Source organism: Bufo bufo, chromosome 10, assembly GCF_905171765.1.
Source record: "Bufo bufo chromosome 10, aBufBuf1.1, whole genome shotgun sequence".
NCBI classification, from domain to species: domain Eukaryota; kingdom Metazoa; phylum Chordata; class Amphibia; order Anura; family Bufonidae; genus Bufo; species Bufo bufo.
The window spans coordinates 145873706-145944553 of record NC_053398.1 but is presented as its reverse complement, the minus strand read 5'-3'; the positions used below and the strand labels follow the sequence as shown (position 1 = coordinate 145944553).

Sequence of the window (70848 nt, the reverse complement as noted above, 5' to 3'; positions counted from 1 at the left end):
ACAGGGCCCCTATTAAATTTATCAAGGGATGGATCCAAGTATTTGTTAAAATCACCCCCTATGAGCACTGGGACTGGGGGACCTTTGGCGATAATGGACATGACCTGTTTAATTACTGTACATGAGTACGGAGGCGGCACATATACCGCGACTAGGAGGAGAGGTTTCCTATATATAGAACAGTGCAAACAGACAAATCTACCTTCCGAGTCGATAGTAGAAGTATAGCATTCAAATGGAACATTCCCATGTATGAGGATACTAACACCCCTAGCGTGAGAGGAGTAAGTGGAATGATACGAGTGTGAAAGCCAAGGTTTGTGCAATAATCTCTGAGAATCTTTAGTCAAATGAGTTTCCATTAAACATAGTATAGCTGGCTGAAATTTTTGTACAGCCGTAAATATGGCTTGCCTCTTTGAGGCCTCTTTCACACCCCTAACATTCCACGTTAAAATCTGTACTTTATTCGCCATAGTGCCTTCTGCGGAATATGGTTATACGGGACAAGCGCTACTAAATATCGTATCGCACCAGTGATAATAGCATACATAGGCAATCGAGTCGTCTCACAATAACATTTCCCATTTCCCCAATAAAACATAACAATAAAAACTCCCCACAATATATACTCTCTGGGAAACATAAGAAAAAAATAAAATAATAAAATCCCCAAAAAACGAGGAATGAAGGCAAATAGAGTTCCTGAAGTCAGCAACCTTGACATAAGCACCGCCATTAACTAGACAGTGGTAAAATAGGAAAAAAGGGATTGCGAGTCCCGGTCCCGGCACATCATAAGTTTCTAACAGACTGGACGATGTAGAAGAAATGTCCAATAGAACAAAACAGGGTATTCAACATACACTCACCTAAAGAATTATTAGTGCCCCCATACTAATACGGTGTTGGACCCCCTTTTGCCTTCAGAACTGCCTTAATTCTACGTGGCATTGATCCCACAAGGTGCTGATCGCATTCTTTAGAAATGTTGGCCCATATTGATAGGATAGCATCTTGCAGTTGATGGAGATTTGAGGGATGCACATCCAGGGCATGAAGCTCCCGTTCCACCACATCCCAAAGATGCTCTATTGGGTTGAGATCTGGTGACTGTGGGGCCATTTTAGTGCAGTGAACTCATTGTCATGTTCAAGAAACCAATGTGAGATGATTGGAGCTTTGTGACATGGTGCATTATCCTGCTGGAAGTAGCCAGCAGAGGATGGAGACATGTTCTCATTCTGTTTACGCCAAATTCAGACTCTACCATTTGAATGTCTCAACAGAAATCGAGACTCATCAGACCAGGCAACATTTTTTCAGTCTTCAACAGTCCAATTTTGGTGAGCTCGTGCACATTGTAGCCTCTTTTCCCTATTTGTAGTGGAGATGAGTGGTACCCTGTGGGGTCTTCTGCTGTTGTAGCCCATCCGCCTCAAGGTTGTGCGTGTTGTGGCTTCACAAATGCTTTGCTGCAGACCTCGGTTGTAACGAGTGGTTATTTCAGCCAACGTTGCTCTTCTATCAGCTTGAATCAGTCGGCCCATTCTCCTCTGACCTCCAGCATCCACAAGGCATTTTTGCCCACAGGACAGCCGCATACTGGATGTTTTTCCCTTTTCACACCATTCTTTGTAAACCCTAGAAATGGTTGTGCGTGAAAATCCCAGTAACTGAGCAGATTGTGAAATACTCAGACCGGCCCGTCTGGCACCAACAACCATGCCACGCTCAAAATTGCTTAAATCCCCTTTCTTTCCCATTCTGACATTCAGTTTGGAGTTCAGGAGATTGTCTTGACCAGGAGCACCCCCCTAAATGCATCGAAGCAACTGCCATGTGATTGGTTGACTAGAGAATTGCATTAATGAGAAATAGAACAGGTGTTCCTAATAATTCTTTAGGTGAGTGTATGTTAGTGGACCCAACCTGTTACGAATGAGCTGCCACCTAGAAGATAGAGAACCGTTGGCGCACCAACCGTAAGCAGTCGTAAATCGGCATCACCAACAAAGTACAGCACGAAAGTCATACTCATCGTTCAGTTGTCCCGAACCGTGATCTCCCCATGCAGTAGAGTATAAGCAGAATAAAGGACATCTTTGGTCACTCACGGTCCCCATCCACGGAGCTGCGGAAGTCCTGCTGATCCAACCAGCTGGCGCGTCCTCCGATGTGTCAAAGAAGTGCGTTTTTCTCCCAAGACAACGCGTAGCTTCGCTGGGTATAACATGGAGTATTGTATGTTCTTTGACCGCAGTCGTCTCTTGATATCCAGAAATCTCGCTCTCCTACGCTGGACCGCCGCAGAGAAATCTGGGAAAATGGATACTTTGCTGCCATCAATGGAAAGATCTTGAAGATCCCTGGCCCTGCGCAGAATCATGTCTCGGTCCCGGAAATGCAGGATACAAAGCAGCACAGGTCTTGGAGGAGCCCCTGGTGGCGGAGAGCGAAAAGGCACCCTGTGCGCCCTTTCTATGGTGAAGATGGAGGACAAGGAGTTTGCTCCAAATTTATCTCTGAGCCAGGTTTCAAAAATCACCGGAGCATCAGGGCCCTCGGCTTTCTCTGGCACACCCACTAGCCTCAGGTTATTGCGCCGTGACCGATTTTCTAGGTCCTCCGTCTTATCAATAAGCAGCGTAATGTTGTGTATAACTTTAGCCATGTCCCTTTTCACAGGGGAAAGTTGATCTTCCAGGGTACTGACACGGTTCTCCACCTCAGTGACCCTGTCATTGACTTTTTTAAGATCTTGCCGGAAAAATGTCACACTTTCTTGGAGGGATCCCATAGAGGCATGCAGGGAAGCCAGGGTGGAACTACAGTGTTGCACCGCCATAAAAATGTCTTTAGGCGTGGGTTCACACTGATCATCTGTGGCAGGCTTTTCTGCGTGTAGAAGGCCAGCAGACCTGCCAGGCTGCAACTCCTGCAGGCCCTCATCTCTCAAGCCAGCCTCCACCATGCTTACGGCGCCATCTTGGCGCCCCCCATCCTCCATATTTTGGGCCTCTGCCGGCATATTATGTGCCCCTTTAATCACTGTCTCATCCCCACTAGCAGGGCTGTCACCTGATCGGAGGGTTCGGGCGAATTTCTCCAGGTGGGACGCGGCATCCGCCGCTTGCCCGCGGCGCCATGTTGTTTAGCCGCCGACAGGCCCGAGCCCTCCTTGGTCTCCTTCTCTCTCCGGCCGGCTCTCCTCATGCTGGAAGTAATTTGGGCAGGGAGGCAGACGACTTCCTCACCCGTACTGCGGTGTCCACGGGCCTCCGGTCGCAGGATGTTGTAGGATAGTGTCAGTGCCGGGCGGGAGCTCTAAGATGTGCGGCCGCTCACATCGCCGACCAGGCCACGCCCCCCAGCTGGCTGCAGGTCCTCATACACGTGCTGTCGGGGGATCTGGTGTGAAGCCGGGGCCAGGACTCAGTCTGCTGCCCCTGCACCATGAAGACCTACAGACCGGTCTGACAGAGACACACATACAGGGGGTACACAAGGATACCGGGGGATTCAGAGATACACAGAGATATAGGGATAAGCAAAGATAGAAGCATACACAAATAAAAGGGTACACAGAGAGGGACGCAAAGATACAGGGGGGGATACAGTTATCAGGATGCGCCCCCCACCCCCAGTTAACAGACTGTGCCCCACACAGTTATCAGGATGCTTCCCCCCCCTCCCTATACTTGGAGCATGTCATTGTGTATTTCCATAGCACAGCAGCTCTCCTCATGTTCCGGGCGATCATCGCCCCTCCCCCCCTCGTTGGCACATGTTCAGGTTGCACAATGCCAGTTTAATAACAGGGCAGGCAGTGCACAGGCAGCTAGATAGAACACAGTCCAGCTCTCCAGTGGTAAGGGTGCTCTGACTTGCTCTGCACGGATCCGGGCTGTGTTCACACCCAGCGTAGACTGCCAAGAAATGTAACCTTTGCCCCCCCCAACAAACCTGAAAAAAACACAAAGACACCTTCTTTTGTTGGGTGAGAGTTGGTCACAACTTTATTTAACTATTTATTATCAACACCAACTTTTCGCTCTCCAAAACATATCAAAACACGGAGTAACAAGAAGCAGTATGCCCCACGGAATCCCTCCGTGGGCAAGTCCGCCTTCTTCTCCATCTCCTTTAATTTGCACCGACCTCTGCTGAGGAGCCCGTGTACTCCTACGCGGCGCTCCGACCCCCACACAACAAGAATAACGCTTGCGCTACACTTTCCTGTAAACCTGACAAAAATATATCTAGGCCGATATCATTCAGGTGTACACCATCCGGCCTCATTAGGCGTATGTTGTCCCCTTCCAGCTGGCGATGCCTCCCCCGCCCTGGATCCAATAAATTGTGAAATTCTGGTACTGACCGCTCTCCTCGCGCGTTCTATTGCCTGCAAATCCCTAGCTCCTTGCCACATGACTTTGGGGATAATTTCCGACCACACAATAACCACTTCATGAAAGAAAGCGGGGATACGTTCTAAATTTGCTCTGATGAGGGTAATGAGCTCCGCAATTTTAAATAGGCAGAGGTCATTGCCCCCCCTTCCCGCATGAATGACCAATATAATAGGAGAGCGAACTGTCCTACTGAACCGGACAGCCTCTGGAAGGACCTGTGACCAGCGCAGCCCCCGGAGACCTCGCCCGACGACCTGAACATTCCTGAACCCGAGGCTACGGCCGCCAGGCCTGTATTCAGCGCTTTGTCCTGCCCAGAAAATATAAGAGTGTCCAATGAAGCAGATGGTGGGCTGGCTGAAATCTGAAAATTAAATGAAATCAATAAGTGTGGGCGGATATAGGAGGCAAAACGCGCAGACCTCCATCTGCCAATACGTTGTACTCCTGATTCCGGCAACCCGGCCCTTGCTGCTTCTGTAGCCGCGCCTATTCGGAAAGAATGTGTGCCAAACTCAAGACACTGGGAGATCTAACGCCAATAGACAGCGGTGGACAATTGCTTTAAATTGAAAACTCGTTAACTCGTAGTGGGCTGCTGTCAGTGTGTAGCAGGAAAGCTGGGCCTTGGGCGCGCGTGCGCATCCACATTGAAACCACCGCATGCGGGCATATAGGGCCCTCCACCTTATGTAAAGGAAGCCAAGAACCACGTGCCATTACATCCGTCTTGGAGCAACGAATGAGTACCCTAAACCTAAAGGAAGACTCAGTGATGAAAACATCGCCTGCGCCTAAACGGGAGCGAGATGGGCTAACTAGTTCACCGATTCGGAGTGCAGCAAAAAATGCTAAGCAGAACGCGGCCTTGAACAGTAAGGTTTCATAAGCAGAAGCGCAAACGGCGGGCAATACATTGCAAAGGGAGTAAGATACTGGGCGTCTGCTATTTGCACCAGCCCTTAATAGCTTGACAGATTAAGAAATGTTTTGTAACGTCCGGCCAGCCCCGCAGCTTGAGGTAAAAACTCACTCCTGCTAGCCTACGCTGCGCAGCCACAGCAGAAACCCCTTCATCTCTTAGCTGTAATAGAAAACTATCCGCTGGCAAAGTCCCTATGGTAGTACTCCTCGCCCGCGCACACCATTCAGCCCATGCCTTACCATGTCCTGACTAAGTCAATGGCGTCACTGACGCCCCCTCACCAGTGACATCAGACGTTCATCAGCAAGTCCCATAGCTGCGGCGGACAGGGAAGGCCTTCCTTGATTGCTCCCGGCAGGATACTCCCGAACTCCTGCCAGTGGAAACGAGAAAATGCATCGGCGGCCGAATTATGTACGCCTGGGACATGGCGAGCACGGAGCCAGATGTTTAGCTCTAAACAGCGGAGAACTAAATGCCGCAGTAAAGAAAGTACAGGAGGGGATGAAGAGGTTAACTTATTTATGCTAAAAACGACTGCCATGTTATCTGTCCAAAAACATACGCGCTGATTTGCGAATTTGTGTCCCCATAAGCTTACTGCTCGAGGAGTATAATATTGGAGCAGAAACCAGAGGAACAAATATGTGGATGGACATTATTATATACAGTACAATACAGCAGCACACGCCTCATCCATCCAGTCACGTCTCCTGTCATGTAGACTCTTTCCTCAACGTCTTCGGAGATAAGACCGCCATGACACCTTCTTTCAGCCGCGTCTCATCTCTGCAGAGTTTAACAGAAAACATTTTTAGATTCCTCACTTTACTATCATCCTCTACTATCATTATACACAGGGGGCCATTATATATTATAATAATACACAGGGGGCCATTATATATATATATATATGTATGAAGGCCGATTTATTGGCAGTGCTTATATACCAGGCAGGCGCCTCCCTTGGGTGTGACGACGGTGCTGTGTACTATTTCGCCACGAAGCTGACGTTTGGCTCCAAGAGTAGCCCCTGGTTATTTGACCAGTTTGCGCAGGCCCTGCATTGGAGCTTGAAAGTCGAGTTCCACTGCGAACATGTCATCCACTACCTGGATCATTTTTGCTGATTGAACGTCCGGGACGTACACCTCAGGGGCTTGAAACCTTACGAGCAGTTTTCTCCCAGCTATTTGTGCCAGTGTCCCCCAAGAAGGTTGAAGGCCCATCTACTGTACTCACGTTCCTGGGCATCGTGTTAGACTCAGGGAATATGCTAGCTAGGCTACCAGAAGACAAACTGCTGAGGATCAGGGAAGTCATCCACAGGTTCACAGTAGTGAGAGTGTCCACGAAAGCTGATTTACAGTCGTTACCGGGGATGTTACACTTTGCTATGCGCATTATCCCACAGGGTAGGTCATTCATTTCCCGTCTGTTGGCCCTTCTTCCCGCTGCTACTAGTTCCTCTCCCTTAGGGCTATTTCACACGAGCGGATGCCGTGCGTGACATCCGCTCCGTGAATGACAGTCAAGACCCGATGCAGACTGCACTCGTGTGAAACAACCCTTAGTCTTTTCTGATGCTTCCGCTGGCATTTGGCTGGTTTTGCTGCCATCTTTGGCACCCACTGGATGGCCAGGACGTGGCCCGTTTTCTACAGACTTCAGCCTTGTTCGAACTGTACCCCATAGTGGCTGCTGCACACGTGTGGGGTAGTTCATGGGCCAATTCCACAGTTACAATCATTTCAGACAATTCAGCAACAGTGGACATCTTAACAAGAGGTAGATCTAAATCCCCGCACGTCTTGGCTCTCGTTACAATACAACTTTCACTACTGCTGTTCCCATGTCGGAGGTGCACAGAACGGGGCGGCTGACGCTTTGTCACGGGCTAACTTCTCCCTCTTTTCACAGGTCATGCCAGAAGCAGACGACATGGCGGTCTCGATTCCTCTTTACTCAGCGTTAATTCTGGATTCACAGCCCGGTAGCCTGGTCACTGTCATCTAACACGACCAGGAGTTACAACACAGACTAGAACACATTCGTCAGGTTTCAGTCAAAATATCCCCAAGGGGATACTAGTTTCATAGACTACGTATCGGCGTTCATAGGTTTCTGTCACTCAGAGTTGAGGCGTTCTCACAACACCATTAGATCCTACCTGGCAGGGGTACAACACTTTTCTGCCATAAACAATCCTGAGCTGAGGTCCCTATTTTCTGCTCATGTTATCAAGGCAGCTTTGAAGGGTATGTGTAAATGCCGTGCGGAAGACCAGCCACGCAGACAGGACATCACTGGCGAAATCTTTAGGGACTTGTCAAACATGCTAGATGGAGCCCCTTTTGGTGTACTCCCCAGTCTAGTGCTTAAAGCCGCTATCTACTTAGGGTTCTACGGGTTTTTGAGGCCAGGCGAGTTCACATGCACTTCCGCCAATAGCAGTTTTGTCAGCCTCACCCATTCTAGCCCGAGTTCCGACGGTTAGACGCTATCCTTACCAGTCACCAAAACATCTCAAACAGGACCCCCAATAGAAATCATTTTCGTTCCGTGTCCGTGTCTTTCAGCAGTTACTGACAGCGCTAACAGACCGAGACCCAGAGAGTCCTCTCTTGCCGTTTCACACGGCACCACTCACCACCTCTCAGTCTGTGTGTCATGTCCGTACACTGGTGTCCAATTTAGGGTTGAACCCGGCAGCTATATCAGGCCAATCCTTCAGGATAGGTGCAGCATCTGCTGCCTCTAGGAACAAAGTTCTATTCTTGTCCGCAACACAGAATAAGAATTGGGCGCTGTGACAAATACCGTACCCCAACTGACGTCGGACGTCAAATACGTAGAGTCAGCGAGACCCGGTATGGTCACTGGTTATCAAGGCGTGACGCTACGCACTCCTGGAGGAGTGGGTAAGGTCAGTCTTGGTACAGTGTTCACAGACTCCTCCTGTCCCCGCGGGCACAGAGAGGCAACAAGCTGAGAGAGCGTGGTCACTGTCTCAGCCCGGGTAATCTGCCACCAGCTTCTCGTTTGATATAAGCCCGGTCCGCTAACAGGATTATATGGGGTGAGAAACCAACCTGCGGTAGCGTATTACTAGGCCGAAACACAGACGTGGGGATTCGTGATCGAGATACAAGACATCACAAGATTAAATTATATATTTAATCATCTTAAGGGCTCAATAGATATAACACAATATACACAGAGTATATATACAGTGGCCTGAAGTTACAAATACAGATGGCGTAGTACAAACAGGGTTAAGCAGAACAAAAGTCAGTTTAACAGATGGATGAGTCCTTTGGGTTGTGATGAGTCCTTAGCTGTAGTCACGTCGGAGGCAGTGATGTCAGCTGGTTGCAGGTCCCTCTAAACACATGGCACTATGTGACCCTCCTGCAGAGAAAGACATGCCCGCTTGCTGGCAGAAGCCTTTTAACCTGTAGCCGGCCCCTCCGGCCTCTGGGAGTGATCCACCTCCCCCCCCTCTCTGCTGGGCTAGCAGCACATGAGCCACAAAACCGATGAGGGCTCATGGCTCCAGACCAGAAGGTCGTAGGGAGGTGGTTCTGGGACCAATGGATCCACCTATGTTAAGGCTTCCAAGCATGGTACCGTTATTTGGTTTCTGTGGGGAGATATGTATATCTCCCCTCCCTGGAATTCCACCACCAAACTATGACCACGGGCCTGTTCATCGTGGCCACAGAGACACAAATATGCATCTGGTTTATGTCTGTGATGGACGGACGATTCATAATTTCTTATGAATCGCCACTTCCATGATGTCTGATAATGTTCATTGAACTGGGGAATGGCCTAGACCCCCTGCAGAGAGGTTTTTCCTGTTCCATTAGCTGGGTTCCTGGCTGGCTGAATGGAGGTGAGAAATTGTAAACAATGGTGGCCAGCTAGAGGTTCTCTGCCATTTGGCTGGGCTTTGAAGCAGGGCCCCCCTGTGGAGTTTACTACCTCGCTATCTGACAGCTGATGGCTGGTGTGGGAACATGGCTGACATAAAATAATAATCCATATTCCTCACAGGCACATTCTTTAATTTGCAGCACGGACGCACAGATCGAGTATTTTAGCACTTGAAGGGTGGTGGGATTTATGGGAACAAGGGGGCGTCTCAGGTTACAAAAACAGGCGAACCATAAGCAGGCAATCATTCAGCCACGCGGCGCGCTCCTCATCCGGTCCCAGTCATTGGCGAATTCTGTCATCACTGAAATCCTCCAAACATCGTGAAGCTGCTGTGACCATAAGAAATGTCAGAGAGCACAGGTGAGTGCAGCGCAGGAACGTTACTACAACACGCTGGGGCATCCATGTAGTTTATTTTACAACACGCGCAGGGAGTCCATGGTATCTGGCTTGTGAATAAAACGCCTGTACTACAGTTCACACTGACACACAAACCAGCCTCCAAAGCCTGATCTGCAGATTGAGCCTGTGTAACACTAGGGCTATCTGTGGCACCAAAATCACAGGTCAAGTACTGATTGGAACGTGGTTTGGGTACTACGTGGCAAGATGCCACAACGGTCCCGAAAAAAATCCAGTACCCACCGGATATTTGGTCACAAATTGCATACAGTTCAGTGTAAGTCGTGTGCACTACAGATCCCAGCCGTACTGTACCCTAAAATAATTATGTGACGTCAGCAGCAAGTCACACACCTCGTCAGGACACTTATATGTAATTTCATGTCGTCAGACCAGAGTCGCGGCACGATCCTGTTCTCATAGATGATACTTCTCCGCACCTACGGATACAGGCTGGGCCATCCCACCGTGATTGACACCCCCAGCAGCCAATCACAAGACTAGGGCTGGCTCTGCCCCTCCTCAAAGCACTCAGCCCAGGCAACTGCCTTATTCAGATCTCTGCACATTCTACACCGATGGAGGCTCCGATGAGGGTAGTTGTGCTGTGCATCCTGGCCCTGGGGGTCCTGGCATCAGGTGAGGAGACATTACAATGAGGGGGCACTGAGGGTGCAGGAACATTACACCGGAGAGAACACAGACGGTTAATTGTTTCATAATGACACATTACAATGAGAGCAGGAAGAGCGGCAGAAGTGGTTGTTAGGGTCCTCTCTCTCTCCTGTAGAGTGTAAGCTCTTATGGTCAGTGGGGTCCTCTATCTCCTGTAGAGTGTAAGCTCTTGTGGTCAGTAGGGTCCTCTCTGTGCTGTAGAATGTAAGCTCTTGTGGTCAGCGGGGTCCTCTCTCTACTGTAGAGTGTAAGCTCTTATGGTCAGCGGGGTGCTCTCTCTCCTGTAGAGTGTAAGCTCTTATGGTCAGCGTTCTCTCTCTCCTGTACAGTTTAAGCTCTTATGGTCAGTGTGGTCCTCTTTCCTGTAGAGTGTAAGCTCTTATGGTCAGTGGGGTGCTCTCTCTCTTGTAGAGTGTAAGCTCTTATGGTCAGCGGGGTGCTCTCTCTCCTGTAGAGTGTAAGCTCTTATGGTCAGCGGGGTCCTCTCTCTCCTGTAGAGTGTAAGATCTTATGGTCAGTGTGGTCCTCTTTCCTGTAGAGTGTAAGCTCCAAGGGTCAGTAAGGTTTTCCCATCTTTTGCAGTACGATCAGATGTTGGTGACTCTGGCTGTACAGCTCTATGGACTATGTTAGTGCTATCTAACTAGAGGTGTAACATTGTCCCCGGGGCCCTTGATGACCGGCTGCTGACACTGCTGTGTTTTATGGGGTGGTTATAAAGGTTGATGAGGGTTCAGCAGGTGATGTCTCCCGCTCCAGGTCACCCCTCAAGTCCATGGACTTTGGATGAGGATTTCTCGTATTGTTCGGAAATCTCACAAAACCCCCTTCTGTGTATTTTTAATTTTAGAGCTTGTTACATTGTATCCACTAAAGAGAATGTAATCTTTACTGATGACAAATTACTTAACCCCTTCCCTGCCACAGCCCAGATCTCTTGCTAATATCCCCGTCCACCTTAACAGATTTTATAAGGTGAGCTCGGCCACCACCTGCGGGGTCTTTGGGGTCTTATTGGGGGGGTCGTGGTCAGGTGGTCTTTCTGTTGTGTCGCAGAGGCGTTGGGTGATTGTATAGTGAGGTGGAGCATACTACATTGTATTCTGGCTGGTCACGACTGAGGCCACTGGGTGGACAGACCTGTTCTCGGATCCCATACAGGATAACGTCGCTCCTTCTGTAAATGATCTACGGGGAGCTGAGACCATATAAAGGACGGTAGATATAGAAAGTCAAATTGCAGCGCTCACCTGCGTAACGTATCGGAGGCGCAGATGTGGCCGGGACAGTTTTGCAATCTTTTCATAATTTTGAATGGTGCGATGCTTTCACATGGATTACAGCTGATGTGGTCTCATTATATACGAATATTCCTCATAATTTGGCGATCTCTGCCCTCAAATGGTTTTTGGGAAGTTATAGCAACTATACTGTAGAGCTGCAAGATTCCATCTGTATTTCAGTCGATTTTTAATTAAATAAATTTTTTTAATGTTTGATTGCAGTTATTTTCTCCAGGTTTCCGGTGTTTCTATGGGGGCGAAGTTTTCCCCGTCCATAGAGAACATTTTTGTTTGATATTATTAATAATCCCTCCTTTCCTAACATAAGGTGTTATGGACATTATATCGATGACCTGCTCTGTGTATGGTCAGATGATACAGCGGACACCACTTTTTGGAGATTATCTTGATGGCAACTTGGATTCATTGAATTTTGTTCTACACCCTGATCCATTTACTATTGCATTTTTGGATCTGAGTTTATATGTAGATGGTGCAAAAACAAAGGTTTCCTCTGTTACTTATAGAAAAGAAACCGCGGGGATCCCCACACTGCTAGCAAATGTCATCCTACACATGTAACGAAAAAACAAGATTTTTGTATAACTTACCAGTAAAATCTCTTTCTCGCTCTTACTTGGGGGACACAGAAGACCTTGGGTATAGCTCAGCTCCCTAGGAGGCGTGACACTAAGTGAAAACTGTTAAGCCCCTCCTCCAGCAGCTATACCCTCAGCCTGGAGAGAGAGACTGCCAGTTGCGTGTCCAAGTAGTGAGAAAAGGCAAAGTCCAACAAGTGGAACCAACAAGCCAACTACCCAACGGGTAAAACAAATTCGGAAACAGTGTAGAAAAAAGCAATGAATGGGTGGGTGCTGTGTCCACCAAGGAAGAGCGAGAAAGAGATTTTACTGGTAAGTTATACAAAAATCTCGTTTTATCGCCCATTTTCCTTGGGGGACACAGAAGACCTTGGGACGTTCGAGAGCAGTCCAAGAGGGGAGGGACCACAGCACCAAGGCGAAGCACCCGAAGGCATCAAGGAACCGCCGACTGCAAACCCAGGCGGCCCAAGGCAGCATCCGCCGAAGCCCGAGTATGCACCCTGTAGAACTTGGTAAGGCGTGCAAGGAAGACCGGTGGCCGCCTTGCACAATTGCATGGCCGAAGACCAATGCCTCCGGCCTAGGAGGCACCGACCGCTCTGGTGAAATGAACGGTGACACCAAAGGCAGAACCCTGCCCTTGGTGAGGTAACCTCAGCAATAGCCATTCTGATAAAGCGGAGGAAAGCCACCCTGTAAACGTCAACCCTTTGCGCGGACCTCCTGGAAAGACAAGAGACCGAGCGTCGACAAGAGTCGGAGATCTCCAAGTAAAAACTGCAAGGCCCAAACAACGTCCAAATCGGTGAAGTGTCCGTTCCCGGGGGTGGGAAGGGGAGGACGAAAGCCTCGTTGAGATGAAAGGCAGATACCACCTTAGAAGGAAGGAAGGGACGGGATGGAGAACATCCCTGTCCTGGGGAAGGACAGGAGGCTCAGAACAAGAAGGGCCGCCATTCAGACACCCATCAGAGACACGATGGCTACAGAAACACAACCGTACAGGACAGAAGGAGTAGAGAAAATTTCTGTAACGGCTCCAAGGGAAAGATTGGAGCGCTGAGAGCTCAGTATGTAGTTCCCAGGGCGGTACGGGGGACGGTACAGAGGAACTAAAGAGCCACTCCGTGGAAGAAGGTCTTGACAGGCCCAGAGGGCCAAGGAACGCTGGAAGAGGAAGGACAGCGCCGACACTTGACACTTCAAGTAACAGAGTCCCAGTCCCAGGTCCAGGCCGGACTGGAGAAAGACAGAACCATGGGGAGAAAAAGGCAGAGTGGGGGAATGCCCAGCTTCCTACAGAACCCCAGGTAAGAACCCTAAGTCCGACAACAGATACTGGACGAAGCACGGCCGGGAGCGAACACTAGCGTGCCCGCTGGAATTGTCTGGGCAAGCGGGAGAAAAACCCAATGTGATCAGGTGCAGACCAGTGACACGGGTAAAAGGGGCGGCAAAACTGGTCCCGTCGGCCCCCGAGCAACGTCGTCCCGTATTCACCCGGAGTGGGGGAGCAGAAGGACAGACGGAAGGAACCGAAAGGGTCCGCCCAGCATCCGACAGATGCCAGGACAAGACAGGCTAAAGTCCATGTCGATGTAGCCACCACAGGAAGGTGTTCTACAGTCCCGGTGTGGGAGATCTAAGGACAATCTTGACCGAAGAAGTAGTCCTCCCAAGTTACCGAGAAGGTAAGTCCACAGCAGGACCATTGCCCAGAATGGAAAAAGCAATCTTCACCCAGCGGGAAGACAGAACGCGGCAGACCCGTTAAATAGGCACACAGCTAGTACAGCCAGTGTGAACGAGGGAGACAGTACGAGGCCACAAGGAACACCGGAACCATCCACGTGAACAACCATGTTTTCCCCAGAGCGGAGGGCAGTGAAGGAACAGCCTCTGAAGCCTGGCCGGGGCAGAAGCCACATCAGAGTGATCTGTCCCAAGCGGGAGCCAAAACAGAGCCGGCAAGAAAAAGCAGTCGAGACAGAGGCCGGCATGACACCCTCCAACCGAAAGGAGGGGTGAGCAACAGGGAAGCCATAGGACAGCTCAAAGGCAGAACCCCCGCTACTCTGTGAGACGCCCGGCTCACCGCCTGGCAGAAGGTGAATACCCTGAAGAACCCAAAGTGGAGGTCCCCCGGACCTAGGTAATTGAGCCCCCAAGAGAAGTTGGGTGACCTTCCCGAGAAGAGCAGAACAAACCTGGTAGCAGATCAGACTGAAGCGCAGAGGGCGCCAACAGGAAGGACTCATACCACACTGCATCCAAAGAGGAGGAATGGTAGTAGGCGAGGGAACCGTAGTCCCGCCAGAGCCAACGTAGACTTCGAGGGGCGCTGCAGACAGCACTCTCGACCATGTGACCGCTTGAGCAGGGAAAAAATGCCGCAGGGGGACGAATGGGTACGCATCTAGGAACCACGAACGCTCCCCAGGCGGAAGGGCCAACGAACCTGGTGGATACCGTCACAACGGAACCACAATATACAATCCAAACCAGAGAATGAGTACCACCCAGCTCGGTGCAGTAGAGAGCAAGTAGAGCCCGTCCGGGTCAGGTGGACAGAGAGATCTCTTCAGAGAAGAGTGCAAGGCTTGCGGCAAGCATCGTATTCCAAGAGAAAAAAGTATGCCGCAGGAGGAAGGGAGGCATACGTACGAGCAGCCCCGTAAGCAGTGAGAAGGCGAACCCACCTACGGGGGGAGAAGATATACACGGCCCAAACCATGCACAGAGCGCACAAGAACGTCCGCTCACTGCAAAATAGTCACTCAGCGAAGAGGGCCAGCCACAGAGTCCCACAGAATCTACGGAAGTGCAAAGTGCAACCTGAAAGGGGGTTATGCACAAGACTAGTGTGGCATGCGATGGAACGAAAGCAGTCCGCCCAGAAAGGGGGGAAATTTACCTGGCAAACACTGCAGTCAGCAAGAGTGCAAAGGCCCGCCCCACAAGGGGGTGATGCCCAAGGCCAGTACCTACTTCAGAGAAGTAGGACATACCGTATTCCGCCCAGAAGAGGGCCATGCACATGGCCACACAGCATCCAGCAGGAACGCAGGAGGTCCACCTAGTGAAAGGGGGACATGCACAGGGTTATCCTAGTATTAAGTGAGTGTGCAATAATCCACCAAACACCGAATTTCGTGAGAGTGCAACTACTCCGCCAATGAATGGGGACATGTACAAGTCCAGCACAGCATATACAAGGACAGCTGTGAATCCCGTGAGCGTGCAAAATTCCGCCCATGGAATGAGGGGTGGTCACACACAAGGCCAGCACCGTATCCAATAGGAGTGCAAGCATTCCACCCATGTTAGAGGCCATGCACATGGCCAGCAACGTATCCGGTGAGAGTGCAGCATGCCGCCCAAAAAGGGGGGTCATGCACATGGCCAGCATCGCAACCAGGGAGAGTGCGAGCACCCCGCCATGGATGGGGGTCATGCACATGGCCAGCAACGTACTGGCGAGAGAACAAACATAGTCAGTGAGAGTGTGTGTATGTTGCCTGAGGAAAGGAGACATGCCCAGGCCGGCAGCGAATCCAGTGAGAGTGCGGTACACCGCCCACGGAAGGGGGGACATGCATATGGCCGGCAGCGGATCCAGTAAGAGTTGGAAGCACCCCGCCATGGAAGGGGGTCATGCACATGGCCAGCAACTTACCGGCGAGAGAACAACCCCAGTCAGTGAGCATGTATGTATGCCGCCTGAGTGAAGGAGGCATGCCCAAGGCCGGCAGCGAATCCAATGAGAGTGAAGCATACCGCCTATGGAAGGGGGTCATGCACATGGCCGGCAGCGAATCCAGTGAGAGTGCAGAATTCCGCCTACGGAAGGGAGTCATGCCTATGGCCGGCAACGAATCCAGTGTGAGTGCAGCGTTCCCCTATGGGAGGAGGTCGTGCACATGGCCAGCACCATATCCGGTGAGAGTGCAGCATACGCCTAAGAAAGGGGGTCATGCACATGGCCGGCAGCGAATCCAGTGAGAGTGCAGCGTTACCCTATGGAAGGGGGTCACGCACATGGCCGGCAGCGAATCCAGTGAGAGTGCAGCGTTCCCCTATGGAAGGGTGTCGTGCACATGGCCAGCACCGTATCCGGTGAGAGTGCAGTATTCCGCCATAGAAGGGGGTCATGCACAAGGCCAGCCCGCAGCCAGGCAGAGTGCAGTATCCCGCCTAGGAAGGGGGGGTCATGCACATGGCAGGCACCATAACTGGAGAGGGTGACAAATTCTGCCTACAGAAAGGGCCGCATGCACTTGGCCAGCGCTGTGTCCCGGGAGAGCGCGACACCATGCCGCCTATGGAAGGGGGGCATGCATACAGGCAGCACTACTGAGATGAGGCTGCAGCGTCCTGCGCAGCTCACAAGAAATCCGTTAGTTATCTATTTTTATTTTTTTTATAATACAGCCTCTCTGAGGCAGAAAGGGGGGCCACCATACAGGTGCACAGCCTCTCTGAGAGGCAGGAAAAAAGGGGGCCAGCCATACAGGCCCATTGGGAGCCGCCGGTACCCAAGGGTTAACAGGGATCCGGCCTGGGGGGCGGCGCCGCGATCCCCTGGGGGCGGGGGAACCTCTAGGTGGGAAGAATTCGCGCCTGGAGAAGTTCCCGCCCCCCTCCAACAGAGGCTGGAATTTTGCGGCCTAGTAGGCCGTAAAGCCGGGGCCTAAATTATTGCGGCACCCGGCTGACCGGGGCCGCACAGGAATCTGAGCCGGAGTGGACGTATGTACACACCGGCCGAGGGTGCCCACCCCGCGGACCGGAAGAGTCAGGGGCCCGGGTGGAGCGCCGGAATGCGGCGCCCCGGCCGACGGGAATACACCGACGGTCGGCCGGGCCCGATGGAGCATCATGCTCAAGTCCAATGCCGGCCGCGGGAGCCCACCCCGCAGGCCGGAAGAATCGGGGGCCGAGAAGGAGCGCCGGAGGTGCGGCCCAGCAGGACGCGAAGCCTGGGCCAAAATATGCGGCGCCCGGCCGACCGGAAAGTCCATGACGGCCGCGGGTGCCCACCCTGCGGGTCGGAGGCGAGGCCTTACGCCACTGCCGTCAGGAACGGGCCCCAGGCCCTGAGCAGCGCACCGATAAGGGGATGGGGGGACCCTGTGACCGGGTGCCCGTGCGGATAGAGGAGGGACGCCGGCAGGAGAAGGGACGCAATGTGGCTGAACCTGTGTTGCAGCATTCTGCAGCTAGCGGTGGGGAGACAGCCAGCTGCAATGTCCTATTCAGGAAGGGAGGAGAGGGAGCAAGGAGCAGATTGGTGCCCTGCGGCACCCCATGGGCCAGCCCAGGTCCAGCAGGGGAAGGGTCCAGAGGCACAGTATAGGGGTAAGGCACGCAGGAGACCGGGGTGGGGGGGGGCGTAGGGCTGGAGAAGCTACTCTCTCACCATCAGCCGTCTTCACCCTCGGTCCGTTCCAGCAGGGTCGCCCCTTCAGCTACTGGCACCGTAGTGGCAGGACGCTGGAAGAGGGACTTGGCGTGCGGGCAACCCTTGCATTCTCTGGGGGAGGCAGCAGTGCGGGTGACCGGCACTGGCGCACTCGACCCCGGGAGAAACAGAGAGGTCTATTGCGTCTCTGTTGTCCCTGATGGTCTGGAAGAAAAAGAAAAAAGTAAAAATCAAAAACTAAACAACAAGGAGAAAAACAACCCTGCAGAGCAGGGAGTGTCTTGCCTCCTTGGACACTAAGCAAAAAACTGGCCGTCTCTCTCTCCAGTCTGAGGGTATAGCTGCTGGAGGAGGGGCTTAACAGTTTTCACTTAGTGTCACGCCTCCTAGGGAGCTGAGCTATACCCAAGGTCTTCTGTGTCCCCCAAGGAAAATGGGCGAGAAATATACCAAAAGGAGAAATAGTGAGAGCACGACGTAATCGCTCCACCACCCAATCTCTCGCTGAAGAGGCGGCTGCTATCAGCTCTAGGTTACACTCCAGGCTAAACACTACACAGTCCATTAGGAAAGCCGGACAATCGGCGTTAACATCAGATAGGAATAGACTAGTTTTTTCCTGGAGAACCTGTTACCGAAACAAATACCCAAGAAAAAATGAAATCCGTTACTTTTACCACACAGGGCCCAGTGGATCCAGAGCCTGGTCTCGGGAGGGGCACTTCCCGGGCAATAGGAGATTATGGGGCCCCTGTGTCCCCGCCTACCATCAAGCCACACCCACACACAGCCCCACCCATATATCGCGCTCATACCTCTTACATCCAGTGACGTCTCCTCTGATGTAGATGTTCTCTGTCCTCATCTTCTCCATTCAGACCAGACCACCATGATGATTTCTTTCAGCCATCTCTCATCTCTGCAGAGTTTGACAAACATCTTAGTTTCCTACTTTTCCTCCCACCTTCTCAACATCCCATCATGCACCCCCAATACTGAGACGCTGTGCCCCCCAAAACTATACTGCAGAAAACAGATAAACCCCCTGAAAATACTAGTTACACACAGATAGCGCCCCCTTCAATAATTATTCGAACCCAATGCTCTAAAAAATAACTTCACCCAGCAAATAGTGCCCCTGACACTAATAGGTTAACCATAATGTCCCCCAAAAATAACTGTGCTAAGCTGATACGGTGCCAAGGTGCCCCCACAGTAATAGTGCTCCCAAAAGTCCCACCAATAGTAATAATTCTGTACCAGAGTGCACTTAGTAGTAATAGCGCTCCTACAGCGCCCCCAACAGTAATTGTGTCCCAGAAGTAATAATGTTCCCATAGTCCCCCAGTTGTAATAAAACCCCCTTATAATGTGCGCCAACACAAAAAATACCCTGTTGTGTGGCAGTAAAAATAAAAAACCTCCTGTTAGTGACCCCAGTAGAGTCAATGTCCCCAGAGTGCCCTCATGTGATCCAATGACCCGCACTGTGCGCCACTACAAAAAACATTTAGTGCCCCGAATTGAGCTAAGGTGCCCATAGTGCCCCTATGATTTCTGCCAGTATAAAATACTCCTATATAGTGCCCCCAGAAGATGCCTCCATAGTGCTCCTCCCTGTCCTATATAGTGACCCCAGAAAATGCCCCCATAGTGCTCCTCCCCCGTCCCCATAGTGCCCCCAGAAGATGCCCCCATAGTGCCCTTCATAATGTGGCAGTATACAATGCCCCTATAGACTGCCCCACATAGATGCCCCCATAATGATTCTCTCCCCCCTTCCCCATAGTGGCACCAAAATGAGTGCCAGTATTAAATGCCCCTATATAATGCCCCCATAGTAATCTTCCCCCCCCCCCCCTTCTCCGTAGAGCACCCCCCATAATGTGCCAGTATATAGGGCCCCCATTAGATGCCCCATAGAGCCCCCCCCATAATGTGCCAGTACATAGGGCCCCACCCCCCTTCTTGCCATACTGTACTAAAAATAATTAAAACACTAAACACTTATACTTACCTCCATGACACTGCGATGTGATGCAGGCCTCTTCCGGCCTGTGTCCCGCTCTGTACGGCTCAGGCGGCGCGATGACGTCACCAGTGTCACCTGCACCGGCCTCTGATAGTCCTCTTCCCTGCCCCGCACCTACTTTGGGTCATAGGATCAGTCCCAGCCTTTTTTTGTGACCGCCCAAAAGCCAAACCAGTGTGGCTTTCATATCAGGGTAGCTATAAATGCGGCCACAGAAAATGCACATGATGTGAACATATGTCCTTTAGTCAAACAGTCACATCCACAGTGAATGGCAGAAGTCACAGAATAAAACTATATATTAACTGCAACGCTGAGTTTGCGGTTTATTTAATTACATGTGTTGAATGCTCTATGCAATATATCGGATGTACCACCAAACAGATTAAATCCAGAATCCGGAGACATTTATCTGACAGACCTCACTATCCAACACGCAATGTTTCTTCTGCCACTCTGCACTTTCCCATTGTACAGAAGGGTAAAACAAAAAGTTTTAGGGTTCAGGAAGTGGAGAGGGCCACGCTCCCAGTTGGGGGGGGGTGACCATAGACGCAAACTACTAAGTAGAGCGGCATATTAGATGTTCGAACTTGGTAGTTACTTCCCCACAGGTATAAACAAAAAACATGACTTGATTTCACAGTATCAATGAATATGTAATGTTTTTTTGTTTTTCTGCACATGTTGGATTTGTCATTCCGTGTTTTGTGATTCGCCCACACCTGATCATCATGTGATGCTGTTTCTATGCATGTGATTGGAGGATGTTTTTTTATATGGGAGAGTCACAGACGGCATTTTATATCATGAGTAAGGATCGTTAACTTGAAATCCGAAACGCGCCAATTTAGCATCTGTCTTGTTTTGTATGGATTTTACTGCATCGAATAAAGGATATCCTTTTATCAGAAGCTGGACTCCTCTACTTTTCACTATACACATATAAAGGCCTGTAGAGCGGAGGGTGTCAGGCTGATAATGTACAGCCGGGGTTGCTGTTATTGGAAACAGTTAGTAAGACAGAACACCTACCCCCCAAAACTCAGCCCCTATAATGCAGGGGAGGGCAGTGATTGTCTTTTCCTCCATCAGATGACGGCACATTGTGTCCAGTGCAAAAACAACAAATCACCAGAGCCAGCAGTGAGCAGAGGCTGAATGAGCAGGGGATGCCGGCAGCTTGTACTATAAGGCAGGCACTTTTCTGCATGCAGTAATCTACTGCTTTCTGTGACTTTAGCGCAGGCGGATGACCAACCTCAAGTGGAAACACGGTACGGCAAACTGCGGGGGAAGACCACGTCTGCAAAGGGAACAGACAGGACTGTCCACACCTTCTATGGAGTCCCCTTCGCCAAACCTCCAGTTGGTTCATTGAGATTTGCCGCCCCAGAACCCCCCACAGCATGGAGCTCAGTGAGGGAGGCCTCAGACTATGCTCCAATGTAAGTGAACATGGAGGTTGGTGGCAGTGCTCAGCACACATTCATACTGTATCGTCACGTGAAGTGCACGTATTTTATATATTACAGATGTCTGCAGAATGTTGACATGATGGAGATGATGGCAAAGACGTTTAAAGCAAAGCTCATCATACCTCCAACGTCTGAGGACTGCCTATATCTGGACATCTTCACCCCAGCAGATCGAGTGAAGGAGAAGATGCTGCCTGTGAGTGTTTTGTGTACTTACCTGCATATAAAACAGTGAATTCAGACCTCATGGTTGTGGGGTTGACACCGTGCCCATGGCAGTTCCCTTATGGTGTTGATGTTAGTTTTAGGACACAGTCATCCCATTTTTTCTGACCAGTAATAGACGCTTCCTCTCCTTGTGCAGGTCATGGTGTTCATACACGGAGGAGCTCTGATAATGGGGGGATCCATGATGTTTGAGGGTTCTGTATTAAGCGCCTATGAAAACGTTGTAGTTGTATCCATCCAGTACCGGCTGGGGCTGCTCGGCTTCATGAGGTAATCAATACAGTTTCTGTGACTCTCATGCTTGTACATACAAGACCACATGCTGCCACCTGCTTTGCACAATGCTCGACTCAGAGTTCAGGTTTGAGGTCTTTTTGCACCACATCTGCTATGAATGTCGCCCCAATATATCACATCACCCCAGTAAAGGTAACATGAATTACGTGTTTCTTCATCCTAGCACTGGAGATGATAAAGCTCCTGGGAACTATGGCTTCTTGGACCAGGTTCAAGCTCTTCGGTGGGTTCAGGAGAACATTGCAGATTTCGGAGGTGACCCCAACTCTGTGACTATATTTGGGGAGTCTGCGGGGGGACTCAGCGTCTCTGCACTGGTGAGTTGTGGTGAGGCTGATATTTGGGTCCTGATATTGGAGAATCTTGTTTCCTGATGGATAAGTGCACTCCTAATCTCCTGCTGTGTATCTGCTATATCGAGGTGGCGTCTCCCTTGGCAAAGGGCTTATTCCACAGAGCTATTGCCGAGAGTGGGGTAGCCATAATGCCGGGTTTGGTGGCCACGTCTACTGAAGAAGTTGTGTTCATCAGAAATGTAAGTGAGAGAGTGAGGCTGTGGACCGCAGAATATGGGCAGAACACAAGAGGGTTAATACACAGACATAATAATAATAATAATAATAAAATGTATTTATATAGCGCCACAATATTCCGCAGCGCTTTACAAGTTGATAGGGTTCATGTACAAAACAAAAATAACTGGATAGTATGCAACTGAAACACTAGGAGTCAGGGCCCTGCTCACAACAGCTTACAATCTATGAGGAATTGGGGGTGACACATCAGGTAGTTGATTGTGATAAGTAGTATTTGAGCCATTATTGAACTGACAGGAGTGGTGCCGGCCAATCTGCTTTGGGTTTGGGACTACTAGAGGATCGAGTTTAGGCCAGAGGAGTTGGTGGGAGAGGTTTAGTCAGGGAAGAGTCAGTTTAGGTAGCTTGATAAGCCTGCCTGAAAAGATGTGTTTTTAAGGCACGTTTGAAGGTGAAGAAGTTGTGGATTGACCTAGTATTCCGGGGCAGAGTATTCCAGAGAGTAGGTGCAGCTCGAGAAAAGTCTTGAAGACGGGAGTGAGAGGTACGAATTATGGAGGTTATTAATCTTAGGTCGTTAACAGAACGGAGAGCACGAGTAGGGTGGTAGATGGAGATGAGGGAGGAGATGTATGGAGGTGCAGCACTGTGGAGAGCAGGAGTAGTGTGGTAGATGGAGATAAGGGAGGAGATGTATGGAGGTGCAGCACTGTGGAGAGCAGGAGTAGGGTGGTAGATGGAGATGAGGGAGGAGATGTATGGAGGTGCTGCACTGTGGAGAGCAGGAGTAGGGTGGTAGATGGAGATGAGGGTGGAGATGTATGGAGGTGCAGCACTGTGGAGAGCAGGAGTAGGGTGGTAGATGGAGATGAGGAGGAGATGTATGGAGGTGCAGCACTGTGGAGAGCAGTAGTAGGGTGGTAGATGGAGATGAGGGAGGAGATGTATGGAGGTGCAGCACTGTGGAGAACACGAGTAGGGTGATAGATGGAGATGAGGGAGGAGATGTATGGAGGTGCAGCACTGTGGAGAGCACGAGTAGGGTGATAGATGGAGATGAGGGAGGAGATGTATGGAGGTGCAGCACTGTGGAGAGCTTTGTGGGTGAGGGTGAGAAATTTGAAATGTATTCTGTGGTGGATGGGCAACCAGTGAAGTGACTGGCACAGGCTAGTAGCATCAGTGTACCGGTTGGATGGATAGATGAGCCTGGCTGCAGCATTTAGAACAGACTGAAGGGGGGAGAGTTTAGTGAGAGGGAGACCGATTAGTAGTGCATTGCAGTAGTCAAGACGAGAATGAATCTAGGCAACAACAAGAGTTTTTGCTGTTTCCACCGTAAGAAAAGGGCGGATTCTGGCGATATTCTTGAGGTGCAGACGAAAAGAGCATGTAAGTGATTGAATATGGAGAACAAAGGAAAGATCGGAGTCAAATGTGGCCCCAAGACAGCGGGCATGTTGCACAGGAGTTATGATAGTGCTGCAGACAGAAATTGAGATATCAAGTTTAGGTGAGTTAGTAGAGAGGACATGATGTTAGAGACAGCTGCCAGACAGTCACTGGTGTTTTGGAGTAAAGCAGGGGTGATGTCAGGGGACGAAGTCTATAGTTGGGTGTTGTCAGCATAGAGATGGTATCGAAAGCCAAATCTACTGATAGTCTGTCCGATGGGGGCTGTATAGAGGGAGAAGAGTAGAGGACCTAGTACTGAGCCCTGAGGAACTCCGATATCAAGAGGAAGAGGAGAAGAAGAAGAGCCAGCGAATGATACACTAAATGAGCGGCCAGAGAGATAGGAAGAGAACCAAGAGAGAGCAGTGTCCTTAAGGCCAATTGAGTGGAGCATGGTGAGGAGAAGTTTATGGTCTACGGTATCGAACGCTGCAGAGAGATCCAGAAGAATCAGTAGAGAATAGTCACCATTTATTTTTGCTGTTAGAATCAGAATCAGCTTTATTCGCCAAACACGACACAGTCGATCGTGCTCGGAATTGGGTTAGGCACAGGTACAGGTAAGATCGTTGGAGATCGTTGGACACTTTAGTAAGAACAGTTTCTGTAGAGTGAAGAGGGCAGAAGGCCAATTGTAAGGGGTCAAGAAGAGAGTTTGCAGAGAGATAGCTTATTAAGCGAGAGTAGACTAGACGTTCAAGGAGTTTAGAGATGAAGGGGAGGTTAGAAACAGGTCTGTAGTTAGCAGCACAGGTCGTGCCAAGAGATGGTTTCTTTAGTAGTGGGATTATAATAGAGTGTTTGAAAGAGGAGGGAAAGATACCAGAAGAGAGAGAGATGTTAAAAATTGTAGTTAGTTGAGTAATGACAGCCGGTGAGAGGGACTGGAGGAGGTGTGAGGAAATAGGATCACTGCTACAGGTCGTGGGTTGAGAAGAAGAAAGAAGCCTGGAAACTTCTTCCTTTGTTATAGGGTCAAAAAAGGAGAGAGAGCATGTGGAGAAATTGGAGGGAGGAGGATTGAAATTATTTGGGGACTGGGAGATTATTTCCTGCCGGATACTGCCAATCTTGTCTCTGAAGTAAGTGGCCATGCCATCAGAGCAGAGGTCAGTGACCGGTTCAGGAACTTTAGAGCTTAGAAGGGAGTGAAAAGTGTCAAAAAGTCATTTTGGGTTATTTGAGAGTGAGGAGAGGAGAGGTGAAGTACTTTTGTTTGGCAATGTTGAGAGCCGAATTATATGTTTTGAGCATAAATTTATAATGGATCAAGTCAGCTGGTATTCGTGATTTTCTCTATAAGCGTTCTGCACATCTGGAGCAGCGCTGGAGAAAGCGTGTTTCAGGCATGTGCCAGGGCTGCCGTGTTCTGTGTCGAGAGGGTCGGATTGATATTGGAGCAACTTCATCTAGGGTGGTTTTGAGGGTCTGGTTGTAATGATTGGCAGCCAAGTCTGGACAGGGGAGGGAAGTGATTGGGGTAAGAGCTAGTTGCAGGGTGTTAATAAGTTGCTGGCAGTTAATGGTGTGTAGGTTTCTATAAGTGTGAAAAGAAGGATTGTCATGAGAAAAGTGAGAGGTCTTTATGGTAAATGAAAGAAGATTGTGGTCAGAAAGTTGGAAGGATAAGTTACTAAAGTTTGAGACTGAGCAGTGACGGAAGAAGACTAGATCAAGTATATTGCCCTGTTCATGCGTATTAGAGGAAGTGAGCTGTGATAGGCCAAGAGAGGAGGTAAAAGAAAGAAAGTGAGCGACTGATGGGGAGATGGGATCATCAATGGGGATATTAAAATCACCCATAATAAGAGTTGGTGATTCAGAAGAGAGGAAGTGAGGAAGCCAAGCTACAAAGTGATCCAGAAATTGGTGGGGGGAGCCTGGGGGACGATAGACAACTGCAACTCCCAGGGGGAATGGATGGAAGAATCTGATGATGTGAACCTCAAAAGAAGGGAATGTGAAAGAGGGTACAGGGGGAATGGCCTGAAATGTGCACTGTGGAGAAAGTAGTATGCCTGCTCCTCCACCGTGCCTGTCATCAGGTCTGAGGGTATCGGAGACGTGAAGTCCACCATAGGATAGGGCAGCAGGGGAAGCAGTGTCCGAGGGGTGAAGCCAGGTTTCTGTAAGGGCTAGCGAGTTCAGAGAGCGAGAGAGGAAGAAATCATGGATTGTGGGGAGTTTGTTACGAACCGACCGTGCGTTCCAGAGTGCGCAGTTAAAAGAGACTGGAGAGGACGTGCAGTGAACATTAATCCGATTGTTGGGGTTTCTGTGTGTGGCAGAGGAGAAGTTAGCAACAGAGGGAGGGCCAGGGTTTGGTGAAATATCCCCTGCAGCTAGTAGCAGGAGAACAGAAAAAGGCAGCAAGTGGGTGAGAGATTTATATTGGTGTTTTTTATGCTGCACAGTCGAGGAAGATGGGTCAGTGTAAAGTATGAGGGTGTAAAGTGTATGGGAACTGAACAAGGGTGAGGGAGGGAGGGACTGATGTGGAGAGAAGGGACAGAGGGGGGACGGTGTGGATGAATATGAAAGTAGAAGCCATAGTGATGAGAAGAGCAGCCAGAGCCTGAGTGAGACAATATTGTAGCAGACCTGTGCTGTGTGTAACTGGGTCTGAGTAGTGCACAGCGTCTCCGTCTCCTGCCCAACTGCCATGATTAACTGCCAAGCGCTAAGGCAATATGGAGCTTTGGCAAAGATGGTGCTTTTGGCTTGTGATGACCCCCGCGAGTGCTTCCAGACATAGCCCCACAACATGATTACATGAGGGGGGGGGGCAGGGACAGGATCATCGCACTACTCTCCTGAAGCACTCTGTGCTGCTTGTGTGGCTAGACAACATTTCCTACAGCCCAGTGTATTTTGTGTGCACATATAGCTGAATATCCGGAGTTCCTCCCATAATCTGATTTTATGCTTCACCTTTGCAGATTGTGGCCAATATGTCGGGCTGCGGTGTGGACACACTGTTGGACTGTCTGAAGGTGAAGTCTGAGGAGGAGATCCTGTCTATCGGAGCTTCTATGGTACGACCAGCAGGGCGGTATTCACAAGGCACATAAGGGCACGTGCCTAGGGCATCAGAAAGGAGAGGACGGCACTGCATAGAGAAAATAACCTTCTCTGTTGTTTGGTTCACCTTCCTGCTGCTTCTCGGGTCTCCTCATGACAAACCTGTCTATTTTAGGTATAATGGGATTTAACCCTCTCAATGCTTCCCTACAGCTAATGTAACCGGAATCTCTTCAGAAAGGGGGTGTGAGGGTTAAATCCCCTGACTGTAGCTGCAAGAAACAAAAGCGATGAGGAGACATCAGGGCAGTCAGATGAGGAGACATCAGGGCAGTCAGATGAGGAGACATCAGGGCAGTCAGATGAGGAGAAAGGTGAGGCCGGTGTATGGCCTGTCTGTACACTGCCTGTCACACCGCAGACCCCTCCATGATCCACATACTTTTTATGTAAAACTTCTTAGATGTTTTATTTTAGACCCACCAGAGACTACTGATCGTGGGTATAACAGACTGTGATACTCCTGTACTGCTGAGTATCATGTTCTGGCAGGGCCTAATAGGCTTCTGGAGCTGGAGGCCATCGCACAGCCACCTGTCGACACACTGCCTGTCCTCTGCTCCAGTGTCCCCATGACCACACTGCCTATCCTCTGCTCCAGTGTCCCCATGACCACACTGCCTGTCCTCTGCTCTAGTGTCCCCATGACCACACTGCCTGTCCACTGCTCCAGTGTCCCCATGACCACTGCCTGTCCTCTGCTCCAGTGTCCCCATGACCACACTGCCTGTCCTCTGCTCCATTGTCCCCATGACCACACCGCCTGTCCTGTGCTCCATTGTCCCCATGACCACACTGCCTGTCCTCTGCTCCAGTGTCCCCATGACCACACTGCCTATCCTCTGCTCCAGTGTCCCCATGACCACACCGCCTGTCCTCTGCTCCAGTGTCCCCATGAACACACTGCCTGTCCTCTGCTCCAGTGTCCCCATGACCACACTGCCTGTCCTCTGCTCCAGTGTCCCCATGACCACACTGCCTATCCTCTGCTCCAGGGTCCCCATGACCACACTGCCTGTCCTCTGCTCCAGTGTCCCCATGACCACACTGCCTATCCTCTGCTCCAGTGTCCCCATGACCACACTGCCTATCCTCTGCTCCAGTGTCCCCATGACCACACTGCCTGTCCTGTGCTCCATTGTCCCCATGACCACACTGCCTGTCCTCTGCTCCAGTGTCCCCATGACCACACTGCCTGTCTTCTGCTCCAGTGTCCCCCTGACCACACTGCCTGTCCTCTGCTCCAGTGTCCCCATGACCAGACTTCCTGTCCTCTGCTCCAGTGTCCCCATGACCACACTGCCTGTCCTCTGCTCCATTGTCCCCATGACTACACTGTCTGTCCTCTGCTCCAGTGTCCCCATGACCACACTGCCTGTCCTCTGCTCCAGTGTCTCTCCATGACCACACTGCCAGTTCTCTGCTCCAGTGTCCCCATGACCACACTGCCTGTCCTCTGCTCCAGTGTCCCCATGAACATAATGCCTGTCCTCTACTGCAGTGTCCCTATGAACACACTGCCTGTCCTCTGCTCCAGTGTCTCTTCATGACCACACTGCCTGTCCTCTGCTCCAGTGTCCCCATGACCACAATGCCTGTCCTCTGCTCCAGTGTCCCCCATGAACACACTGCCTGTCCTCTGCTCCAGTGTCCCCATGACCACACTGCCTGTCCTCTGCTCCAGTGTCCCCATGACAACACTGCCTGTCCTCTGCTCCAGTGTCCCCATGAGCACACTGCCTGTCCTCTGCTCCAGTATCCCCATGACCACTGCCTGTCCTCTACTCCAGTGTCCCCATGACCACACTGCCTGTCCTCTGCTCTGGCAGTTCATCCTTGTCACAGGGATCCAAATCGCCGCCCACACCTTGACTGCCGCTTTGGGGGTGTATTCTCACATGCGCACAGGCTTATGGGCAGCTTTCATGGGGTCCACTGCTCACCTGTCACTTTTCTCTACCTCCAGCACTTCATGCCTCTGCCTGCGAGCATCGATGGGGCGTTCTTCCCTAAACCTGTGGAACAGATTCTGGCTGATAAAGAGGTGAACCCTGTGCCATTTATGACTGGAGTCAATAACCAGGAGTTTGGATGGAACGCGCTGTCGGTAAGAATGACACAGGAGGACATCCTCGGATAATCCTAATGATCTCCACAATGATGAGAGTTCTACTTCTTTCATTCCCAGGTTATGAACATCACAGGAATAAGAGAAGGAATGGAGCGAGAAAAGGGGCACGAAATCCTGAAGAGCTTCCCAAATATGGTAGGTGACCGCGGGGGTATGGGGGTATGGAAAGTCAGCGTTCTTATTATACTTGTGGACAAGACTGTGAATATGTGTCTATGAAGACGATAACAAAGACGGCACTTTTTGTACCTTACGGACTAGATTTCCATTGGAGAATTGCCCTTTATATGAATTATTGGAGGACAGTTTGGTGGAGTGGAGTGAGGCTCTACTGTGGGCAATGGCTGGAGTTTATCCATGTGGGGACTCAATTGAGGATCGGGAACTACTTGTATCTCAACACATGAGAACACACTGCCATTGGGCACAGGCTGCGATATTTGCACTGGTGCGTGTCTTAATGCCCAGCGGCCCCTCGCTGCCCAATGCCACCCAGCTCTGCGGCCTCTGCCACCATCACCCAGCTCTGCGGCCTCTGCCACCATCACCCAGCTCTGCAGCCTTTGCCACCATCACCCAGCTCTGGGGCCTCTGCCACCATCACCCAGCTCTGCGGCCTTTGCCACCATCACCCAGCTCTGCGGCCTTTGCCACCATCACCCAGCTCTGCGGCCTCTGCCACCATCACCCAGCTCTGCGGCCTCCGCCAGAAGCAGCTCCTTCGGCCTCATTGCTTCTCCTCTTCTGTGAAATTCTGAGAACGTCTTCATATATTTCAGGGTATATTCTCTGGCGCCATCAGTCTCCTGCTAGACGAGTATGTCGGAGATGAGACTGACCCTGCTGAAATCCGGAACCGCTTCGTAGATCTGGCCGGAGACCTCATCTTTGTGATGCCGGCGCTGAGAGCGGCCAAGTATCACAGAGGTATGTGGCACAAGAATGACCTCCTCTTGTTTACTGTGTCCCTGGTACACTGGTCTCAGGGCATTTCACCCTTTTTAATGTCCCGTGCAGAGCATCGCTCCTGTGACACTAACCTTCTCTCATTGTAGATTCTGGCCATCCCACCTACTTTTACGAGTTCCAGCACCGTCCATCTTTGTTTGCAGACTCTAAGCCGGACTTTGTGAAGGCCGATCACGGGGAGGAGCTGTTCTTTGTGATAGGAGGTCCATTTTTGAAGGGAGACATTTTGTTCACAGGTGATGCACTCAGAGAATGGTCGGAGGTCTTCTTTATTATGAACCCTCATGTAGTTTGTACTTTCCTCCATGTTTTGTTCTTATTTTCCACAATGACGCGCCATCATGACACAGGGCTGTAGCACTTTTGGGGCTCAGTGTCCTGTATAATATCACAATATGACCAGCTCGGTTTGGTCACAGTCGGTTCCCCCCTTTATTGTGCCTGTTATTATAATGTTCTGACTCCATGCCGTGCCCTGTGCGGTTGTCAGCTCCGGTGTCTTGTACACTTATCCACCACGTTGTTTGGTCTGACTTTCTGGTTTTATTCACAGGAGCCTTCACAAAGGAAGAGGAGGATCTGAGCAGGACCTTCATGAGATACTGGGCCAACTTTGCCCGCACTGGGTATGAGACTGGAGCTGTGTCAGATGGCGTGTGTGGGTGACGGGCAGATCCTATATGTGGTGTATCGGCTGTAGTGGTGGGTCCACACTGTTCCGGACGCACAACGCCCCATGCTGTAGTCCGTGCACCCCCAGACTCCTCCACGGCACCTCCTCGAGCATCAGTCATCAATCACTGTACATTATCCTTGGTCTGGATGATGCTGATCCATTTCTCCTCTTCCACAGTGATCCCAATGGGCCGGGCCTGGTCCACTGGCCACAGTACGACCACGATGAAGACTTCCTGGAGATTGACCTGGAGCAGAAAGCTTCCAAGCAACTGAAGGCAGCAAAGTACGAATTCTGGACCAAAGACCTTCCTCAAAAGATGGCGGAGGAAAAGGCAGAGCGCACAGAGCTGTAAACATCTCCAAAGACCACATCTGGGAGGAAGGACTGTGCCCCGATATGTCCCCACAAACCACGGGTGTGGCAGTAAGGGGGTCACCCCTCACCTCCAATGTTTATTTTCTAAGTGAACAACCATTTGACCAGAAGTCCACGATGAGGACACTGACTCCTATACCAAAGCCAGCTGTAAGACCGCCCTGCGGAGAGATCTTACGTGTCAGCCACATGCGCCCCCACAGAGGGTGCAGAGCACCTTCTGAACCCCAATATACAGAATGAATGGACGTTACTTATACTAACTCACAACAGTCAGCAAGCTGGCAAACAGAAATCTCCTAACAACTTGGCTGAATTCCTGTAATACAGGGGAACACAGAGCCAGCTAAAAAGATCACACTGAACCAAAAGGGAATGCAGTGAGATTTGAGCTCTGAGGCTCCAGATTAGAGGGTGCAGCTCTGGAGTATAATTGCTGGGGTTACTGTACATTACTCTCTATAAATTGTGTAATGTGGAGAGCAGGGACGCTGCTGTTCTGCACAGCTAGATCTGTCTATGCTGGGAGTTGTAGTCTCACAGCAGCCGACCACCATTGAACCAGAGACTGATCACCTGATTTGCCATTAAATTAAGGTCCGTATTTGCCGCCTGGTCTCTGATGTCGCAGACGCCGACACCTCTTGTGTGCAGAGTTATTCTTGTCATCAAAACCAGGCGATGCGGCCACAAATGTGAACACAGCCTGAGGGTATGCGTGGCCAAAAACACACTCCAGAAAAATACAACATGTATTCACCACGAAATCCGTGGCAGAAATCCAAGACCCCCGTACAGAGACACGTCTCTGTATCTCCAGACCCCTCTGTCTCCAAGTTATGTCCCAAAAACAAAGGGACTGGGTATGTTCTCTTCTGCTGGCTGCAAGTCCTCATACACGCGCTGTTGGGGGATCTGGTGTGAAGCCGGGGCCAGGACTCAGTCTGCTGCCCCTGCACCATGAAGACCTACAGACCGGTCTGACAGAGACACACATACAGGGGTACACAAGGATACCGGGGGATTCAGAGATACAGGGTGTAACGGAATGCCTAGCACCCCGACCGGGTACCTCCGTCGATATATGCTCCTAGTGCTTCCAGAGGACTCCAAGCACTCCACTTGACACCGTACGCACTGCAGACCCCACGAACCGCCGCAGCTTGGTTGGGGTCTCACCGTCCTCCACCCACGCTGGACCCAAGACTGGGCTTCAGCTTCCAGTGGGTGAACCTCACCTACATCCAGAGAGCAGGAACCATGAACAAGCTCTTACAAGAGCTTATACTCAGGGGAGTATTGTGATATAGCAATACCCAAGAGTGTAGTTATCGCATTCCCCAAACATGAGCCAAAACTTCATGAAGGTATAAAAGCAACCACTTTATTCTAACACACAAGCATTTTATACACATCTTCCAACAAGGCCACCACCCACAGGGTTTTGTAAAAACAGCCAATCACATGCATTTACAGTATTCAAACCTCCCCAGCAATTGTACAGAAAATCCCCTTCCCTCTGTCTGTAACGCAATAAACAAAATACAATGAGCATTGTCTGAGACACAATTAACTAACACAATGAGCATTGTCTGAGACGCAATCCACAAAATACAATTACCAAACGTAATGGACTAACTTGAACCCTGGTCTAATTCATGGGGTGAGAGTTCAAGTTAGTCCAAGTCCTTTGTGAACAAATGAGGCCTGGCTGATGAGAGGGCCCATAATCCTGGGGCAAGAGGCTAGTAGCCAGGCCCCTCCAAAACCCAGTGGCGAGGTTGGTTTCACCACACATCTCCCCCTCCCAGGGAAGACTAACCAGATACCTGACCTCACGGTCAGTACCTGAGTTAGTCTGGCAGTCCAACCACAACCCAATACTGGACCTGTTGAATTTTGGGGCCTGGCTCTGTTCTGTATGTCCCCAGCTGTTGAGTGGGCATCTGCGACTCCTTGCTTCCTTGTGGTTCTCTACCTTGGAGCTGTAGGTACTTGGTGGGCAGAGGCCGACTGCGCTCTGGACAGATGCCAGCTCTTCCGCTGGGGTAGCCAGTGGGGAGTCAGCCTCTGGACACGAGGATAGGGGAGGGCAGAGGCCGACTGCGCTCTGCCCAGATGCCAGCTCTTCCGCTAGGGTAGCCTGTGGGAAGTCCAGCTCTGGAGAAGAGGATAGGGGAGGGCAGAGGCCGACTGCGCTCTGCCCAGATGCCAGCTCTTCCGCTGGGGTAGCCTGTGGGAAGTCTGGCTCTGGAGAAGAGGATAGGGGAGGGCAGAGGCCGACTGCGCTCTGCCCAGATGCCAGCTCTTCCGCTGGGATGGGGTCAGGGAATCCTGCCCCCAGGACCTTGTTGCGGATCAGCTGTGGAGAGGAGGGATCGTTTACCTCCTCCTCCTGGCATTCCTGCAGGGTTGGTGGGGGATCCGTACCGGCCGTCCAGCATCCCGGTAGGCCTGGTGCAGAGACTGCGGTCCCATCTGCCGACTGGGGTTCCTCCCAGTACCAGTCTATGAAGTCCCCTACCTCCACAGTTGGTGAGGAAGTAGGGGATACCTCAGCTGTGACTTGCCAGGGGTAGGGCTGCAGGTCTGGGCCTGGTATCCAACTGTCTTGTATCTTGCGCTGGGCTTGAATGGAGCGAAACAACTGTTGATAATCTTGCTCCAGTTCCCACCCCCTTTGGACCAGAAAGGTCAGATCTGCCCTCACCACACTAGTTGTAGGCCAATTGTGCAAGTCCCACCTGTAGTCAGTAATGTCCCAAAATCTAGACTCTTCTGTGCTCCCAAAGTCAATGTCTTCAAAAGACTCCCACAATAAACCAGGGCAATTATATTCCTCACCTTCGGGCTTGGCGTACTCCTCCATCCATGGAGCCTGTCGTACTGTGTCCCACCATAGTGCTTGGTAAGCGTCATCCAGCCAGGTTTCCTGCCATACCAGTGTCTCAAGCTCAGACACCCACTCCATCAATGGTTGCTCTCCCAGTCGAGGTAATCGCAGCGCCAATCGCATTCGCAATCTCTGCTCCTCACTGGGAAGACTCTCACCCCTCCGACGCTGCACGTCCTCCAGGGCCTGGTGCCATACGCCTTTCCGCTCGGCATCCCTGTAATCCGGGTGATCTTCCTCATGGAATGCTGTGCAGGAACCAACGGCATCCATATTGCTGTAGCCAGGGGCGCTGTACGGATACTAGCGTTGCCCTCAATATACTCCACGAACGGTGTCTCCGAGCTGCTTCTCCTCACACTAGGACGCCATCCCACTGCTTGCCACCAATGTAACGGAACGCCTAGCACCCCGACCGGGTACCTCCGTCGATATATGCTCCTAGTGCTTCCAGAGGACTCCAAGCACTCCACTTGACACCGTACGCACTGCAGACCCCACGAACCGCCGCAGCTTGGTTGGGGTCTCACCGTCCTCCACCCACGCTGGACTCAAGACTGGGCTTCAGCTTCCAGTGGGTGAACCTCTCCTACATCCAGAGAGCAGGAACCATAAACAAGCTCTTACAAGAGCTTATACTCAGGGGAGTATTGTGATATAGCAATCCCCAAGAGTGTAGTTATTGCATTCCCCAAACATGAGTCAAAACTTCATGAAGGTATAAAAGCAACCACTTTATTCTAACACACAAGCATTTTATACACATCTTCCAACAAGGCCACCACCAACAGGGTTTTGTAAAAACAGCCAATCACATGCATTTACAGTATTCAAACCTCCCCAGAATTGTACAGAAAATCCCCTTCCCTCTGTCTGTAACGCAATAAACAAAATACAATGAGCATTGTCTGAGACACAATTAACTAACACAATGAGCATTGTCTGAGACGCAATCCACAAAATACAATTACCAAACGTAATGGACTAACTTGAACCCTGGTCTAATTCATGGGTGTGAGAGTTCAAGTTAGTCCAAGTCCTTTGTGAACAAATGAGGCCTGGCTGATGAGAGGGCCCATAATCCTGGGGCAAGAGGCTAGTAGCCAGGCCCCTCCAAAACCCAGTGGCGAGGTTGGTTTCGCCACACAGGGGTACACAGAGATATAGGGATAAGCAAAGATAGAAGCATACACAAATAAAAGGGTACACAGAGAGGGACGCAGAGATACAGGGGCGATCATTGCCCCCTCCCCCCACTCGTTGGCCCATGTTCAGGTTGCACAATGCCAGTTTAATAACAGGGCAGGCAGTGCACAGGCAGCTAGATAGAACACAGTCCAGCTCTCCAGTGGTAAAGGTGCTCTGACTTGCTCTGCACGGATCCGGGCTGTGTTCACACCCAACGTAGACTGCCAAGAAATGTAACCTTTGCCCCCCCCCCCCCCCCCAACAAACCTGAAAAAAACACAAAGACACCTTCTTTTGTTGGGTGAGAGTTGGTCACAGCTTTATTTAACTATTTATTTTCAACACCAACTTTTCGCTCTCCAAAACATCGGAGTAACAAGGAGCAGTATACCCCACGGAATCCCTCCGTGGGCAAGTCCGCCTTCTTCTCCATCTCCTTTAATTTGCACCGACCTCTACTGAGGAGCCCGTGTACTCCTACACGGCGCTCCGACCCCCACACAGCAAGAATAACGCTTGCGCTACACTATCCTGTAAACCTGACAAAAATATATCTAGGCCGATATCATTCACGTGTACACCATCCGGCTGTCACGGCGGACAGGATATAGAAACACAGATAAATAAACAAACAAGTTTCTAGGCGAGAAGCTGGGGATCCAGGTCACCTCCTGATAAATCCCTACCAGCTCTCCCTATACTGCTAAGCCCACGTTCAGACCCTTAAAGTGGGAATAACGTGTCCTCGTGCCTGGGCTGAGAATACCCTAAAAATCCCTAAGATGATGAAATGGGAAATAGAGGCAGCCTGCTCCCTCCGAACCTGGAGGGTCAGGCGTCTCTCTAACAGCCTAGACAGCAAACCACAAGAGAACAAAAAACCAACTTATCTTTTGAGCAGGAACAGCCAATCCTTCCTTCCTTGCAAACACAGAGCCAGACAGAAGTTATAACCCGCAGGGAACACTGGGAGTGGGTGTGATTTAAACTGAAACCAACGACCCCACCCAGTGCACCTGAAGGGAGGCGGATCTAGCTTGACTCCAAAACAAAACAAAAGGCTAGACATGTGCTGCTAATCTGGCAGACCTCCGCAAATAGCCTGAGCAGGGCATGACAGTACCCCCCTTCTACGGGTGACCTCCGGACATCCTGGCCCAACCTTATCCGGGTGAGATCTGTGAAAAGCCTTCACCAGACGGCTGGCACTAACATCCCGAGCCGGAACTCACATCCTTTCCTCAGGGCCGTATCCCCTCCAGTGTACCAGGTACTGAAGGGAACCCCGAAGAACTCTTGAGTCAAGAACCCTGGAGATCTCGAACTCTAAATTTCCATCAACCAGAACAGGAGGAGGAGGCAAAGGTGATGGTTCCACCGGTGTCACATATTTTTTCAGTAAAGACCTGTGGAACACATCATGGATCCTCCAAGTCTGCGGAAGATCTAGACGAAACGCCACTGGATTGACCACCGCAGATATTTTGTACGATCCAAAAAATCTTGGACCCAGTTTCCAAGATGGCACTCTCAGTTTAATATTTTTAGTAGACAACCACACCAGATCACCCACACACAGGTCTGGACCAGTCATACGTCTCTTGTCAGCCATTCGCTTATACCTCTCACCCATCTTCTCCAAATTCACTTGGATTCTCCGCCAGATAGAAGACAAGGCAGAAGAAAATCTCTCCTCCTCTGGCATCCCAGAGGAACTAGTCCCAGAAAAGGTACCAAACTGAGGATGAAAACCGTATGCGCCAAAAAATGGCGACTTACCCGTGGACTCCTGCCTATGGTTATTCAAAGAAAACTCTGCTAGGGACAAGAATGAGGACCAGTCCTCCTGATTCTCAGCCACAAAGCACCTCAAGTAGGTCTCCAGGTTTTGATTAGTATGCTCTGTCTGCTCATTGGACTGTGGATGAAAAGCCGAAGAGAACGAAAGTTGAATGCCAAGCCGAGAGCAGAACGCCCTCCAAAACCTGGAGACAAACTGCGTGCCCCTATCAGAGACCACATCCGAAGGAATACCATGCAATTTCACGATATTATCCAAAAAAATCTGCGCAAGAGTCTTGGCATTGGGCAGACTGGCTAACGATATAAAGTGAGCCATTTTACTAAAACGGTCAACAACCACCAAAATTGCTGTCCTCCCGGAGGAACTCGGCAGATCCGTAATAGAGTCCATAGACAAGTGCGTCCAAGTACGAGACGGAATAGACAAAGGAAGAAGTGAACCAGCAGGTCGAGTATGAGCAACCTTTGACCGTGCACAGGTTTCACAGGCTGCCTTGTAATCCTCAACGCTCTTACGTAACCCGGGCCACCAGAACCTCCGGGACACAAGATCAAAGGTGGACTTACCACCAGGATGTCCAGCAAGGACAGTATCGTGATGTTCCTTGAACACCTTATATCGCAATCCGTCAGGAACAAACAACCTCCCTGGGGGACAAGTGTGCTGTTCTTTCAAATTTAATTCATACACTGTATTATTATCTCTTCTTTTACTATGTTGTTTCAATGTATTGTTCTCTGCTGCCATCTGCTGGCCGGAATTCGTATGCTGCACGCCTTGCTCTTGTCATTAAAGTTTTTCTCTGCTGGGCGTGGTTTTAGCAGCCTTGGTCCTTGTCACTTCCTGCAGCCATTTTCAGTGCTGCATTCCTTTGTGACTGGAGACACACACCTTGGCTTGTGAAGGCATCAGTTTTTGACCAGCAGTTAGCCTCAGGAAAGACATCCACATGACAGCATCTACTCTGCTACTGCATTCCTGTTTTGCATCATCGTATGTCGCTGCTTTGGATCAAATAAACCCACGTTTGATTGCATCCTCGTGTCTACGTCTGGATCCATCTAGCCTGAGCATCTGCCGTTCCGGTCTGCTCCACTGCTTGGATACGAAGGTAGGACAGTCACACAGTCATTATCAGTTACACCTTCATTCGCCTTCATGTGGGGACAGAATAGTCAAAAACTGCCTTAAAGCCTTATACCCCAGTCAATATCTGTCTCAATGTCCAATGCCCGGCTGCAGGTTCCCTCAGAGCCCAGTGCCACACTCAGGAACCTCCCTTGCAACAGGCCCACTTGCAGCAAATCTGCCCAGCAACAGTGCATGTCCCTTAAGCCTAAGGGGAAGCATGGCGTGTCAGCAGTAGATATACGCCTGGAAGTCCTCCACTACTCGCCAAGCCATTTTCTACATCCTATATTAACCCTTGCTCGCATGATATAAGAACTGTTCACGCACTCGGGGCCTCCCTCAAACCAAAACCCCGCAATTCACTCAAAACACTTCATTGGGGTGCCTCATCTGAGCTGCACTGCAATTTTCAGCCCCCAATTCAAAAGTTCATTTTCCTAAAGAGACAGCGCACCTTAAATCAAAATGGCCGAAAAGGACCTTGTACAGTTCCCCAGTGATGAAATAAAGAAAATGCAACCTGATACTCATCATTATGAAGAGCTGGAGGTAGAACCCACACTTCCAGCAGACCAAGTCACGCGACCAAGGCGCTCTCTCAAACCAACTATAAAGATCACGGAAAATTATCACGCCAGGAAAGATGAGCTATGTGACAACCTGGAAGAGCTATGGGAACGAGTTTCCTCCCTCATATCAGGACTTAAGTCCTCCTCAGGCGATGCCACCAGTTTACAAGTTGCCGTCGGGCGGCTGAACGCAGCCCATGAAAGATACAAGAGACTGTCCACAAGGTATATAACCTTTCTAAAAGACTCTAATATTGAAGAAGCCCCGTCAGAATTGTGCAAGGCAGAATCAATAGACAGAGGAAGAGACGCCATGGTGCTGGATGCTAAAAATAAAGTGGAACTCCGCATCTCTCATTTGCAAGAAACTAGATCACACAGATCGCATTCATTCAAACATTCCTCGCGGTCCTACAGATCATCATGCTCTAGAAGCTCCACCCTGAGCGACAGATTACTAGAGGCCCGCATAAAGGCAGAGCAATCCAAAGTGAGGCGTTCTTCACCGAAAAAGAAGTCCTTGCGAAGGCTGAAGCGGAGGCGGCGGCCAAGAGGGCTGAAGCGGACGCGGCGGCCAAGAGGGCCAAAGCAGAGGCAAGAGGGCAGAAGCGGAGGAAGAAGCCAAGAGGGCAGAAGCGGAGGCAGAAGCCAAGAGGGCAGAAGCAGAGGCAGAAGCCAAGAGGGCAGAAGCAGAGGCAGAAGCCAAGAGGGCAGAAGCAGAGGCTCGAATAAAGATCCTTGAATCAGAGAGGGAAGAGGAAATTGCATTAGCAAAAGTAAGACTACTTGAGCAAGCATTGAGCCAAGGCCTTGATCCAGTCTGCTTGCCACCAGAGGAGATAGACGATCCAGTTGATCGCACCAGCGACTACGTACTGAAACAGTTATCTGCACCACCCCCAGTTTGCAGTACTGTCCAAGCCAACAACACTGAAACCTCCAAGTCAGCTCTACCCGCAGTGCCAGTGACACCCACAGCACCCGAGCAATCCAATAACAGTTGCCCAGACGCGCCCTCTCAAGGGCAGTTATTACAGCGAGATGGCTACCAGGTGTTTCCTGGCCTACCTCCACAGCTCAAGCAGCAGTCATCAGAATCTACAGAGGCTAGACCACAGCTCAACCCTGCAGCAACATCATTCTACCCGGAAGCATCTCACCCTTTCACGCCACGCAGCCTATACGCCCCAGGGGCATCACAAGTTGTCATGGCAACAAGCAGTGAGAAATCAGATACCGTCACACTGAGTTTTCCAGGTTTATGGTGAGCAGAGAGCTAATTAACACCAGTCTCTCAAAATTTGATGACCGTGTGGAGAGCTACAGAGCCTGGAAGGCAACCTTCAAAGCCGCCATCGCCAACCTCAACCTAACCGCAGAGCAGGAGCTCAACCTCTTGATCAACTGGCTGGGCCCAGGCTCCACAAATCGCATCAAGAGCCTTAGAACTGTCTATGTGGGACAAGCAGAAGCAGGTCTCGCTGCAGCCTGGCAGAGACTCGAACGCACCTTTGGCAGTGCAGAAGCAATAGAGAAGGCACTATTCAGGAGACTGCAGAACGTCCCCAAGATCAATCTCAAGGATGTCCATAAGCTTCAGGATTTAGGTGATTTGCTCATGGAACTGGAGCCCGCCAAAAGAGACTCTCGTCTGTCCGGGCTCTGCTACCTGGATACAGCCCATGGGGTGAACCCAATTGTCGTGAAGTTACCATACAGCCTGCAAGAGAAGTGGGCGGCATCAGTCTCAAGGTACAAAAGAGTGCATGACATCACTTTTCCCCCATTTATTCATTTCTGTAGGTTCATCGATGAACAGTCCCAGATGAGGAATGACCCCAGCCTCGACTTCCTGGAGTTCAATACTACAGCTTCAGTGACACCATCATCAAGGTATGAAAGTATTGTGCATAAACACAGAGATTTTAAGAGCAGCGTGAATGTTAGAAAGACTAACCTACCATCATCTGCAGTACCCACTGGTAGACAGTACACTACCTCATCAGGAGACAAGGCCTTCAATCGTGAATGTCCCATTCATAAAAAAACACACTCACTGAACAAATGCAGAGGATTTAGATCCAAAACCATACAGGAGCGCAAGAAAGTCCTCACCAAGCTTGGAGTATGCTTCAGGTGCTGCGCTTCATTGGAGCACATGGCTAAGGACTGTAAATCCATTATCAAGTGTGAGGAGTGTCATAGTGAAAGACATGCCTCAGCTATGCACCCAACTCCACTCACAAGGGATTCACCTGCTGCTGTCACCACCAGTCCTGCTCTAAGTCATGGCGGGAAGCCCCAGAACCATGCTAACACAGCCACCGCTATTTCCTGCTCATGCTTGGACGTATGTGGGGAGGGCCAGAGTGAGAAATGTTGTGCCCGCATATGCCTAATCAAGGTCTACCCGGAGGGGCTACCAGAAAAGGCAGTAAAAATGTATGCCATAATTGACGACCAAAGCAGCCCCTCCCTAGCAGGACCTAAATTCTTTGAAGCCTTTGGTATAAAGGGACCGTCAGAACCCTACATCTTAAACACCTGCTCGGGTTGCATAGAGACTAGCGGCAGGAGGGCACAAGGATTCATCGCTTTTTCCGTCAGTGGGAATACGGAAATACCTCTACCGACGCTGATCGAATGCGATCAAATAATTAACCATAGGGATGAAATTCCTACCCCGGAAGCTGCATTTCACCAACCACACCTAAGGCACCTAGGCAACGTTATCCCACCTATGGACAACAATGCCGAGATTCTACTCCTGCTTGGCAGAGACAATCTAAGGGTACACAAGGTGCATCAACAGTGTAATGGTCCCGACTATGCACCATACGCCCAGAGACTGGACTTGGGATGGGTAGTCATAGGAAATGTATGCTTGGATCAACCAAGAATCCGCTCATTCAAAACGTACGTGCGTGGAGATGGACGCACAACTTGCATTAAGCCTTGCCCTCATCATTATGAGGTGAAAGAGAAGCTTCCAGACCTCATACAACCACCAGACGACATTCCGCCCTTCTTTGCTGACAACTTGGGAAGATTAGTCTTTCACACAAGCAAGGACGATGATAAAGTAGCCTTGTCAGTAGAGGACAGAGAATTTATCAAGATAATGGACAATGAGTTCCTTAAAGACGAAACCAATCACTGGGTTTCTCCATTACCCTTCTGAGCTACCAGGGTGAGACTCCCGAACAATAGGGAACAAGCTCTGTCTAGATTTAACTCTCTTCAGCGTACCATGAACAGTAAGCCTGAGATGAAAGAACACATTGTTGCCTTTATTGATAAAATATTCTGCAACAACCATGCAGAACCAGCTCCATCCTTAGGAAAGAACGACGAGTGCTGGTACTTGCCTTCATATGGAGTGTATCACCCACGGAAACCTAATCAAATTAGGGTTGTTTTCGACTCAAGCGCCAAAAATCGAGGTGTATCTCTTAATGATGTCCTTCTCACAGGTCCTAATCTGACGAATAACCTAGTTGGAGTGCTGATGAGTAGGGATGAGCGAACCCGAACTGTATAGTTCGGGTTCGTACCGAATTTTGGGGTGTCTGTGACACGGACCCGAACCCGAACATTTTCATAAAAGTCCGGGTTCGAGTTCGGTGTTCGGCGCTTTCTTGGCGCTTTTTGAAAGGCTGCAAAGCAGCCAATCAACAAGCGTCATACTACTTGCCCCAAGAGGCCATCACAGCCTTGCCTACTATTGGCATGGCTGTGATTGGCCAGTGCAGCATGTGACCCAGCCTCTATATAAGCTTGGGTCACGTAGCGCTGCACGTCACTCTGCTGATTCAAGTGTAGGGAGAGGTTGCAGCTGCGACGTTAGGGCGAAATTAGGCAGATTAACTCCTCCAAAAGACTTCAGTCAGTGATCGATCTACAGCTGTGGATCATTGAACTGCTGCTATTCAATTGCTCAGTGTTTTTAGGCTGCCCAGAGCGTTTTTCAGTCACTTTTTTCTGGGGTGATCGGCGGCCATTTTGTGTCTTGTGGTGCGCCAGCACAAGCTATCACCAAGTGCATTTAACCATCAATAGTGTGGTTATTTTTTGGCCATATCCTACATCAGGGTCAAGCTTTCATCAAGTGCATTTAACCATCAATAGTGTGGTTATTTTTTGCTATATCCTACATCAGGGTCAAGCTGTCATCAAGTGCATTTAACCATCAATAGTGTGGTTATTTTTTGGCTATATCCTACATCAGGGTCAAGCTTTCATCAAGTGCATTTAACCATCAATAGTGTGGTTATTTTTTGGCCATATACTACATCAGGGGCAAGTTGAGCCTGTCACCCAGCGCCTAAAAAATAGGCCTCACATTTATATTCATCCAAATCTGTCATTACTGTTTTAGCTGGTCAAGTTATTTAATGTCCAACAAAGCACAGTTTTTGTTCTGGGTTGAAAAACAATTCCCAATTTTGCAATTATCAAAATTAGTGGTTTCTGCTGTATCAGGCCTACTTTAAATCTATCCCTAAAAGGGTAGATTAGATTCAAGGTGCTGATAGGGTTATTCTCAAGAACTTCACACACACGCTACAGTGCAGATCCAAGTCTAATTATGTCCGTAAACGTATACCTGTCACCCAGCGCCTAAATAATAGGCCTCAAATTTGTATTCAGCTAAATCTGTCAATACTGGTGTGCCTGTATTAGTGTAATACGGTACCTAAATAGATAGCCAGATAGTGTTAGGTGTCTGTAAAAAAAGGCCTGATTTTGAATTCAATACATTGGGCCAAATAATATTTTTCTTATTGTGGTGAACGGTAACAATGAGGAAAACATCTAGTAAGGGACGTGGACATGGTCGTGGTGGTGTTAGTGGACCCTCTGGTGCTGGGAGAGGACGTGGCCGTTCTGCCACAGCCACACATCCTAGTGAACTAACTACCTCAGGTCCCAGTAGCCGCCGGAATTTACAGGGATATTTGGTGGGGCCCAATGCCGTTCTAAGGATGGTAAGCCCTGAGCAGGTACAGGCATTAGTCAATTGGGTGGCCGACAGTGCATCCAGCACATTCACATTATCTCCCACCCAGTCTTCTGCAGAAAGCGCACAGATGGCGCATAAAAACCAAGCCCATCAGTCTGTCACATCACCCCCATGCATATCAGGGAAACTGTCTGAGCCTCAAGTTATGCAGCAGTCTCTTATGCTGTTTGAAGACTCTGCTGGCAGGGTTTCCCAAGGGCATCCACCTAGCCCTTCCCCAGGGGGGGAAGAGATAGAATGCACTAACGCACAACCACTTATGTTTCCTGATGATGAGGACATGGGAATACCACCTCAGCACGTCTCTGATGATGACGAAACACAGGTGCCAACTGCTGCGTCTTTCTGCAGTGTGCAGACTGAACAGGAGGTCAGGGATCAAGACTGGGTGGAAGACGATTCAGGGGACGATGAGGTCCTAGACCCCACATGGAATGAAGGTCGTGCCACTGACTTTCACAGTTTGGAGGAAGAGGCAGTGGTGAGACCGAGCCAACAGCATAGCAAAAGACCAAGAGGGAGCAGTGGGCAAAAGCAGAACACCCGCAGTCAAAAGACTCCGCCTGCTACTGACAGCCGCCATCTGGGACCAAGCACCCCAAAGGCAGCTTCAAGGAGTTCCCTGGCATGGCACTTCTTCAAACAATGTGCTGACGACAAGACCCGAGTGGTTTGCACGCTGTGCCATCAGAGCCTGCAGCGAGGCATTAACGTTCTGAACCTTAGCACAACCTGCATGACCAGGCACCTGCATGCAAAGCATGAACTGCAGTGGAGTAAACACCTTAAAAACAAGGAACTCACTCAGGCTCCCCCTGCTACCTCTTCTGCTGCTGCCGCCTCGGCCTCTTCTGCTGCTGCCGCCGCCTTGGCCTCTTCCTCCGCCTCTGGAGGAACGTTGGCACCTGCCGCCCAGCAAACATGGGATGTACCATTAACACCACCACCTGCGTCACCAAGCATCTCAACCATCTCAACCATGTCACACGGCAGCGTTGGTCCCTGGCCCTGAATGCCAGCATTTCTAAACTACTGGCCTATGAAATGCTGGCATTTAGGCTGGTGGACACAGACAGCTTCAAACAGCTCATGTCACTTGCTGTCCCACAGTATGTTGTTCCCAGCCGGCACTACTTCTCCAAGAGAGCCGTGCCTTCCCTGCACAACCAAGTATCCGATAAAATCAAGTGTGCACTGCGCAACGCCATCTGTGGCAAGGTCCACCTAACCACAGATACGTGGACCAGTAAGCACGGCCAGGGACGCTATATCTCCCTAACTGCACACTGGGTAAATGTAGTGGCGGCTGGGCCCCAGGCGGAGAGCTGTTTGGCGCACGTCCTTCTGCCGCCAAGGATCGCAGGGCAACATTCTTTGCCTCCTGTCTCCTCCTCCTCCTACTCAGTCAAACAGTCACGTCCACAGTGAATGGCAGAAGTCACTAAATAAAACAATATATTAACTGCAATGCTGAGTTTGCCGTTTTTTTTAATTACATGTGTTGAATGCTCTATGCAATATATAGGATGTACCACCAAACAGATTAAATCCAGAATCCGGAGACATTTATCTGACATACCTCACTATCCAACACGCAATGTTTCTTCTGCCACTTTGCACTTTCCCATTGTACAGAAGGGTAATACAAAAAGTTTTACAGTTCAGAACTTGGTAGTTACTTCCCCACAGGAATGAACAAAAAACATGACTTGATTTCACAGTATCAATGAATATGTAAAGTTTTTATGTTTTTCTGCACATGTTGGATTTGTCATTCCGTGTTTTGTGATTCGCCCACACCTGATCATCATGTGATGTTGTTTCTTTGCATGTGATTGGAGGATGTGTATTTATATGGGAGAGTCACAGACGGCATTTTATATCATGAGTAAGGATCGTTAACTTGAGATCCGAAACGTGACTATTTAGCATCTGTCTTGTTTTGTATGGATTTTAGCGCATCGAATAAAGGATATCCTTTTATCAGAAGCTGGACCCCTCTACTTTTCACTATACACATATAAAGGCCTGTAGAGCGGAGGGTGTCAGGCTGATAATGTACAGCCGGGGGTGCTGTTATTGGAAACAGTCAGTAAGACAGAACACCTACCCCCAAAACTCAGCTCCTATAATGCAGGGGAGGGCAGTGATTGTCTTTTCCTCCATCAGATGACGGCACATTGTGTCCAGTGCAAAAACAACAAATCACCAGAGCCAGCAGTGAGCAGAGTCTGAATGAGCAGGGGATGCCGGCAACTTGTACTATAAGGCAGGCACTTTTCTGCATGCAGTAATCTACTGCGTTCTGTGACTTTAGCGCAGGCGGATGACCAAACTCAAGTAGAAATACGGTACGGCAAACTGCGGGGGAAGACCACGTCTGCAAAGGGAACAGACAGGACTGTCCACACCTTCTATGGAGTCCCCTTCACCAAACCTCCAGTTGGTTCATTGAGATTTTCCGCCCCAGAACCCCCCACAGCATGGAGCTCAGTGAGGGAGGCCTCAGACTATGCTCCAATGTAAGTGAACATGGAGGTTGGTGGCAGTGCTCAGCACACATTCATACTGTATCGTCACGTGAAGTACACGTATTTTATATATTACAGATGTCTGCAGAATGTTGACATGTCTGCAGAATGTCTGCACTGGTGAGTTGTGGTGAGGCTGATATATGGGTCCTGATTATAACGGGGTGCTGAAGGCGCACTCGGTCTCCCATCAGCCGCAGACCTGCTGCTTAGCTTCGGGAGCGAGGATCTGTGTTTGGCCTTGTTCCCAGGGCGGCTTTGCTAGCTGGGAGACTCCATGCTCCTAGGTCTGCCTTGAGCGCCGAGCTGATCACTCGGTGCTCGACTAGTTTGTCTGTCGGTCATGTGACGCTGGCCACGTCACATGACCTCAATCCCCACTATAAATACAGGCAACCTGCTGGCTACAGGTTGCCTGTGATTTTGGTCCCTTAGGCTGTGTATTATTATTGTTATTTAGCTTACCTTTGGATTTGACCCTTGATCTGCTTCCTGACACCTCTTCTGCCTGCTCCCTGAACCTTGACGCTACCTCTCGGATTTTGACCTCGGCTTGCTTTTGGATTTTGTCTTTGCCTCTTCTCTTGTACTGACGTGACCTCCTGGACTGACCCCGGCTAGTTGACCTGCCTCGCCCTTCCGTTTTTGGTGGTACCTTGCTTCTTCCACCTCTCTGTCTGCTCTAGTGCTACCTCTCATTGGCTGTCCGCTTCCCTGCTGTCTCTATCTCTCTGCTTGCACTTACTCAGGTCAGGGACTGTCGCCCAGTTGCGCACCGTCACCTAGGTGGGTGGCGCAAGTAGGCAGGGACAGGGGACCGAATGGCAGCTCAGGGGGTGCACCTCCGCTCTATCTTTATACCCGCGACTCCACCCCGTGACAGATTCACAGGCCTTAATTTAGCATGGACCCTCTACAGAGCCTCACCGAACATGTGCAGGGTCTTGCTCAAATAGTACAGGAACTTGGGGAGAGACTACAGGTTCAGGAGATCGTCCGAACTCCCCCAATTCTTGCTCCCGCCACCGTTCAGGTAGAACCACACATTAAATTACCTGATCGGTTTTCGGGTCACCGCCGAAGTTTTTTAGCTTTCAAGGAAAGCTGTAAACTTTATTTTCGACTACGTCCTCACTCCTCTAGTCTTGATCCACAGAGGGTTGGTATTATCATCTCCCTGCTTCAAGGGGACCCCCAGGAATGGCCCTTTTCTTTGACTCCGGATTCCCCTTGTCTTAATTCTGTGGACCTCTTTTTCCAGGCGTTAGGGGTTCTTTATCATTAACCAGACCGAGCCTCTGTGGCAGAATCCAATCTTAAGGCCCTCACTCAGGGGAATCATCCCATGGAGGATTATTGTACGCTTTTCCACAAGTGGTGCGTTCCCTCGGGTTGGAACGAACCAGCGCTCAAATGTCAATTTAGAGCAAACTTGACTGAGAAGTTAAGACATGCTGGTTTGTTATCCCTGTCCTGACTCTTTAGAGGGGACCATGACGCTAGCCATCAGACTAGATAGACGGATCAGAGAGAGACAGCGACAGCATTTGTTTTCTCCTCATACCCTTCTTCAATCTGAGGTTTCCCCCATTGAACCCAAGATGGAGGCCCACTCGGACGAGCCCATGCAACTCGGGATGAAGCGAAGAGAGCTACGCCGTCGTCGGGGCTCTTGTTTTTATTGTGGGGATCCCGACCACTTGATCCGTCAGTGTCCTAAAGCTCCGCCTTCTGGAAAGTCATCCAAGTCTGAAGGATCCAAGGACAAGGTACTCCCGGAGGTGGTAAGAAGTAAATTATTGTTGCCGGTTTCTATTGCTTTTGGAGTCTTAAAGGGGTCAGGAAATGCCTTTGTGGATTCAGGGTCAGCTTTTAGTTTTATTGATTACAAATTTGTTGAACAAATGGGAATTCCTATACTAGAATTACCCCCCCCCCTCCCCCGATCCAGGTTGTCGCCATCGATTCTACCCCCCTGCTAGGGGGCACAGTAAAACTCTGTATTCCGGAGGTTACCCTGTCTGTGGGGGTCTGCCACTCAGAGAAATGCTCTTTCTTTGTTTTAGAGAATCTTCCTGTTCAGGTAGGCCTTGGTATGCCCTGGCATCAGCAACACAATCCGGTCATTAACTGGAGTTCGGGCGAGTTAGAGAGATGGGGGCCTAACTGTAGTTCTTGCTTAACCGTAGTTCAAGCTGGTGTTTCATCAGATATTATTCCTCATTATATTTCTGATTATTCAGATGTTTTTTCCATCACTGAGACAGATACTTTCCCTCCCCATAGGACTTATGACTGTGTTATCGACTTGGTACCCGAGTCCAAATTTCCTAAAGGACGGATTTATAATCTTTCCAGTCCTGAGCGCAGGGCCATGAAAGACGATATCCAGGAGAGTCTCAAGAAGGGACATATTAGGCCCTCCACCTCTACCCTGGGAGCAGGATTCTTTTTCGTTAAAAAGAAGGACGTGGTCTCAGGCCCTGCATTGACTATAGAAATTTGAATAAAATCACTATTAGGAATCAGTATTCCATCCCGTGTATTCCTGATTTGTTTAACCAGATTTTGGGTGCTTCGTGGTTTTCTAAATTTGATTTGAGAGGAGTGTATAACCTAGTTCGTATTAAGGAGGGAGATGAGTGGAAAACTGCTTTTAATACCCCAGAGGGACACTTTGAGTATCTTGTTATGCCATTCGGTCTTTGCAATGCCCCAGCTGTGTTTCAGAATTTCATGAATGACATTTTTAGAGAACTCATCGGCAAAGTTATGATTGTTTATCTCGATGATATTCTTGTCTTTTCACCTGACTGGTATTCTCATGTGTCTCACATCAGATACGTTTTTAAAATCCTCAGGGAGAATCATCTGTCCGTTATATTAGAGAAATGTGTGTTTGGAGTTCAAGAGATTCCTTATCTCGGCTATATTCTTACTCCTCATTCATTTTTTAAAATGGATCCCAGTAAGGTTCAGGCTATCCAAGACTGGCTAAGACCATCCTCCTTAAAGGCACTCCAACGCTTTTTAGGATTCGCCAATTTTAACCATAAATTCATAAAGAATTTTTCTGTTATTGCCAAGCCCCTTACTAACTTAACTAAAAAAGGTTCTGATCTGGTTAACTGGTCGTTGGAGGCCTGTCGGGCCGTTGATACCCTTAAAAATTGTTTTCAGATGGCTCCAGTCTTGGTTCAGCCCGATACCGAGGAACCTTTTGTGGAGGAGGTTAATGCCTCAGAGGATGGTGTGGGGGCCATCCTTTCTCAGGGGTCTTCTAACCTCACTAATTTAAGGCCATGCGCCTTCTTCTCTCATAAGTTCTCTCCTTCAGAGAGAAATTACGATATTGGAAACCACGAATTACTGGCCATAAAATGGGCATTTGAGGAATGGAGGGATTTTTTAGAAGGGGCTAGACACTGTATTACTGTCCTCACCGATCATAAGAACTTAGTTTTTCTTGAGGCGGGCAAACGCCTTAATCCTAGACAAGCCAGATGGACCCTGTTTTTTACTCGTTTTAATTTTTCTGTTACTTTCAGACCAGGTAGTAAAAATGTTAAGGCAGATGCCTTATCCCGGAGTTTTAATGCCATCCAACTTCCTGACACCCCCCCGGCCCCCCCCCCGGAACCCATCTTGCCGGCAAGCATCTTTGTGGCAGCAATTTCTGCGGATCTTTCCTCTGAGATTCAACGGGCTCAGCAACTTGCTCCTCCACAAACACCGGCAGATAAGTTGTTTGTTCTTGAGTGCTTTCGTTTTCAATTATTGGGTGAACGTCATGACAACGTGCTCTGCCACTAAGGAATTGCTGCGAGGTCTTTCTGGTGGCCCACTTTGTCTAAGGTTTAAGACCCTGAGAACACTTCCCGCTGGTGAACTACAACCACTACCCATTCCCTGCAAGCCATGGTCTCACATTTCCATGGATTTTATTTCTGATCTGCCCCCTTCTGAGGGGAAATCAGTGGTGTGGGTAGTGGTTGACCGTTTTAGCAAGATGGTGCACTTTGTTCCTTTAAGTAAGCACTCTGATGCAAAGACCTTAGCATCCTTGCTCATTGAACATGTGATACGTCTGCATGGTGTCCCTGAGAATATCGTCTCTGATAGAGGCGTTCAGTTTGTTTCTGGTTTCTGGAGGGCTTTTTGTCGAAGATGCGACATCTCTTTATCCTTTTCGTCTGCTTTCAATCCACAGACCAATGGGCAGACGGAACGGTTAAATCAGGCAGTGGAGCTTTTTCTAAGGTGCTATGTATCATATAACCAACTCTTATGGGTGAGATACCTCCCGTTGGCAGAATTCGCTATTAACAATCGAGTTAATTCTTCCACGGGGGTGTCTCCATTTTTTTTGTAACAGTGGTTTGCATCCTCGCTTTTGTTCTAGTCCCTCTGTATCCTCACTCAACCCGCAGGCAGATTCTTTTACCTCTAGACTGTGCACAGTCTGGGCACAGGTTCAAACGAACCTGGAAAAGGCCCAGGAAACCCAGTGTAAACATGCCAATAAGAGACGTTCCAAGGTGGTAAAATTTGTACTCGGCGATAAGGTGTGGTTGTCGACTAAGAATCTTGCTTTGAAATAGTGTTCTAGGAAATTCTCTCCACGTTTCATTGGAACATACAATATTATTGAAGTTGATAACCCAGTGTCCTTTAGACTTAGGCTACCCGACTCCTTTCGTATTCATGATGTGTTTCATAAGTCGTTGCTTAAAAGATATGTGTCACCAGTGGTTCCGGTTAAAAAACCTCCTCCACCTGTGGAAGTTGAAGGTCAGGAGGAATTCATCATATCTAGAATTATTGATGTTAGAAAGGTTAGGAACTCCTTTCAATACCTGGTCCACTAGAAAGGCCATGGATCCGATGAGAAGTCTTGGGTCCCAGCTACTAAGATCCACGCCCCAAGGCTCATCAAGAAGTTTCATGATGAGCATCCTGGAAGATTTGTACCCAAGGGCTTGGGTCCGTTGGCCCCTGGTAAAAGGGGGGGTACTGTAACGGGGTGCCGAATGCGCACTCGGTCTCCCATAAGCCGCAGACCTGCTGCTTAGCTTAGCATCAGCCTCGTTCCCAGGGCGGCTTTTGCTAGCTGGGAGGCTCCCTGCTCCTAGGTCTGCCTTGAGCGCCGAGCTGATCACTCGGTGCTCGACTTGTTTGTCTGTCGGTCATGTGACGCTGGCCACGTCACATGACCCTCACTCCCCACTATAAATACAGGCAACCTGCTGGCTACAGGTTGCCTGTGATTTTGGTCCCTTAGGCTGTGTATTATTATTGTTATTTAGCTTACCTCTGGATTTGACCCTTGATCTGCTTCCTGACTCCTCTTCTGCCTGCTCCCTGAAACTTGACGCTACCACTCAGATTTTGACAGCGGCTTGCCCTCTCATTGGCTGTCCGCTTCCCTGCTGTCTCTATCTCTCTGCTTGCACTTACTCAGGTCAGGGACTGTCGCCCAGTTGCGCCCCGTCACCTAGGGCGGGTGGTGCAAGTAGGCAGGGACAGTGGACCGGGTGGCAGCTCAGGGGGTGCACCTCCGCTCTATCTTTATACCCGCGACTCTACCCCGTGACACTGATATTGGAGAATCTTGTTTTATGATGGATAAGTGCACTCCTAATCTCCTGCTGTGTATCTGCTATATCCAGGTGGCGTCTCCCTTGGCAAAGGGCTTATTCAACAGAGCTATTGCCGAGAGTGGGGTAGCCATAATGCCGGGTTTGGTGGCCACGTCTACTGAAGAAGTTGTGTTCATCAGAAATGTAAGTGACAGAGTGAGGCCGTCGACCGCAGAATATGGGCAGAACACAAGAGGGTTAATACACAGACATAGCCTCACAACATGATTACATGGGGGGGGGGGCAAGGACAGGATTATCGCACTACTCTCCTGAAGCACTCTGTGCTGCTTGTGTGGCTAGACAACATTTCCTACAGCCCAGTGTATTTTGTGTGCACATATAGCTGAATATCCAGAGTTCCTCCCATAATCAGATTTTATGCTTCACCTTTGCAGATTGTGGCCAATATTTCGGGCTGCGGTGTGGACACACTGTTGGACTAAAAAAAAGGGGGTCAGTCAGCACATCCCATAGCACCGCATTATTGCAAATGCTATACCAGCAGGTTAGAGATATTTGGCAAATCATTTTGTACAAAATTATCTGAGCCCGTCTGCCGAACGTCAAGGCAATCTCTAGTTAGACGGGTTCCTAACACTATATACCTGTTATGTGCCATAGCGGCTAACATACAATTCAGAAGGTGTAGGTTCCACTCACATGCTGGGCTCACCTGAATTTCTGTCATTTTCGGTGCCAAAATGGCCTCCATTGAATCCAGGGAAGACATGAACCAGCATGCACGCTGGGCCCACTCCACACCACCCCCGGCGCCACATGGTCACCAAGGACTGCAATGAGAGTCCACACACTGTTGGACTGTCTGAAGGTGAAGTCTGAGGAGGAGATCCTGTCTATCGGAGCTTCTATGGTACGACCAGCAGGGCGGTATTTACAAGGCACATAAGGGCACGTGCCTAGGGCATCAGAAAGGAGAGGACGGCACTGCATAGAGAAAATAACCTTCTGTGTTGATTGGTTCACCTTCCTGCTGCTTCTCGGGTCTCCTCATGACAAACCTGTCTATTTTAGGTATAATGGGATTTAACCCTCTCAATGCTTCCCTACAGCTAATGTAACCGGAATCTCTTCAGAAAGGGGGAGTGAGGGTTAAATCCCCTGATTGTAGCTGCAAGAAACAAAAGCGATGAGGAGACATCAGGGCAGTCAGATGAAGAGACATCAGGGCAGTCAGATGAGGAGACATCAGGGCAGTCAGATGAGGAAAAAGGTGAGGCCGGTGTATGGTCTGTCTGTACACTGCCTGTCACACCGCAGACCCCTCCATGATCCACATACTTTTTATGTAAAACTTCTTAGATGTTTTATTTTAGACCGACCAGAGACTACTGATCGTGGGTATAACAGACTGTGATACTCCTGTACTGCTGAGTATCATGCTTCTGGCAGGGCCTAATAGGCTTCTGGAGCTGGAGGCCATCGCACAGCCACCTGTCGACACACTGCCTGTCCTCTGCTCCAGTGTCCCCATGACCACACTTCCTGTCCTCTGCTCCATTGTCCCCATGACCACACTGCCTGTCCTCTGCTCCATTGTCCCCATGACCACACTGCCTGTCCTCTGCTCCAGTGTCCCCATGACCACACTGCCTGTCCTCTGCTCCAGTGTCCCCATGACCACAATGCCTGTCCTCTGCTCCAGTGTCCCCATGACCACAATGCCTGTCCTCTGCTCCAGTGTCCCCATGAACACACTGTCTGTCCTCTGCTCCAGTGTCCCCATGAACACACTGCCTGTCCTCTGCTCCAGTGTCCCCATGAACACACTGCCTGTCCTCTGCTCCAGTGTCCCCATGACCACAATGCCTGTCCTCTGCTCCAGTGTCCCCATGACCACACTGCCTGTCCTCTGCTCCAGTGTCCCCATGAACAGACTGCCTGTCCTCTGCTGCAGTGTCCCTATGAACACACTGCCTGTCCTCTGCTCGTGTCCCCATGACCACAATGCCTGTCCTCTTCTCCAGTGTCCCCATGAACACACTGCCTGTCCTCTGCTCCAGTGTCACCATGAACAGACTGCCTGTCCTCTGCTCCAGTGTCCCCATGACCACAATGCCTGTCCTCTTCTCCAGTGTCCCCATGAACACACTGCCTGTCCTCTGCTCCAGTGTCACCATGAACACACTGCCTGTCCTCTGCTCTAGTGTCCCCATGACCACACTGCTGTCACGGATGGTGTTGCAGAAAACTGGAAGTTATGGATAAACATCCGACTGACTTGATCCCAAACTAAGGAACATATGGGTGAGCGCTATAAAACCCCTAGAGCTCTCGCTGACTGCTATGCCCATGCAAAGATCTTTATGATAGATAATTGCATGCCCTCGTACCTAGACTGTGTGACACCTGAAAACCCTATAATAGTGAGGGGACACGACCACCGGCTCGCTGCAATTAATACGGACGGAGTCAGGGTCACCTAGAATCAAGCCACGGAAAGACAAATAAAGGAACCAGCAGTTGCAGCCTCTAGCAGTGAACACAATCCAGGAAGTAGTATAAACCGCAAAGTGAGGCAGTATGGGAGGGAATATAAAGGGAGGCAATCAGTGTAAATAGATGACAGCTGGGAGCAGGAAAAGAGATAACAAAGTTAAACCAGAACAAAGAACATCATGCAAGAGGTACAGAAGAACGTCTACCACAGCTTCAGAGAGAGCTGGCGGTGACAACTGCCTGTCCTCTGCTCCAATGTCCCTATGAACACACTGCCTGTCCTCTGCTCCAGTGTCTCTTCATGACCACACTGCCTGTCCTCTGCTCCAGTGTCCCCATGACCACAATGCCTGTCCTCTGCTCCAGTGTCCCCCATGAACACACTGCCTGTCCTCTGCTCCAGTGTCCCCATGACCACACTGCCTGTCCTCTGCTCCAGTGTCCCCATGACAACACTGCCTGTCCTCTGCTCCAGTGTCCCCATGACCACACTGCCTGTCCTCTGCTCCAGTGTCCCCATGACCACACTGCCTGTCCTCTGCTCTGGCAGTTCATCCTTGTCACAGGGATCCAAATCGCCGCCCACACCTTGACTGCCGCTTTGGGGGTGTATTCTCACATGCGCACAGGCTTATGGGTAGCTTTCATGGGATCCACTGCTCACTAGTCACTTTTCTCTACCTGCAGCCGTTCATGACTCTGCCTGCGAGCATCGATGGGGCGTTCTTCCCTAAACCTGTGGAACAGATTCTGGCTGATAAAGAGGTGAACCCTGTGCCATTTATGACTGGAGTCAATAACCAGGAGTTTGGATGGAACCTCCTGACGGTAAGAATGACACAGGAGGACATCCTTGGATAATCCTAATGATCTCCACAATGATGAGAGTTCTACTTCTTTCATTCCCAGTCTATGAACATCACAGGAATAAGAGAAGGAATAGAGCGAGAAATGGTGCCCGAAATCCTGAAGAGCTTCCCAATTATGGTAGGTGACCGCGGGTGGATGGGGGTATGGAAAGTCAGCGTTCTTATTATACTTGTGGACAAGACTGTGAATATGTGTCTATGAAGACGATAACAAAGACGGCACTTTTTGTACCTTACGGACTAGATTTCCATTGGAGAATTACCCTTTATATGAATTATTGGAGGACGGTTTGGTGGAGTGGAGTGAGGCTCTACTGTGGGCAATGGCTGAAGTTTATCTATGTGGGGACTCAATTGAGGATCGGGAACTACTTGTATCTCAACCCATGAGAACACACTGCCAAAGCGAATGCCCCAACCTCACATAACAGTGCGTGCTGGCCAAGTCAACCTACCTTCTGTACATACCCCTGTTGGCTCCAGTAAAGCACCTGCATTGGGCACAGGCTGCGATATTTGCACTGGTGCATGTATTAATGACCAGCGGCCCCTCGCTGCCCAATGCAACCCAGCTCTGCGGCCTCTGCCACCATCACCCAGCTCTGCGGCCTCTGCCACCATCATCCAGCTCTGCGGCCTCTGCCACCATCACCCAGCTCTGCGGCCTCTGCCACCATCACCCAGCTCAGCGGCCTCTGCCACCATCACCCAGCTCAGTGGCCTCTGCCACCATCACCCAGCTCTGCGGCCTCTGCCACCATCACCCAGCTCTGCGGCCTCTGCCACCATCACCCAGCTCTGCGGCCTCTGCCACCATCACCCAGCTCTGCGGCCTTTGCCACCATCAACAAGCTCTGCGGCCTCTGCCACCATCACCCAGCTCTGCGGCCTCTGCCACCATCACCCAGCTCTGCGGCCTCTGCCACCATCACCCAGCTCTGCGGCCTCTGCCACCATCACCCAGCTCTGCGGCCTCTGCCACCATCACCCAGCTCTGCGGCCTCTGCCACCATCACCCAGCTCTGCGGCCTTTGCCACCATCAACAAGCTCTGCGGCCTCTGCCACCATCACCCAGCTCTGCGGCCTCTGCCACCATCACCCAGCTCTGCGGCCTTTGCCACCATCACCCAGCTCTGCGGCCTTTGCCACCATCACCCAGTTCTGTGGCCTCTGCCACCATCACCCAGCTCTGCGGCCTCCGCCAGAAGCAGCTCCTTCGACCTCATTGCTTCTCGTCTTCTGTGACACTCTGAAAACGTCTTCATACATTTCAGGGCATATTCTCTGGCGCCATCAGTCTCCTGCTAGACGAGTATGTCGGAAATGAGACTGACCCTGCTGAAATCCGGAACCGCTTCGTAGATCTGGTCGGAGACCTCGTCTTTGTCATCCCGGCGCTGAGAGCGGCAAAATATCACAGAGGTATGTGGTACAAGAATGACCTCCTCGTGTTTACTGTGTCCCTGGTACACTGGTCTCAGGGCATTTCACCCTTTTTAATGTCCCGTGCAGAGCATCGCTCCTGTGACACTAACCTTCTCTCATTGTAGATTCTGGCCATCCCACCTACTTCTACGAGTTCCAGCACCGTCCATCTTTTTTTGCAGACTCTAAGCCGGATTTTGTGAAGGCCGAACACGGGGAAGAGCTGTTCTTTATGATGGGAGGTCCATTTTTGAAGGGCGACATTTTGTTCACAGGTGATGCACTCAGAGAATGGTCAGAGGTCTTCTTTATTATGAACCCTCATGCAGTTTGTACTTTCCTCCATGTTTTGTCCTTATTTTCCACAATGACGCGCCGTCATGACACAGGGCTGCAGCACTTTTGGGGCTCAGTGTCCTGTATAATATCACAATATGACCAGCTCGGTTTGGTCACAGTCGGTTCCCCCCTTTATTGTGCCTGTTATTATAATATTCTGACTCCACGCCGTGCCCTGGGCGGTTGTCAGCTCCGGTGTCTTGTACACTTATCCACCACGTTGTTTGGTCTGACTTTCTGGTTTTATTCACAGAAGCCTTCACAAAGGAAGAGGAGGATCTGAGCAGGACCTTCATGAGATACTGGGCCAACTTTGCCCGCACTGGGTATGAGACTGGAGCTGTGTCAGATGGCGTGTGTGGGTGACGGGCAGATCCTATATGTGGTGTATCGGCTGTAGTGGTGGGTCCACACTGTTCCTGATGCACAACGCCCCATGCTGTAGTCCGTGCACCCCCAGACTCCTCCACGGCACCTCCTCGAGCATCAGTCAACGATCACTGTACATTCTCCTTGGTCTGGATGATGCTGATCCATTTCTCCTCTTCCACAGTGATCCCAATGGGCCGGGCCTGGTCCACTGGCCACAGTACGACCACGATGAAGACTTCCTGGAGATTGACCTGGAGCAGAAAGCTTCCAAGCAACTGAAGGCTGCAAAGTACGAATTCTGGACCAAAGACCTTCCTCAAAAGATGGTGGAGGAAAAGGCAGAGCGCACAGAGCTGTAAACGTCTCCAAAGACCACATCCGGGAGGAAGGACTGTGCCCTGATATGTCCCCACAAACCACGGGTGCGGCAGTAAGGGGGTCACCCCTCACCTCCAATGTTTATTTTCTAAGAGAACAACCATTTGGGCAGAAGTCCACGATGAGGACACTGACTCCTATACCAAAGCCAGCTGTAAGACCGCCCTGCTGACAGATCTTACGTGTCAGCCACATGCGCCCCCACAGAGGGTACAGAGCACCTTCTGAACCCCAATATATAGAATGAATGGACGTTACTTATACTAACTCACAACAGTCAGCAAGCTGGCAAACAGAAATCTCCTAACAACTTGGCTGAATTCCTGTAATGCAGGGGGGCACAGAGCCAGCTGAAAAGATCACACTGAACCAGAAGGGAATGCAGTGAGATTTCAGCTCTGAGGCTCCAGATTAGAGGGTGCAGCTCTGGAGTATAATTGCTGGGGTTATTGTACATTACTCTCTATAAATTGTGTAATGTGGAGAGCAGGGACGCTGCTGTTCTGCACAGCTAGATCTGTCTATGCTGGGAGTTGTAGTCTCACAGCAGCCGACCACCATTGTACCAGCGACTGATCTTCTGATTTGCCATTAAATTAAGGTCCGTATTTTCCGCCCGGTCTCTGATGTCGCAGACGCCGACACCTCTTGCGTGCAGAGTTATTCTTGTCATCAAAACCAGGCGATGCGGCCACAAATGTGAACACAGCCTGAGGGTATGCGTGGCCAAAAACACACTCTGGAAAAATACAACATGTATTCACCAGGGAATCCGTGGCAGAAATCAAAGACCCCCTTACAGAGACACGTCTCTGTGTCTCCAGATCCCTCTGTCCCCAAGTTATGTCCCAAAAACAAAGGGACTGGGTATGTTCTCTTCTGCTGGCTGCAGGTCCTCATACACGTGCTGTCGGGGGATCTGGTGTGAAGCCGGGGCCAGGACTCAGTCTGCTGCCCCTGCACCATGAAGACCTACAGACCGGTCTGACAGAGACACACATACAGGGGGTACACAAGGATACCGGGGGATTCAGAGATACAGGGGTACACAGAGATATAGGGATAAGCAAAGATAGAAGCATACACAAATAAAAGGGTACACAGAGAGGGACGCAGAGATACAGGGGGACACAGCTCAGCAGTTACTCATCAGTCTGACGCCCCAGCGATTATTTGAATGCTCCCACCACAGTTATCAGGATGCGCCCCCCACCCCCAGTTAACAGACTGTGCCCCACACAGTTATCAGGATGTCCCCCCCAAATCTCCCCCATCCCCCTCCCTATACTTGGAGCATGTCATTGTGTATTTCCATAGCACAGCACCTCTCCTCATGTTCCGGGCGATCATCGCCCCCTCCCCCCCACTCGTTGGCACATGTTCAGGTTGCACAATGCCAGTTTACTAACAGGGCAGGCAGTGCACAGGCAGCTAGATAGAACACAGTCCAGCTCTCCAGTGGTAAAGGTGCTCTGACCTGCTCTGCACGGATCCGGGCTGTGTTCACACCCAACGTAGACTGCCAAGAAATGTAACCTTTTGACACCTTCTTTTGTTGGGTGAGAGTTGGTCACAGCTTTATTTAACTATTTATTTTCAACACCAACTTTTCGCTCTCCAAAACATATCAAAACACGAAGTAACAAGAAGCAGTATGCCCCACGGAATCCCTCCGTGGGCAAGTCCGCCTTCTTCTCCATCTCCTTTAATTTGCACCGACCTCTGTCTGCTGAGGAGCCCGTGTACTGCTACACAGTGCTCCGACCCCCACACAGCAAGAATAACTCTTGTTCCACACTATCCTGTAAACCTGACAAAAATATATCTAGGCCGATATCATTCAGGTGTACACCATCCGGCCTCATTAGGCGTATGTTGTCCCCTTCCAGCTGGCGATGCCTCCCCCGCCCTGGATACAATAAATTGTGAAATCCTGGTACTGACCGCTCTCCTAGCGCGTTCTATTGCCTGCGACTTTGGGGATAATTTCCGACCACACAATAACCACTTCATGAAAGAAAGCGGGGATACGTTCTAAATCTGCTCTGATGAGGGTAATGAGCTCCGCAATTTTTAATAGGCAGAGGTCAACCCCCCCCCCCCCCTTCCCCCCCGCATGGATGACCAATATAATAGGAGAGCGAACTGTCCTACTGAGCTGGACAGCCTCTGGAAGGACCTGTGACCAGCGCAGCCCCCGGACACCTCGCCCGACGACCTGAACATTCCTGAACCCGAGGCTACGGCCGCCAGGCCTGTATTCAGCGCTTTGTCCTGCCCAGAAAATATAAGAGTGTCCAATGAAGCAGATGGTGGGCTGGCTGAAATCTGAGAATTAAATGAAATCAATGAGTGCGGGCAGATATAGGAGGCAAAACGCGCAGACCTCCATCTGCCAATACGTTGTACTTCTGATTCCGGCAACCCGGCCCTTGCTGCTTCTGTAGCCGCGCCTATTCGGAAAGAATGTGTGCCAAACTCAAGACACTGGGAGATCTAACGCCAATAGACAGCGGTGGACAATTGCTTTAAATTGAAAATGTGTTAGAGGGCAGCTGTCAGTGTGTAGCAGGAAAGCTGGGCCTTGGGCGTGCGTGCGCATCCACATTGAAACCACCGCATGCGGGCATATAGGGCCCTCCACCTTAAGTAAAGGAAGCCAAGAACCATGCGCCATTACATCCGTCTTGGAGCGACGAATGAGTACCCTAAACCAAAAGGAAGACTCAGTGATGAAAACATCGCCTGCGCCTAAATGGGAGCGAGATGGGCTAACTAGTTCACCGATTCGGAGAGCAGCAAAAAATACTAAGCAGAACGCGGCCTTGAACAGTAAGGTTTCATAATCAGAAGCACAAATGGCGGGCAATACATTGCAAAGGGAGTAAGATACTGGGCGCCTGCGCTCGCGCCGCGTGTGCTCTTTGCGCCAGCCCTTAATAGCTTGACAGATTAAGAAATGTTTTGTAACGTCCGGCCAGCCCCACAGCTTGAGGTAAAAACTCACTCCTGCTAGCCTACGCTGCGCAGCCACAGCAGAAACCCCTTCATCTCTTAGCTGTAATAGAAAACTATCCGCCGGCAAAGTCCCTATGGTAGTACTCCTCGCCCGCGCACACCATTCAGCCCATGCCTTACCATGTCCTGACCAAGTCAATGGCGTCACTGACGCCCCCTCACCAGTGACATCAGACGTTCATCAGCAAGTCCCATAGCTGCGGCGGACAGGGAAGGCCTTCCTTGATTGCTCCCGGCAAGATACTCCGGAACTCCTGCCAGTGGAAACGAGAAAATGCATCGGCGGCCGAATTATGTACGCCTGGGACATGGCGAGCACGGAGCCAGATGTTTAGCTCTAAACAGCGGAGAACTAAATGCCGCAGTAAAGAAAGTACAGGAGGGGATGAAGAGGTTAACTTATTTATGCTAAAAACCACTGCCATGTTATCTGTCCAAAAACATACGCGCTGATTTGCGAATTTGTGTCCCCATAAGCTTACTGCTCGAGGAGTATAATATTGGAGCAGAAACCAGAGGAACAAATATGTGGATGGACATTATTATATACAGTCCAATACAGCAGCACATACCTCATCCATCCAGTCACGTCTCCTGTCATGTAGACTCTTTCCTCAACGTCTTCGGAGATAAGACCGCCATGACACCTTCTTTCAGCCGCGTCTCATCTCTGCAGAGTTTAACAGAAAACATTTTTAGATTCCTCACTTTACTATCATCCTCTACTATCATTATACACAGGGGGCCATTATATATATATATGTATGAAGGCCGATTTATTGGCCTGTATTTGTGGGAGGGGCGTCAGCAGCGCTTATATACCAGGCAGGAGCCTCCCTTGGGTGTGACGACGGTGTTTGGCTCCAAGAGTAGCCCCTGGTTATTTGACCAGTTTGCTGGCCGGCCCTGCATTGGAGCTTGGAAGTCGAGTTCCACTGCGAACATGTCATCCACTACCTGGATGATTTTTGCTGATTAAACGTCCGGGACGTACACCTCAGGGGCTTGAAACCTTACGAGCAGTTTTCTCCCAGCTAGTTGTGCCAGTGTCACCCAAGAAGGTTGAAGGCCCATCTACGGCACTCACGTTCCTGGGCATCGTGTTAGACTCAGGGAATATGCTAGCTAGTCTACCAGAAGACAAACTGCTGAGAATCAGGGAAGTCATCCACAGGTTCACAGTAGTGAGAGTGTCCACGAAAGCTGATTTACAGTCATTACCGGGGATGTTACACTTTGCTATGCGCATTATCCCACAGGGTAGGTCATTCATTTCCCGTCTGTTGGCCCTTCTTCCCGCTGCTTCTAGTTCCTCTCCCTTAGTCTTTTCTGATGCTTCCGCTGGCACTGGTTTTGCTGCCATCTTTGGCACCCACTGGATGGTCAGGATGTGGCTCGGAGAAGTTAGACAGATCCCGGGTTTTCTACAGACTTCAGCCTTGTTCGAACTGTACCCCATAGTGGCTTCTGCACACGTGTGGGGTAGTTCATGGCCAATTCCACAGTTACAATCATTTCAGACAATTCAGCAACAGTGGACATCTTAACAAGAGGTAGATCTAAATCCCTGCACGTCGTGGCTCTCGTTACAATACAACTTTCACTACTGCTGTCCCCATGTCGGAGGTGCACAGAACGGGGCGGCTGACGCTTTGTCACGGGCTAACTTCTCCCTCTTTTCACAGGTCATGCCAGAAGCAGACGACATGAGGGCCTCGATTCCTCCTTACTCAGCGTTAATTCTGGATTCACAGCCCGATAGCCTGGTCACTGTCATCTAACACGACCAGGAGTTACAACACAGGCTAGAACACATTTGTCAGGTTTCAGTCAAAATATCCCCAAGGTGATACTAGTTTCATAGATTACGTATTGGCGTTCATAGGTTTCTGTCACTCAGAGTTGAGGCTTTACCACAACACCATTAGATCCTACCTGGCAGGGGTACAACACTTTTCTGCCATAAACAATCCTGAGCTGAGGTCCCTATTTTCTGCTCATGTTATCATGGCAGCTTTGAAGGGTAGGTGTAAATGCCGTGCGGAAGACCAGCCACGCAGACAGGCCATCACTGGCGAAATCTTTAGGGACTTGTCAAACATGCTACATGGAGCCCCTTTTGGTGTACTCCCCAGTCTAGTGCTTAAAGCCGCTATCTACTTAGGGTTCTACAGGTTTTTGAGGCCAGGCGAGTTCACGTGCACTTCCGCCAATAGCAGTTTTGTCAGCCTCACCCAGTTGAGCCCGAGTTCCGATGGTTAGACGCTGTCCTTACCAGTCACCAAAACATCTCAAACAGGACCCCAAACACAAATCATTTTCTTTCCGACATCACATTCATGGTGCCCGTTCCGTGTCTTTCAGCAGTTACTGGCAGCGCTAACAGACCGAGACCCAGAGAGTCCTCTCTTGCCGTTTCACACGGCACCACTCACCACCTCTCAGTCTGTGTGTCATGTCCGTACGCTGGTGTCCCATTTAGGGTTGAACCCGACAGCTATATCAGGCCATTCCTTCAGGATAGGTGCAGCATCTGCTGCCTCTAGAAACAAAGTTCTATTCTTGTCCGCAACACAGAATAAGAATTGGGCAATGTGACAAATACCGTACCCCAACTGACGTCAGGCGTCAAATACGTAGAGTCAGCGAGACCCGGTATGGTCACTGGTTACCAAGGCGTGACGTTACGCCCTCCTGGAGGAGCGGGTAAGGTCAGTCTTGGTACAGTTTTCACAGACTCCTCCTGTCCCCGCGGGCACAGAGAGGCAACAAGCTGAGAGAGCCTGGTCACTGTCTCAGACCGGGTAATCTGCCACCAGCTTCTCGTTTGATAAAAAGTCCGGTCCGCTAACAGGATTATATGGGGTGAGAAACCAACCCGCGGTAGCGTATTACTAGGCCGAAACAAAGACGTGGGGATTCATGATCGAGATACATACATCACAAGATTAAATTATATATTTAATCGCCTTAAGGGCTCACAAGATATAACACAATATACACAGAGTATATATACAGGGGCCTGAGGTTACAAATACAGATGGCGTAGTACAAACAGGGTTAAGCAGAACAAAAGTCAGTTTACCAGATGGATGAGTCCTTTGGGTTGTGATGAGTCCTTAGCTGTAGTCACGTCGGAGGCAGTGATGTCAGCTAGTTGCAGGTCCCTCTAAAAACATGGCACGATGTGACCCTCCTGCAGAGAAAGACACGCCCGCTTACTGGCACAAGCCTTTTAACCTGTAGCCGGCCCCTCCCCTCCCGGCCTCTGGGAGTGGTCCACCCCCCCTCTCTGATGAGCCACAAAACTGATTAGGGCTCATGGCTCCAGACCAGAAGGTCGTAGGGAGGTGGTTCTGGGACCAATGGATCCACCTGGGTTCCGGCTTCCAAGCATGGTACCGTTATTTGGTTTCTGTGGGGAGATGTATATCTCCCCCTCCCTGGAATTCCACCACCAAACTATGACCACGGGCCTATTCATCGTGGCCACAGAGACACAAATATGCATCTGGTTTATGTCTGTGATGGACGGGCGATTCATAATTCCTTATGAATCGCCACTTCCATGATGTCTGATAATGTTAATTGAACTGGGGAATGGCCTAGACCCCCTGCAGAGAGGTTTTTCCTGTTCCATTAGTTGGGTTCCTGGCTGGCTGAATGGAGGTGAGAAATTGTAAACAATGGTGGCCTGCTAGAGGTTCTCTGCCATTTGGCTGGGCTTTGAAGCAGGGCCCCCCTGTGGAGTTCACTACCTCTGCTATCTGACAGCTGATGGCTGGTTTGGGAACATGGCTGACATAAAATAATAATCTATATTCCTCACAGGCACATTCTTTAATTTGCAGCACGGACGCAAGGATCGAGTGTTTTAGCACTTGAAGGGTGGTGGGATTTATGGGAACAAGGGGGCGTCTAAGGTTACAAGAACAGGCGCACCATAAGCAGGCAATCATTAAGCCGCGTGGCACGCTTCTCATCCGGTCCCAGTCATTGGCGAATTCCGTCATCACTGAAATCCTCCAAACATCGTGAAGCTGCTGTGACCATATGAAATGTCAGAGAGCACAGGTGAGCGCAGCGCAGGTACCGGCGCCTGCACCTCACAGGAACTTTACTACAACACGCTGGGGCATCCATGTAGTTTATTTTACAACACGCGCAGGGAGTCCATGGTATCTGGCTCGTGAATAAAACACCTGTACTACAGTTACACTGACACACAAACCAGCCTCCAAAGCCTGCTCTGCAGAGTGAGCCTGTGTAACACTAGGGCTATCTGTGGCACCAAAATCACAGGTCAAGTACTGATTGGAACGTGGTTTGGGTACTACATGGCAAAATGCCACCGCTACAAGAGTCCATAACAGTCCCGAAAAAAATCCAGTACCCACCAGATATTTGGTCACAAATTGCATACAGTACAGTTCGTGTGCACTACAGATCCCAGCCATACTGTACCCTAAAATAATTATGTGACGTCAGCAGCAAGTCACACACCTCGTCAGGACACTTATGTGTAATTTCATGTCGTCAGAACAAAGTCGCGGCACGATCCTGATCTCATAGATGATACTTCTCCGCACCTACGGATACAGGCTGGTCCATCCCACCGTGATTGAAACCCCCAGCAGCCAATCACAAGACTAGGGCTGGCTCTGCCCCTCCTCAAAGCACTCATCCCAGGTAACGGCTTTATTCAGAGCTCTGCACATTCTACACCGATGGAGGCTCTGATGAGGGTAGTTGTGCTGTGCATCCTAACTCTGGGGGTCCTGGCATCAGGTGAGGAGACATTACAATGAGGGGGCACTGAGGGTGCAGGAACATTACACCGGAGAGAACACAGACGGTTAATTGTTTCATAATGACACATTACAATGAGAGCAGGAAGAGCGGCAGAAGTGGTTGTTAGGGTCCTCTCTCTCCTGTAGAGTGTAAGCTCTTATGGTCAGTGGGGTCCTCTATCTCCTGTAGAGTGTAAGCTCTTATGGTCAGTGGAATCCTCTATCTCCTGGAGAGTGTAAGCTCTTATGGTCAGTGGGGTCCTCTCTCTTCTGTAGAGTGTAAGCTCTTATGGTCAGTGGGGTCCTCTATCTCCTGTAGAGTGTAAGCTCTTATGGTCAGTGGGGTCCTCTATCTCCTGGAGAGTGTAAGCTTTTGTGGTCGACGGGGTCCTCTCTTTACTGCAGAGTGTAAGCTCTTATGGTCTCTCCTGTAGAGTGTAAGCTCTTATGGTCAGCGTCCTCTCTCTCCTGTACAGTGTAAGCTCTTATGGTCAGTGAGGTCCTCTTTCCTGTAGAGTGTAAGCTCTTATGGTCAGCGGGGTCCTCTCTCTAGTGTAGAGTGTAAGCTCTTATGGTCTCTCCTGTAGAGTGTAAGCTCTTATGGTCAGTGTCCTCTCTCTCCTGTAGAGTGTAAGCTCTTATGGTCAGTGTGGTCCTCTTTCCTGTAGAGTGTAAGCTCCAAGGGTCAGTAAGGTTTTCCCAGCTTTTGCACTACGATCAGATGTTGGTGACTCTGGCTGTACAGCTCTATGGACTATGTTAGTGCTATCTAACTAGAGGTGTAACATTGTCCCCGGGGCCCTTGATGACAGGCTGCTGACACTGCTGTGTTTTATGGGGTGGTTATAAAGGTTGATGAGGGTTCAGCAGGTGATGTCTCCCGCTCCAGGTCACCCGTCAAGTCCATGGACTTTGGATGAGGATTTCTCATGTGATGAACGGTCTCGTATTATTTGGAAATCTCACAAAACCCCCTTCTGTGTATTTTTAATTTTAGAGCTTGTTACATTGTATCCACTAAAGAGAATGTAATCTTTACTGATGACAAATTACTTAACCCCTTCCCTGCCACAGCCCAGATCTCTTGCTAATATCCCTGTCCACCTTAACAGATTTTATAAGGTGAGCTCGGTCACCACCTGCGGGGTCTTTGGGGTCTTATTGTGGGGGTCGTAGTCAGGTGGTCTTCCTGTTGTGTCGCAGAGGCGTTGGGTGATTGTATAGTGAGGTGGACCATACTACATTGTATTCTGGCTGGTCACGACTGAGGCCACTGGGTGGACAGACCTGTTCTCTGATCCCATACAGGATAACGTCGCTCCTTCTGTAAATGATCTACGGGGAGCTGAGACCATATAAAGGCAGGTAGATATAGGAAGTCAAATTGCAGCGCTCACCTGCGTAACGTATCGGAGGCGCGGATGTGGCCGGGACAGTTTTGCAATCTTTTCATGAATGGTGCGATGCTTTCACATGGATTACAGCTGATGTGGTCTCATTATATACGAATATTCCTCATAATTTGGCGAACTCTGCCCTCAAATGGTTTTTGGGAAGTTATAGCAACTATACTGTAGAGCTGCAAGATTCCATCTGTATTTCAGTCGATTTTAAATTAAATACATTTTTTTTATGTTTGATTGCAGTTATTTTCTCCAGGTCTCCGGTGTTTCTATGGGGCGAAATTTTCACCGTCCATAGAGAAGATTTTGGTTTGATATTATTAATAATCCCTTCTTTCCTAACATAAGGTGTTATGGACATTATATCGATGACCTGCTCTGTGTATGGTCAGATGATACAGCGGACACCACTTTTTGGAGATTATCTTGATGGCAACTTGGATTCATTGAATTTTCTTCTACACCCTGATCTATTTACTATTGCATTTTTGGATCTGCGTTTATATGTAGATGGTGCAAAAACAAAGGTTTGCTCTGTTACTTACAGATCCCCACACTGCTAGCAAATGTCATCCTACACATGTAACGAAAAATATACCAAAAGGAGAAATGGTGAGAGCGCGACGTAATCGCTCCACCACCCAATCTCTCGCTGAAGAGGCGGCTGCTATCAGCTCTAGGTTACACTCCAGGCTATACACTACACCGTCCATTAGGAAAGCCGGACAATCGGCGTTAACATCAGATAGAAATAGACTGGAGAACCTGTTACCGAATCAAATACCCAAGAAAAAATTAAATCCGTTACTTTTACCACACAGGGCCCAGTGGCGGATCCAGAGTCTGGTCTTGGGAGGGGCACTTCCCGGGCAATAGGAGATTATGGGGCCCCTGTGTCCCCGCCCACCAGCAAGCCACACCCACACAGCCCCACCCATATATCGGGCCCATACCTCTTACATCCAGTGACTTCTCCTTTGATGTAGATGTTCTCTGTCCTCATCTTCTCCATTCAGACCAGACCACCATGATGATTTCTTTCAGCCATCTCTAGTTTCCTACTTTTCCTCCCACCTTCTCAACATCCCATCATGCACTCCCAATACTGAGACGCTGTGCCCCCCAAAACTATACTGCAGAAACAGATAAACCCCCTGAAAATACTAGTTACACACAGATAGCGCCCCCTTCAATAATTATTGGAACCCAATGCTCTAAAAAATTACTTCACCCAGCAAATAGTGCCCCTGACACTAATAGGTTAACCATAATATCCCCCAAAAATAACTGTGCTAAGCTGATACGGTGCCAAGGTGCCCCCACAGTAATAGTGCTCCCCAAAATCCCAGCAATAGTAATAATTCTGTACCAGAGTGCACCAGTAGTAATAGCGCTCCTACAGCGCCCCCAACAGTAATTGTGTCCCAGAAGTAATAATGCTCCCATAGTCCCCCAGTTCTAATAAAACCCCCTTATAATGTGCGCCAATACCAAAAATACCCTGTTGTGTGGCAGTATTTTTTTTTTATAAAAAACCTCCTGTTAGTGCCCCCAGTAGAGCCCGTATAATTTGTGCCAGTATAAAATACTCCTATATAGTGCCCCCAGAAGATGCCCCCATAGTGCTCCTCCACCTTCCCCATAGTGCCCTTCAAAATGTGGCAGTATACAATGCCCCTATAGACTGCCCCACATAGATGCCCCCATAATGCTTCTCTCCCCCCTTCCCCATAGTGGCACCAAAATGAGTGCCAGTATTAAATGCCCCTATATAATGCCCTCATAGTGATCTTTCCCCCCTTTCTCCAAAGAGCACCCCCCCATAATGTGCCAGTATATAGGGCCCCCATTAGATGCCCCATAGAGCCCCCCCATACTGTGCCAGTATGAAGGGCTCCCATTAGATGCCCCATAGTGCTCCCCCCCATAATGTGCCAGTACATAGGGCCCCCATTAGATGCCCCATAGAGCCCCCCCCATAATGTGCCAGTATATAGGGCCCCCATTAGATGCCCCATAGAGCCCCCCCCATAATGTGCCAGTACATAGGGCCCCACCCCCCTTCTTGCCATACTGTACTAAAAATAATTAAAACACTAAACACTTATACTTACCTCCATGACACTGCGATGTGATGCAGGCCTCTTCCGGCCTGTGTCCCGCTCTGTCAGGCTCAGGCGGCGCGATGACGTCACCAGTGTCATCTGCATCGGCCTCTGATAGGCCTCTTCCCTGCCCCGCACCTACTTTGGGTCATAGGATCAGTCCCAGCCTTTTTTTGTGACCACCCAAAAGCCAAACCAGTGTGGCTTTCATATCAGGGTAGCTATAAATGCGGCCATAGAAAATGCACATGATGTGAACATATGTCCTTTAGTCAAACAGTCACGTCCACAGTGAATGGCAGAAGTCACAGAATAAAACTATATATTAACTGCAACGCTGAGTTTGCGGTTTATTTAATCACATGTGTTGAATGCTCTATGCAATATATAGGATGTACCACCAAACAGATTAAATCCAGAATCCGGAGACATTTATCTGACATACCTCACTATCCAACACGCAATGTTTCTTCTGGCACTTTGCACTTTCCCATTGTACATAAGGGTAATACAAAAAGTTTTAGGGTTCAGGGAGTGGAGAGGGCCACGCTCCCAGTTGGGGGGGGGGGGGGGGGGGGTGACCATAGACGCAAACTACTAAGTAGAGCGGCATATTAGATGTTCGAACTTGGTAGTTACTTCCCCACAGGAATGAACAAAAAACATGACTTGATTTCACAGTATCAATGAATATGTAAAGTTTTTTTGTTTTTCTGCACATGTTGGATTTGTCATTCCGTGTTTTGTGATTCGCCCCCACCTGATCATCATGTGATGCTGTTTCTATGCATGTGATTGGAGGATGTGTATTTATATGGGAGAGTCACAGGCGGCATTTTATATCACGAGTGAGGATCGTTAACTTGAAATCCGAAATGCGCCAATTTAGCATCTGTCTTGTTTTGTATGGATTTTACCGCATCGAATCAAGGATATCCTTTTATCAGAAGCTGGACCCCTCTACTTTTCACTATACACATATAAAGGCCTGTAGAGCGGAGGGTGTCAGGCTGATAATGTACAGCCGGGGTTGCTGTTATTGGAAACAGTCAGTAAGACAGAACACCTACCCCCCAAAACTCAGCCCCTATAATGCAGGGGAGGGCAGTGATTGTCCTTTTCCTCCATCAGATGACGGCACATTGTGTCCAGTGCAAAAACAACAAATCACCAGAGCCAGCAGTGAGCAGAGTCTGAATGAGCAGGGGATGCCGGAAGCTTGTACTATAAGGCAGGCACTTTTCTGCATGCAGTAATCTACTGCTTTCTGTGACTTTAGCGCAGGCGGATGACCAACCTCAAGTGGAAACACGGTACGGCAAACTGCGGGGGAAGACCACGTCTGCAAAGGGAACAGACAGGACTGTGCACGCCTTCTATGGAGTCCCCTTCGCCAAACCTCCAGTTGGTTCATTGAGATTTGCCGCCCCAGAACCCCCCACAGCATGGAGCTCAGTGAGGGAGGCCTCAGACTATGCTCCAATGTAAGTGGACATGGAGGTTGGTGGCAGTGCTCAGCACACATTCATACTGTATCGTCACGTGAAGTGCACGTATTTTATATATTACAGATGTCTACAGAATGTTGACATGATGGAGATGATGGCAAAGGCGTTTAAAGCAAAGCTCATCATACCTCCAGCGTCTGAGGACTGCCTATATCTGGACATCTTCACCCCAGAAGACCGAGTGAAGGAGAAGATGCTGCCTGTGAGTGTTTTGTGTACTTACCTGCATATAAAACTGTGAATTCAGACCTCATGGTTGTGGGGTTGACACCGTGCCCATGGCAGTTCCCTTATGGTGTTGATGTTAGTTTTGGGACACAGTCATCCCATTTTTTCTGACCAGTAATAGACGCTTCCTCTCCTTGTGCAGGTCATGGTGTTCATACACGGAGGAGCTCTGATAATGGGGGGATCCATGATGTTTGAGGGTTCTGTATTAAGCGCCTATGAAAACGTTGTAGTTGTATCCATC

The 70848-nt window shown here is 49.9% G+C and overlaps 2 protein-coding genes across 4 annotated transcripts in view; both read left to right on the top strand.

The window, feature by feature from the left end:
* The first annotated feature begins 10175 nt into the window (after positions 1-10175).
* Positions 10176-58166, top strand: LOC120981073 (fatty acyl-CoA hydrolase precursor, medium chain-like). Of its 3 annotated transcripts, none has more exons than XM_040410551.1 (13): positions 10176-10323; positions 20945-21149; positions 21237-21375; positions 21544-21677; positions 21868-22021; positions 22126-22239; positions 26635-26730; positions 28743-28883; positions 55078-55155; positions 56313-56460; positions 56589-56738; positions 57056-57128; positions 57356-58166. In XM_040410551.1, the coding sequence occupies exons 1-13, from the start codon at positions 10263-10265 to the stop codon at positions 57531-57533; spliced, it is 1671 nt and encodes a 556-aa protein (XP_040266485.1). In that variant the 5' UTR covers positions 10176-10262; the 3' UTR covers positions 57534-58166. The 3 variants fall into 3 exon arrangements, with proteins under 3 accessions (XP_040266485.1, XP_040266486.1, XP_040266484.1); XM_040410552.1 differs by lacking the exons at positions 55078-55155; positions 56313-56460 and adding exons at positions 28965-29042; positions 29687-29834; XM_040410550.1 differs by lacking the exons at positions 55078-55155; positions 56313-56460; positions 56589-56738; positions 57056-57128; positions 57356-58166 and adding exons at positions 28965-29042; positions 29687-29834; positions 29963-30112; positions 30430-30502; positions 30730-31511.
* Positions 58167-65297: 7131 nt separating this feature from the next.
* The window catches only part of LOC120981075 (fatty acyl-CoA hydrolase precursor, medium chain-like), a 14934-nt gene continuing 9383 nt past the window's right edge, over positions 65298-70848 (top strand). Inside the window, exons 1-4 of the mRNA XM_040410555.1 lie at positions 65298-65358; positions 70148-70352; positions 70440-70578; positions 70747-70848. The exon at positions 70747-70848 is cut by the window's right edge and continues 32 nt beyond it. Coding sequence (XP_040266489.1) covers positions 65298-65358; positions 70148-70352; positions 70440-70578; positions 70747-70848 — 507 coding nt within the window. The remainder of the gene's footprint in view (positions 65359-70147; positions 70353-70439; positions 70579-70746) is intronic.

Excerpts from the sequence above, each read along its gene's own strand:
- LOC120981073 (XM_040410551.1), top strand. The coding sequence starts at position 10,263 with ATGGAGGCTCCGATGAGGGTAGTTGTGCTGTGCATCCTGGCCCTGGGG. Across the intron at positions 21,376-21,543 it reads TGAAGGAGAAGATGCTGCCT|GTCATGGTGTTCATACACGG; the intron begins GTGAGTGTTTTG and ends CTCCTTGTGCAG. Across the intron at positions 28,884-55,077 it reads TTGGATGGAACGCGCTGTCG|TCTATGAACATCACAGGAAT; the intron begins GTAAGAATGACA and ends TTTCATTCCCAG.